Here is a 72,089-nt window from a genome sequence, read left to right on the forward strand (position 1 = left end):
ATTTATCTATATTTAAATTATATATATGTATAAGAAAATTCTATGGTGTAGACCACACCTAAGCAGATTACTGCGTATGTATATACAACGTACACAGCAAAGTCGATATTTTTTTTTTAAAAAAATATTGGTTTAAATGTGATCCGCACTGTAGAACTACTATATATATATATATATTTATCAATCAATAAAATAATAATACATCATTTTTGCCATATAAACTTTTTAGTATCTACAATACTATTAATTATTAATTGGTTTCCTCCGTTTTAAGTCGTATAAAATAATGAGAAGAACCATGAGTTTGATGACTTCCAAACAAAGAAGTATGGAATTTTTTTATTTTTGAAGTACTGGTTGAATAATTAAAATAATGATCTTTGTAAGCAATAAGTGCAATTTTTAGGATCATTCTTATTGTCTTATATTTGGGGTCTATCTTATTAAACCAATCGGAATCATCCCCCAACATATAGATTACTCTACCTCTAAAATGGAAAAGACAAATTTAATACAAAGTCTCATGGCATTGTAAATGAGAATTTGGTACTAAAACAACTAAAGGGATAAAAGTATATATTTGTCTTAGCAAATGTGAAAACAACAAGCCTACCATTCTTAGACTTTATCTCTTTAACTTGATTATATAATTTGACTAATCTCTTCGGAGTCATCTAGACATGAAGCTGTTGTTGAATATCTTGAATCTAATTTCACCCCTTCGTCATTTACAGGCTTTTCTTATGGACATACAAAAGGCTTTGGAGGCATTTGCAGGCTTTCAACATCTCCTTCAAGCATCTCTTTGACCCTGCTCATTGTTGGTCGATCATTTGGATTCATCTGTATACACCATAATGCAACTGTAATCATCTTCTTTCTTATTTTTGACTCATCCTCTGTTGCATCACCCATTTCAACGTTGTTTCCTTCCTTCAATTGATCATAAATCCACGAAGGAAAGTAAATTTGACTCGTATGATCTGCACCTGCATTCAAATTCTTTCTTCTACTAGCCATTTCCATCAATAGCATTCCAAAACTATAAACATCCGCTTTGTTAGAAACTGCTCCAATATTCTTGTAAAACAACTCAGGAGCTATGTATCCCATGGTTCCTCTTGCTGCAGTAAGAGAGACAATGCTATTGCCTAATGGGGATAATCTTGCGAGCCCAAAATCAGAAACCTTTGGAATAAAATTCTCATCCAAAAGAATGTTATGCGGTTTGATATCAAAATGTAAAATTTGCATGTTGCATCCTCGATGAAGATATTCAATACCACAAGCCACTTCACATGAGATTTCACACATTTTCTTGCAATCTAAGGAGTTAGTTCCTTCTTGAGAAAAAAGATATTTGTCAAGAGATCCGTTAGGCATAAAATCGTATACAAGAGCATGTTTTGATCCCTGAGCACAGAAACCAACAAGCTGCACGACATTGACATGATGAATCCTTCCAATGGTAGAAACTTCATTGATGAAATCTTGCCCATTAGCCTTGGATTTCTCTAACATCTTGATTGCTACAAAACGTCCACTACGAAGCTTTCCTTTATAGACAGAACCATAACCTCCTGCACCAAGTTTGTCCTTGAAACCCATAGTCATCTTTCTAATATCGAAGTATGAATACCTTACAGGCATAAGATCGTTGTTAGTTTGTAAGAATTCTTCGATAATGTTATACATTGATAAATGTCGCCTTCGCCATGCGCAAAAAAGAAATGCCATGCGCAAAAAAGAAATGCAATTGCTAATAAAATCCCGCTGAACAAAACTGTAAGAAAATATATACCAAAGGAGTTATTTGATAATTATCGATGTACAGTTTTAAAACTGCATGTATAAATTTTCTTAACACATAGAGCAATAGTTAATCGATGTCACAAATTTGAATTGTTAGTATATTTGCTTTTCAGTTCAAAATTATGTTCAAGCAATAAAATCATCGTCCCGTCTCAGATAGCCTCAATGTCAAAGAATAATAACAATAAAATGATAAAATCGTGAATCTAATTGACCTTGTTATATTAATTCCTTATTCTCATAGTTTTTACATATTTGAGATCCTCTACTTGTTTTTCATCTATGCTTGTTTTTTAACACTTGAAATAATATCCATACATATTTAATTTGAATTTATTTATCTTTCCAATTTTTTATTTTTTATATTTGTTGATAAAATGGTTTTATATCGTTCATTCAATTGACAAATCAGGATTGAAAAACAAGTATAGGAAAAGGACAGGAAAAAAAAAAAAAGGGATTCTAATTCAATTTATAATAAAGTAGATAGATGTACGACACTGATTTGCATACAGAGAGTTAAATTGTTAAATTACACATGTTAGACAAATATGGGAGTTGTAAATTAAGGATTTACCGATAAATAGGATCATGATAGCGACGAGCACTACAAGACCAAAAAAGAACAAGAGGTTAATAAATTAGATGTCCAAAAAAAATGATCCTGAATAAATCAATCAAGTAAAAAGGACTTGTGTGTGCAGCTTTAAATATTAGCCTATATATATATATATGATCATAGAAATTCTCACAAAGAAACTATCAAAAATTCGATTTTTCGTATTTCTCAAGCCGTTTGTGAAAACTGTAATGGTATATTAGGATGTTGAGACTTAAGAGAGGATACTCACAGGGAATATCAAGAATGCCGGGAAAAATAGTACTCCAATCATCGCCTACAGTAAGAAACAGAAATTAACACTGTCAGCTCACACCGTTGTTATATTATATATCTTAAATGTAGTGGAAACTATATTAATTCCACAATTTAATTAAAAAAAAAAAAATTCAGGCTCTATATATCCTTACAATGGACCACGTTGTTGGAGCCATTGACATAGCAAGTGTAACCAAAATGAACATCATTAACAAAACTTGGCAACCATGAAAGCTCAAAGCCGTATACAAGTTGATTGTGTATGTCTTTGTAGGAAATGTTGGTGCTGCTGTTTTCCCAAATTCTCTGCTGTCGTGATGTGATCATAACCATCAGCTCTATACGGCAAGAATCCTCTAACCCCGATGTATATGTTCCACCAACCTTCACATAAGAGTAGTATTCCCCTTTGGATAAGATAGTAGTAGCAGCACCACTACTATTGATGCATGGATCAGTGGGTATGTAAAGAGGAGACTCAACTGGATTTTCACACTTGACAAATGTTATAGCTTCTGAGAGTGAATATGATTCACTGCCTGTATTCATCTTAATTAAATATGGATCTCTGCGACTGAAGTTATAATTGAACAGAGAATAAGGAGGCACGAAGGAGCAATTAGCCTTGTGAATATTGAAATCCGCCACTTGAATTGTGTAGTTATTGTAATTGATTGCATGGACATGGTATTTTCCTGAATACAAGTTTAAGACAGTGGAATGGTTGTTATTCTCACAAGATAGTTCATACCTTTTCTTCCCGCAGTTTGGTGGATCGGTTTGGAGCCGAAAAGGGTAGCTTATATTGTGTATATTTCCACATGAAGATGCAGGGCAATGATGATTATGATGTTTTGCATAGCTAGTTTGAAGATGGAAAACTATCAAAACAAAAAAGCTGAAGCTGCCTAGGCCTATGAATGGTGTAGAAGAGGGTCTTCCAATCTCCATTTTGGGGGGAGAAGGTAGGATCAGTTGGGGTTTTTCCTACTTTATTTTCTTCCAATCTTCTTAATATACATATATATATATATATATATATATATGAAGTCTGCCATATAGGGGATGTTTATAGATCTATATATGTAGAAAATTAAGTTTGTTGACTATCACTATCCATATGGATGATTTTTCCTAGGTTAGGACCACAGGAGTCCGGTCTTCTTAGCTATTCAGCATTGAAAAGCCAAAACTAGAAAAATAAACTCTCTTAGTCAAACATAGAAACAGTTCCATTATATCATATCTAAACTATCTAAAATTTCTCTTATCCAACAAAAGAACTTCTAAAATCGTATGGCAACATTGGTGGGATGAGTATCCTGACAATCTGATCAAAAATTTCTTGAATGAGAGAATTATTATCCATTAGCGCTATAGGGATATAATATAGGATCCATTCCTTTTGTAAGAGATAAGTCTGTAAATATGCAAGAGCATTTCTCTAATCAATATCATTTCTATTCCCTTTATATATTTATGGCATCAAAGCAGAGTTTGGTTCTCAACCAGTTCTTTCTCAAGAAGCAAAATGCCTCTTTTTGAAGAAACCCAAACTTTCCATACAGTCGTTTCATCAATGCTCAAGTTTAAAACAAGAAAAACGAGGCCAAGGCCTATGAAGGGTGAAGAAGGTCTTCCAAATAATTGCCATTTAAGGAAAGAGGAAGAATATATGAATTATATATTCATAGCTCTTTAAAACAAACAAACTATAGTCTATGCATATCAACTACTTCATATCAACCACATATATGAAGTTTATCTATACTGGATGACCACGTTATGTGTAGAAAAGGTTTGTTGACTGTCACTATCTATATGTAAAATTTTTCCAAGGCAAGGACTTCTTCCTAGCTCGTTTATAATTGGAAATTCAAAACTAGAAAAAACTCTGTTTGATCTGGTCAAACATAGAAAAACTGAATATTATTAATATCTTAAATATATATATATATATATATACATGGATTTTGATCTGTTGGAAGCATTTCGTTATTCTGGGAAGTTAAAGATGTGGGAAGTACTTTAGCAGAAAGCGTTGGTTCATGATGATTATGAAATGTTGAACCCGTAGAAAACCAAAGCATAACAAAAAATAAATTGCAAAGAATTATACTCTCTTCTTTGTTGTATACGTACCCTCAAACAAACAGTTCTTTTAAAAAATAAAAAATAAAAAACAAACATGGATATACAATACAATTAATGGATAATGTTTTATTTCGCTTTTTAAGTAAAATGTCTCCTGATTCACCAAAAAAATGTTAAATGTCTCCTGAAGAAATTTTTTTACTGGTAGTAAGAGGATCATAGAGGATGGTAAGAACTTTCGAGTGTAAGAACATATTATATTCCTCTATACTGGTTCTTTTTTAAAATTTTTGTTTACTTTTGCTTATAAAGTCAATAATGTTGTAGCACGAATTAGCAAAGTTTAATGCAAAAAACATGTATATATGATTTAGATTGAGTAAGGGCCTTAGGTTGCGGACCTATCGAGATGCTTCCTTATTCCATTTCTTCTTTCATTTATTTATTTATTTATTCCTTATTCCATTTCTTCTTTCATTTATTTTTTATGTTTATGCTACTTTTCTTCAATACAATTTCATTTGTTTCTTTAAATATATAAAAGTAAATTGCTTCCTTTATTATTAAATATCGGACAAATTATAAAACCAAATAAAATATTTTTATTCACGTGAGCAATATATACAATTTTGTTAGTAGAAAATATATATTACATGTCGTAGTCAATACTGCAAGTTTATTTTTATTCACTAATACCTATGGAAATAATTTAAAATGGAAGTCTATAAAAATCTGATAATATTTTATAATTCTGTAACTCCATAAAAGTTAATAGAATTTCAGTAACTTTGACGTTACAAAAGTAGTCACTTAAAAAAGTTCACAGTAATATTTAGAAGTCTAGATTAGATATACCCCTAGTCTTTGAGATAAGGTGGTCAACAGATGGTCAACGAAGACTTATAAAGCCTTATTACCGGATCACTACAAAAGGATGTTGAATTTGAAAGCCGTGAAATGTCTACAGTAAAGAGAAACTCAAATAAATTAAGAAAGAAAATTATATCCAGAAAAAAAAAAATGAGAAAGGAAATTGCATATCAAAGGGCTCCTCTGCCAGTTTTTCCTTTAAACTATCACACATATATTACTAAAATCATAATCATTGTTATTAAAGCATAGCTGTCCAACAATTAATTAGCCTTTGCATGAGCTATTTTGTTCACTCTTTCTTTTCCTCTCACTGGTTGCAGTCCCACTTTTGATTTTAACTTTGTTTATTTAGTTTTCAAAAAATCTCCTGGTGAGATTAAGGGGCGAGTTCTATGTATGTACTAAGCTATTCAACTAATATTTTTGCAAATAGCATTTTGACCATTAAATGAATTGATCTAACTGTGTATAAATCATGATAATAACTTCTCAATGCTTATTCACTCTGTTATATTCAATGAAAGGCCAATATGACTTGTCAAAAGATATTATACATATCGTTCACATATTTGTGGTCAAGAATGAAGTGGTTCTGCTTGTAGATAGCAATAAACCAAATCTTTAAGTTCCATTTTGTCAATTTTTATTTTATTGGTCAGGTCTTCACCGTAGTTCTTTCATAATTGGTCAGTCTCAAAACTACGAAACAAAAAACAAAACAAAAAATAAAAACAAAAATAAAAACACTGTCTCTAGTCAAACTTAGAATCACCAATATTCTGTAATATCTTAGCCATATTTTTCCAACCACATTGATGTAGAAAAACTTCAATAACTCTGGTAAGATGGACTTAACTTCAAAAAAAAAATAAAAAAAAAATACCATATAGATAAGTAAGACTCTACATTCAAGTAAATTAAAAGAAAGCAGGAAAAATTGTAAAGTTAGTAACCTGTTACTAAAAGTTATCTATTTCCTTTATTAGGGCATACTTTCGACCACATATTTTTATTGAAGATTCAACAAAACCAATGAGAAATATAGTGAGAAAAACTTTTAAAAAGTATGATAATTTGAGCTGGGGACAAAAATACTAACAAATCAAAAAATGGAGATGGATTTGCTACTTCTGTTGTTTTACATCTACTAGTCTTTGTAACCATTCTACAATTAAAGCCAAAGAAGCCATAACTAGAGGTAGGTTTAAGAGAAAATATTGGAGAGGAGGATTACCTTCTACAAAAGCCATAACTAGAGGTAATAATAAAATGGTACTTGGTACTGAGTCCACCAAAGCAGAGGAGAATCACCTTCTACATTTGGTTAACTGAAGCACCACATACCAAAGGATTCCAATTATCAACAACTCCCATTAAAAGACAAAACATGTGTCTAATTTATCCAAATACAACCTTAATCTTTGAACAACCTTCTCATTCTCAAAGTCAAAATTTGCTTGCTCTCAGTCTATGGGTCCAACAGCAGCAAAACTGTCATTAGAAAAACAAAGAACCAGCCCAAGTCTTAGCAATTTTTCATTCCAATAACCACAAGAAAACTACCACGTAAGTCTTTAAACAGTATTGGTATTTTGTACTGTATATATGGATATGATTAGTGCGCATGTTTACAGTATTGTCTTGTGGATGTCATTGGACCTGAGGGCTGGCAGGGTGTAATGCACAGTGAGCATCAACCACCCTCCCTCCATGGTCAGGATGACTGTTGATAGCATCGGCGCTGGTGGGATGCCATGGCGACCAGATGCAGGTTCTTTTCTTAATCTCCTCGTCAGGCAATTCTTGGGATACTAGATACTGTTGGACATCACTGGTATATAGTATGGTGCATTAGGATATTTTCGACATGAATTTTCAAACAAAATATGTTCTAAAATTGTATTTAGAATTTAATGTATTTATTTGCGTTTCACCATTACTTCAATTGATGCTTTAAATTATATTTTATCATTTATTTTAAATTGATGTATACAATGGGTTTTATCATGATTTTAATATTTATTTAATATTGGTGTTTTAGAATTTCATTTTACCATATTGGCATTGTTTATTTAAATTTAAGATTTTAACATGAAAATTTTATTGCAATTTATAACCTATTTCAAAGTGAGGTTTAAAATTAATTAAAAATTTCCTTAATTATTTCATTGATTTAATTAATATATTTTATAATTTATATATTACGTTTATATTTGTTTTCATGCCAAATTTCTTTAATACAAGTTTATTTATGATTTTATTTTATTTTATCTTATGATACCTTATTCTAAATTCAGTAATTGGTTTTTAAAGTGTTTCCAATGTAAATTTTGAGTTCTAAATTATTATTGTATTTTATGTGCATTTTAAATTATTTGTATTTTATTTATATAATTAATTATTTCTTGATTTTTAGGTATACAAATATTGGGTTTTGTGAAAATGTTTTAAAAGGAGAACATTTCCAACTAAGTGAACTGTGAGGGTTTTGAGAGAAAACATTATTTTCAACGACTTATTATTTATTTACGTATTTATTATTAATTAATCAAGTTGATTATGCTATTATTATTACTATTATTGTGTAGTAGTGTATAGTAGACTGGATCACTCACTGAGATGATTAACATCCTATGTTTTTAAATTTGTTCCCCTAAGCCCAAGTTGTAAGTGTTGATCATCCAGGGCAAGCTTGACGTTTTGGCTTGTTGCCGAATTCCAAGGAGTTCTCTTTTCTTTTCCTTCTATCTTGTATTATTTCTTTCCATCCTTTATTGTATTGATTTTATATTCAAATGTATCTTTATAATGCTATGTATACAACATTGGACATTTATTTAATTGATATTGCACCTATTCCCTGTTGGTTACTTGAAGTATTGGAAATTGTGGATTCAGATTGTAGCAAGGTGAAAGGAATAAGGTGCTGCTATTAGGAGTGTTTTCTGTGCATGAAATTTTATGGTAAGTCCAACCCTTAAAGGAGATTTTACTAGAATTTCCATAGGGAGGTTCGGTAGGGTTTCCTTTGAATCAAGGTTTATCTAAGGTTACGATAAATGATCTTGGACGGGTCCTGACACCTATGGCTTCCATGAGAGAGCACGATTGCTTGATTTTAACATCTAGTCAGACCTCATCCCATAGTCCCACTATAAAACAACCCACCAGATAAGACTCGGGCAATTCATCAATACATTGGGACAACCACTCAAACTTCGACTAGTAGTGAGAAATCATAGAGACTTGTTTCAACTGTATTAGTGCCTCAGATGGATCTTCATACTTGGTAAGGTCAAACTATTAAAGCACCACTCGCAGGAACTCTTTCTGGAGAGTGGTCCCTTAAATTTACTTATCCACCGGAACTACTAAAATGTCACTCCTTGTAAATGGAAGGAGGCAAATTGGAATTTTATGGCTCTACTCTTCGGAACTCAAAATATTGTTCACACTTAAAGATCCACCCATTAGGATCTTCTCCATTAAATTTTATAAAATTTAGCTTAAGACTAGCCTGCTTTCTAACTTGCCTAAAAGTTTTGTTCTCCCCAAGTGACATTATTTGTCGACTCTGAGATGACTCGCCTAAAGTGAAGGGGTTCAAATCCCTTTTCCCCATGTTTTGCCCTTGTTGAAGTTACAAGGCTTGAAGTTCCATCAACACCATCTGCATGGTGGCATTCAACCGATCGAAGTTAGCTCCATGACTGGTGAGAGTCTCCTAAACCTCATTGCAGAACTCAACATTAGTTTTCCTAGGGGTGTCCATGGATCAATGTGCTCTAATGCCAAATGATATGTTCTTGGTATCCTTGCACTTAGGATTCGAGAAAGAAAAGGAAAGAGGCAGAAGAAAGGACAGTTTTCTAATTCATGCTTTTTCCATTACATCATTTAGTTCATGTAGGCTGTAACTACATGATAACTTCTCCTATACAAAAGGAAGAATATGGTTGCACGATAACTACTCCTACATAAAAGAAGAGCATGGCTACAGTTACATTTGCAGAGAAGGAAGAAGTGAGTTCTAATATTCCCCCACTCTCATCTACATTAACCCCATGCATCATGTGAGTCCCATGCAAGTGGCATAGTGAGCTTATGTAACACCCCGTTCCAAACTACATCGGAATTCTCGCACATTGACCGAGGTTGACCGTTAACCGAGTCGATCAAAAGTTGACTTTTTGTTCCAGTTGAAATTTCTAGTTGACCGTGGTACCGTAGCGAAGTACATGATGCCCTGAGTCCGTAGACTAGTAGCACGTCGAAAACAGAGCTACGGTTTGAAAGTTATGGGCAAAATAAGTCGAGATTCAAACTGTCCAAAAGGTGTCGGGAGTTGACTTTTATGGTTGTAGAATTTTGTTTTGACTTTTGTATGGTTGTAAAATACTTGTTGATACGAGTTCATAGACTAGCGGCACGCTTAAATTGGACATCTGGTTAAAAAGTTATGGACATGTGAAGTTTTCCGAATACCGTAATATTTTATTATATCTGGCTTAAGTGAACAGTGATGCCACGTGTCGACATCTGAGAGGTCTACGTGGGTGAACAGTGTCACCCACGGTGGCTTTTATTTTGGCAAAACGGGAGGGGGGGTGGAGGAGAGAAAAAGAGAGAGGAGAAAGAGAGAGAGAGAGAGAGAGAGAGAGAGAGAGAAAACCATCGACCGCCGGAATTGCAAACTTTTCCGGCCGAATCTTGCCACATGCACTGGCCAGGCAGGAGTACCTCTCCATTCCTGGCCAACCCCCAAAATTTCACAGACAACCGACCAGTGATGCGCTCGGATCGGGGCTTTTTCTGGCGGCGGCGGCGATTTCTTCAACTGCCGAGATCTCCTCATTCCGGCCTCCATTCTTGTCACCGCTGATCCTGTTGAGACCCTCTCCCTTCAACCTACAAAACCCCCAAAAATCTTGGCCATCAGCCACCGCACGCGCCAGCGGCGACGACGGTTGCCAGTGACCGCGACGGCTCACCGAAGAAATCACTATTCCGGCGAGTACCCAGTTGCACCGCCGGTCCCTCCCCACTAATTCCGACCCCCTGAACTCAGATCCGGGGTCCTTTTCCTCCAATTCGAGTCGGTTTGAGAGAATCGAAGAGTTGAATCCCGAAAGCTTTCCGGCGAGATTCCGGCCACCTCGGGTCCGATCTCTGGGAAGTAAGACCAAATTGATAATCCTCATCACTCAAGCTTCGATTTGGTATATCACTCGTCAATTTTGGTTGTCATTTGTATTCTCTCCCCGGGTACCCATTTGGGAGTTACCCGATTAAAATATTAAAATAATTGGTTTTGTGTATTGTGGATATTTTAGGTGCACGTGGGGGTAGTGGAGTTGATCCTGCAGAGGATCTTGATTGATATATGTGCTTAAGGTGAGTGACCCACCTTAAAAACTATTTTCGGCTTATGATTTATATTTATTTGGTGATATTTGAATATTTGGAAAATATATATATGTGGTTGGAATTTTATAAAATTGGGTATTTATATTATACTGTCAAATTTTGGATGTTTGGCTATATGCATACATATATATATTTTGATGCCATGATTGAATAGTGGAGAAATTCAAGGAATTTATGATTTAAATTATGGATTATTACTATTATTATTTTTACCAAGAATTTTCATGTACAATCAAGGGCTTATGAAGAGAAAATATATTTAAACATTTTTGTGAGCCTTATATATTATTTTGGAGGAAAAAATTGATTTAAAGGATTTGAAGAAAAAATATTGGTATGATGGTACTGTATGTTTTAAAAAGGTAATTATGCATTTATAATGCGAGGTGGTTGAATTCATGGTTTTGAGTAAACCATATTTCTTTTCTATATTGATGATTTATGGTGAGAAATGCAATGAATGTGGAATTGGAGATTTTTATAACTCCCATGGTAAATTTCAGAAATTTTTGGTAATAATAAAAATGGGCTATTGGTATTTATTTTATTTTAATTATTTTAGACGCACTTATGCAGTACCGGTGTTCTGTACTGTACATGAGATTGTGATTAGCACGCAGGTTTTAGTCTCCCGTGAGTTACCTATGGACCTGAGGGCAGGCCGGTTTAGTATAGTGCACATAACCGCCCTCCTCCTAGGCCGGGATGACAATCTCTCGTGAGTTACCTACGGACTTGAGGGCAGGCCGGTTTAGTATAGTACACATAACTGCCCTCCTTCTAGGCCGGGATGATAGGTTTTAGTAGCGGCTCTGTCGAGACGCCGAAGCGACCGTATGCCGGTTATTTTTTTAACCTCCGCCTGAGGGTGCTCGGGATGCTGTGGTTAAGCATCTTGAATTTGATTTCAACCGGTCGTCTTTTGGAGATCGTTCTCGTGAATATAGAAAAGGTTTTGGAGGCATTTGTAGGCTTTCAACTTCTCCTTCAAGCATCTCTCTAACTCTACTCATTGTTGGTTAATCACTTGGTTTCATCTGTATACATCACAATGCTACTACAATCATTTTCTTTCTTATTTTTTATTCATCCTCTGTTTCATCTTTCATTTCTAAGTCATTTCCTTCATTGAATTGATCATAAACCCATGAAGGAAAGTAAATTTGACTTGTATGCTCTGCAACTGCATTCAAATTCTTTTTTCGATTTACTGGCCATTTCAATTAATAGCATTCCAAAACTATAAATGTTCACCTTGTAGAAATTGCTCCAATGTTCTTGTAAAATAGCTTTGGAGCTACGTATCCCATGGTTCCTCTTACTGCAGTAATAGAGACAATGTTATTGTCTAATGGGGATAACCTTGCAAGACCAAAATCAGAAACCTTTGGAATAAAGTTCTCATCCAAAAGAATGTTGTGCGGCTTAATATCAAAATGCAGGATTTGCATGTTGCAACCTCGATGAAGATATTCGATACTACAAGCCAATCCACATGAAATTTCACATATTGTCTTGCAATCTAAGGAGTTAATTCCTTATTGAGAAAATAAATATTTATCAAGAGATCTATTAGGCATAAAATCATAAACAAGAGCACGCTTTGATCCCTCCACACAAAAATCAACTAGTTTCACCACATTGATATGGTTAATCCTCCCAATGGTGGAAACTTCATTGATGAAATCTTGTTCATAAGCCTAAGATTTTTCTAACATCTTCATTGCTACAAGACGTCCACTATGAAGCTTTCCTTTATAGACTGAACCATAACCTCCTTTACCTAATTTATCCTTGAAACCCCTAGTCATCTTTCTTATGTTGGAGTATGAATACATTGTTGGCATGAGGTCATTATTACTCTGCAAGGATTCTTCAATAATGCTATACATGGAAAAATGCCACCTTCTCCATTTGTAGATAACAAATGCAATAACAAATGGAGTTCCATGTATGAGTCTTCCTTGGTGGAACAAAGCGTAGGAAAATTTACCAAAGGAGTATAATTTGATAATCATCAAACCTTCAAGTTTTGGTTTAAAAAACCGCATAAAAATATTTCTTAACATATAGAGCAATAGTTAATTAGCCTCACAAATTTTAATTGTTTAGTATACAGGAAGGAACCTGGCCAGGATTTCATATTAGGGTGGACTTCTATAAAAAAGAAATATTTCAAAAGTGAAAATGCGCCTAATTAAAGGGGAGTATAATCCATCTTAACTCTCAATATGTATGTATATAATTACCATAATACGTAAAAAAAAAAAAAAAAAAAGAAAAAAAAAAGAAAAAAAAAGAAGGAGAAGAATTCATGATCTCTAGTCCCTTTTTTTTTAATTTATTTTTCATTGAAAAAGTTCATATCAAACAATTTTTCTTTTTTTGTCAAACAAAAATAAATAAATAAAAAAATTGACCAGGATATAAAGTAATTTACACATACTAAACATTTTTATTCTCTTTTTCTTCTTTTATGAAATACTAATATATATATATATATATATGTATGTATGCATGTATATATTTTCATGTGGTATATATGCTTTCGTTCTCAAAATTATGCTCATGTAATAAAATAATCTTCCCTCTTTTACAGCTCCAATGTCAAAGAATAAAATCATAAATATTCTAGTTGAACTTGCTGCATTAATTCCTTATACTCAAATTCCTACATATCCAAATCCTCTACTTGTTTTTCTTCTATGCTTGTTTTTTAACACTTGAAATACATATGGATATCTGTACATGCTTAATTTGAAATTAATTGTCAGGACCCGTCCAGAATTCCTCCCGGAACCCTAGACAAGCCCTGATCCCAGGGAAATACACCGAACCTTTCGACGGAAAATCCGACAGCATCTCCCCTAAGGGTAGGACTTACCAAAAATTTCCTGCACTGAAAACGCACTTCTATATTCATCCCCTTATTCCTCCCACTTTACTACAAGTTGATTCCACAAATTTACAGTACTTTAAATAATAACAGCAATTCAGTGCATAAATAGTAACTACACGTCCAATACAGTATACAGAGCATTATACAAATGAATATGAAATTAATACAATGACAGATAAGGAAGCAATACAAGATGGAGAGGAAAAAGGGAAGAAATACTTCTTGGACTTTCGGCAATGAACTGAGACGTCGGGCTCGCCCCGAACGATCAACGTCTCCCAACCTGGACCTAGGGGAATGGAATTTAAAAACGTGAGATGCTAATCATCTCAGTGAGTGACCCTATCTATTGAACACTTTTAATATTAATAATATAACAAATAAAGGGATTTAATTAATCAATACCGAACAATTAAATAAATAAATACTCTCAAAACCCTTACTATTCACTCCATTGGAAATATTCCCTTTTTAAAACATTTTCACAAAACCCGATATTCGTATTTCCCGAAAACCAAGGGATTAAATAACTTAATAAACAACAAATAAATAAATACCCCAAATATAAATAAAATGTAATAAATTATAATAACTAATTTTTGTACTATTTGGGGTTTGAAATTTCTATCTGAAAAATTTGTACTTGACGCACCACACCATATACCAGTGATGCCCTCCGATACCCAGCGTCCCGAGCATCGACTGGCGGGGAGATTAAAGAGAGAAACTTGCAAACGGCACTTCGGCGTCCCGACAGTACCGCTGCTAAAACCGTCATCCCGGCCAAGGAGGGGGACGACTATGTGCATTATATCAAACTTGCCTGCCCACGGTCCAATGGCAACTCACGGGAGACATAAAAACTTGCGCGCTAACCACATATACACCAGAACACCAATACTGTATGAGTGCGTCTAAAATAATTACTAAATTAATTATAACCGTACCGTTTTTCCAAAATTACCGTGGGAAATATACCAATTTTCACATTTACCATCCCACATATTTTCCTTTAACAAACCCGATACGAAAACATCGATAACAATAAAACAATAATTTTTCTCGCAACACGAGGTTCAACAAATAATATACCAAGGGCATAATTATAAAAATTAAACCACCAATTTAAACAAATAATTTCCTTAAAATATTCAAACCAATTATGCCCAAAAATAATATAAAAATCCAAACACAATTAATTAATGAAAATACTTGCTCATGTGTAATAAATACAATTAAATCACAATAAAATAATAATCGGGAATTTCTTAATGACCCAAAATTCCGTTTAGCATCAATGGGTAAATATATATATATAAAATAATATTTTGTTCCCGATTATATTTAAATTTCACCACATGAGCACAAATTCCAGATATCAATTCAACACCACATAAATATAATTAATTACCCCAAAATATTTTTTAAAGGTGGGTCACTCACCTGGAGCACGCAATTAAACCACGATCCACCATGGGATCAATTCCACGACTTACCCGTGCTCCTAGAACACAATTCACACACAGTCAAATAAATTAATATTTTATTCAGGTAATTAATACCCGGTACCTGGGGGGTCTATGTCAGGGGCCGTCCAGAATTCCTCCTTGGAACCCTAAACAAGCCCTGATCCCAGGGAAGTACCATCGAACCTTCCAACGGAAAATCCGGCAGCACCTCCCCTAAGGGTAGGACTTACGAAAAAAAAAAATTACCTGCACTAAAAACACACTTCTATATTCACCCCCTTACTCCTCCCGCAAAACTACAAGTTGTTCCACAATTTACAGCACTTCACAACAATAACAGCAGCCCAGTGCATAAATAAAACATAAGTGTCCAAATAGTATACAGAGCTTTATGAAGTGCTAATCAACATAAATACAATAAAGACGAAAGAAATAATACACTGAAATGAATGAGTACAAAGGTACTTCTCGAAACACGATAGCAGCGGAAAATTGGTTCGCTCCGGAAGGACGTCTACCACCTCTTGCACCTAAGGGAACGGAACTTAAAAACGTGAGATGCTAATCATCTCAATGAGTGACCCTAACTACTGAACACTTTTAATGATAATAATAATAATAATAATATAACAATAAGGGAATTGAATTAATACCAACAATTAATAAATAAATAATAACAGTTGGAAATGATAATTTTTCCCTCAAAACTCTCACTAATCACTCTGTTGGAAATGTTCCCTTTTCAAAACAATTTCACAAAACCCAATATTCGTACTTCCCGAAAACCAAGGGATCAAACCATTTGAGAAACAGTAAATAAATAAATACCCCAATATATAATTAAAATGTAATAATTATAATAAATAATTTTTGAACACCTTTGGGGTTTGAAACTTTATTTGAAAATTACACTGGACGCATCACACCATATACCGGTGATGCCCTCCGATACCCAGCGTCCTGAGCACCGACTGGCGGGGAGATTAAAGAGAGAAACTTGCAAACGGCACTTCGGCGTCCCGACAGTACTGCTGCTGAACCATCATCCCGGCCAAAGAGGGGGGCGGCTGTGGCCAATAACAAACTTGCCTGCCCACGGTCCAATGGCAACTCACGGGTGAAATAATAATACTTGCGCGCTGAACCACATATACATATACCAGAACACCAATACTGTATGAATGCGTCTAAAATAATTATTAAACCAACTGTATCGTTTTCCAAAATCACCGTGGGAAATATACCAAAATTTCTCAATTACCATCCCACATATTTTTATTTAACAAACGGTATGGAAGTATCGATAACAAATAAACCATAATTTTCTCGTAACACGAGGTTCAACAATTAAAATACCGCGGGCATAATTTATACAATTTAAACAAATATTTTCATAAAATAATTAACCCAATTATGCCCGAAAATAATACTTAAAACCTCGTACGATTATTACCGAAATATACTTTGCTCATGCATAATAAATAAATTAAATCACAATAAAACCATAATTAAATTGTACCACATGAGCATAATTTAAATACCAATTAAACATAATTAATTGCCCAAAATATTTTTGAAGGTGGATCACTCACCTTATGCACGTAAATCAGCTAAGATCCTCCGTAGGATCAACTCCACTACTCGTACGCGCACCTAAAACATCCACAGTATACCAACCAAATATATTAATATTTTATTCGGGTAATTCCCAAATGGGTACCCGGAGAGCGAACACAACGACAACTAAAAGTTACAAGTTATATACCGAATCGAAGCTTGAGTGATGAGGGTCACGGATTCGGTTTTACTTTCCGGTGATCGGACCCGAGGTGGTCGAATCTCACCGGAAAGCTTTCGGGTTTCGACTCCTCAATTCTCCCAAACCATCGCGAATTGGCAGAAAAGGATACCGGATTCGGGTTCAGGAGGTCGAACACAGTGGACAAGGACTGGCGGTTCGACTGGGTACTCGCCGGAACAGTAACTTCCGGCGAGCCGTCGCGGTCACCGGCAACCGTCGCTGTCCGCAGCGCGTGCGGTGGCCGTTGGCTGAGATTTTTTGCAGATTTGTAGATTGAGGGGAGAGGAATCCAACGAGATGGCCGGTGAGGCAAACGGAGGCCGGACGGCAGAGAAATCGGGGTTTGAAGAATTTCGGCCCCTCGCCGGAAAAAGCTCCGATCCCGGCGCGTCGGAGGTCCGGTGGCCGTGAAATTTGGTGGGTAGGCCGAACTCGATCAACGTGCACGGATTCCGATGCGATTTGGGACGGGGTGTTACATCTAACACAAACGTTAACCAAAATTGACAAATTATATGTCTATGGAAAGCTTGTGAGATGAGGATCACATTACCGACCTCCATTGGGCTCAATTCGATCGGCGATGGCCGGAATTTGACTAGAAAGATTCGACCGAGTTTAAACTTGAGGGATCTCTCAAACGGTGGGGATTTTGGGCAATCTAACCTCGGAAATGGACTCAGAGGGGTAAAAAATGGTGGGATACAGGTATGGGGTGAGCTGGGTTGGCCGAAAAACACAAGAAAAGAGGAAAGAGAAAATTTTCGGCCGGCGGCTTCTCCGGCCCGATCTGGGCGCATCCGACGGCCGATGACCGTGAAATTTTACGGCCGAGCTCGCCTCCTCCCTCCGCTCGTCTCTGGCCGGCTCGTGTAACAAGGTGGTGGCCGGAAACGAAGAAACGGTACGAACCCGAGAGGAGGAAGGAAAGGAAAGGAAAGAAAGAAGGAGGAAGAAGAAGAAGAAGAAGGAAAGAAATTCCCCCTGTGTCCCCCCCCTTTTTTCCCCACATGGGGAGAAGAAAAGAAAAAGAAAAAGAACAAGAAAAAGGAAAATAAAATAAAATAAAATAATTAAATAATATTAAAAATAATAATATTATTATATAAAATAACAATAATAAAATAATATGATATTAAGCATGGTTGACATGTGGCATCTCACCATGGTGACACATGGTCACATTTATTAAGTCACACGTGGCACATCGTTACACGTTTAAAAAAATAATATTAAAATAATACAGTATTTGAAAAACTTTACAAGTCCATAACTTTCAAACCACATGTCCAAATCGGACGTGCCGCTAGTCTACGGACTCATATCGACGCGTACTTCACAACCATGCATGAGTCAAAGCTCAACTTTGCATGAATAAAAAGTCAACTCTGGCACCCCTTGGACAGTTTGGATCTCAATTTGTTTTGCTCATATCTTTCAAACCGTAGCTCCGTTTTCGACGTGCTACTAGTCTACGAACTCATGCCAATGTGTACTTCGTAACGGTACCTCAGTCAACCTAGAATTTCATCCGAGTCAAAAAGTCAACTTTTGACCCCTTGGTCAACGGTCAACGATCAAAGTCAACGGTCAACGGTCAACGGTCAACGGTCAACGTCCGTCAGAGTTGGAAAATTTCCGTTGTACTTTGGGACGGGGTGTTACAATCTTCCCCCCTTACAAAAATTTCATCCTCGAAATTTCTTACGTCGCTGAAACATATAAGAACATCAGTCGCGGATTTGTGCCTCGAGCTTCCACGTCGCTTCCTCGACTAGATTAATTCACCATGAGACTTTTGATCTGAGAAATTAGTCTTATTGACCCATATGCATTCTTCATGACTTAAAATCTGCACTAGTCGCTCTTTACATGACAGGTCTTCGACGTCTTTTCGTAGCAACAATACGTGAATTACGCTGCATACCCATGTCTGCTTCCCCGAAAATACTAACTTGCATGCCACAAAACCAATTCTTCCAATAACCCTGTAGAACTAATGTAACTAGAACTTGGCCCTCTCTGTCAACCAAAGCGTACGACTCTCTTCTACGGAGATAATCTCAAAAGCTTAATCTCGGACTTCGAATTTAACATCCTTTTCCTTGCACGTCGGCTTAACTCATTTATCGATCCTGAGCGGTCTTCAAACCCTCTTGGATGACCTTCACCTTATTCATAGTCATCTATAGGTGTTTGCATCCAATTCATGTTGGTCATCGTATGGTGCTTCTCCTTACCTACTTCACTCCAATACAGTGGGGTTCGACACTGCCTTCTATATAGAATCTCATATGAAGACACCTCGATGCTCGCTTGGTAGCAACTTCTCACTAATCTTCTGCATATGATGATGAGGAGCTTGGGGCAAAAATACTACAAAATCAAAAATGAAAATGATTATGCACTACTTGCATCATTTTACACTTGGTAGTCGTTCTAACAATTCTACAATTAGAGCCAAACAAATTGGTGCAGGAAATAATACCGACATTTTAGGTTCTTGAAATATCTAAGATATTTTGCATACTTGGGAAGAAAGATAAGCCTTGAAAATGGTGAAGAAAAAATCTAGAGCACCTGACATTCTAGAGAATTGCCAGCAGTGACTTAAGCATGTATAAATAGAAGTGCTTACCTCTTGGTTAGATGAGCTACTCAAGTAAGTAGCTAGGCTCCTAGAGAGCTCTTTGATTAGAAAGGGGTCTTTTAGATTAGTGAGTGAGAGCAAGTGTAAGCATACGCAGAGTTCTGAAGTGTGTGTGAGTGGTGTCCCAAAAGCAAGAGTCCTGTACATGTGTTTGTATAAAGTGTAATACAGTGAGTTTACCACAACATTAAGCAAGTTAATGTGAATTGTAGATAACAATAAACCAAATCTTGGACTAATCAGATCCAAATTATCCCCCAATATAAATTACTCTGTTTCTACAAACGAAGAAGATTAATTTGAAACTAAGTTTCACGACAGTATAAATAAGAACATGGTTCTAAAACAATAACTAAAAAGGATAAAAGCGAAGTTGTCTTAGAAAATGTGAAAACAATGAAGCAACTATTGTTATACTATATCTCTTAACTTGATTCTATAATATGACTAATTAATCTTGTCAGAGACATCATTTGAACCTGTTGTTAAGTTTCTTGAATTTGATTTCTCTCGTTCATCATTTAGAGGCTTTTCTTGTGGACACAGAAAGGCTTTGGAGGCATTTGTACGCTTTCAACTTCTCTCTCATGCATCTCTTTGACTCTATTCATTGTAGGTCGATCACTTGGATTCATTTTGTATACATATAATGCTAATATAATCATCTTCTTTCTTATTTTTGATTCATCCTCTGTTCTATCTCCCATTTCTATGTCCTTTCCTTCCTTGAATTGATTATAAACCCATTAAGGAAGGTAAGTTTGACTTGTATGCTCTGCAGCCACATTAAAATTCTTTCTTCTGCTGGCCCTTTTCCGTCAATAACATTCCAAAACTATAAACATCCACTTTGTTAGAAACTCTCCTCCAATGTTTTTGTAAAACAGCAGAGCTATGTATCCCGTGGTTCCTCTCACTACAGTTAGAGTCACGATGTTATTATCTAATGGGCATAACCTTGCAAGCCCAAAATCAGAAACCTTTGGGATAAAATTCTCATTCAAAAGAATGTTGCGTGCCTTAATATTAAAATGCAGAATTTGCATGTTGCATCCTCGATGAGGATATTTGATACCACAAGCCACTCCACATGAGATTTCACACATTGTCTTCCAATCTAAGGAGGTAATTCCTTCTTGAGAAAAAAGATATTCATCAATAAGAGCATGATTTGATCCCTCAACACAAAAGCCAACGATTTGCACCACATTGACACGGCAAATCCTTCCAATAGATGAAATTTCATTGATGAAACCTTTCCCATTAGCCTTAGATTTTTCTAACATCTTGATTGCAACAAGATGTCAACTTCGAAGCTTTCCTTTATAGACAGAACCATAACCTCCTTCACCTAACTTGTCCTGGAAACCCCTAGTCATTTTTTGAATGTTGGAGTAGGAGTACCCTATAGGCATGAGGTTATTGTTAGTTTGTAAGAATTCTTCAATAATGTTATACATTAATTGTCAGGACCCGTCCAAAATTCCTTCCCCGGAACCCTAGACAGCCCTGATCCCAGGGAAACCCTACCGAACCCTCCAACGGAAAATCCGGCAGAGCCTCCCCTAAGGGATTTACTTACCACAAATTTACCTGCACTGAAAACACACTTCTATAATTGTCCCCTTATTCCTCCCACAGTACTACAAATTGGTTCCACAAATTTCAGCACTTCAAAATAAATACAGTAATCCAGTGCATAATAAATACAACAAGAATGAAAGAAATAGTACAACTGCAATAAAGAAGAACAGGGTACTTCACTAAGTGAAACAGCGATGAAGATCAAGTCCGCTCTGGATGAACACCGACAACCTGGTACCTAGAGGAACGGAATTTAAGAGTGTGAGATGCTAATCATCTCAGTGAGCGACCCTACTACTATACCAAAACCCTTTATTCATATTCCCCGAAAACCAAGACATCAAATAATTAAATACCGGAAGCAGTACTAATTAATTTTATTTTTCCAATACAGTTTCCAAACATTTTATTTTTAAAACACAGTTCTGAAAATCATTTGATGCACCCACTATATACCAGTGGCGCCAGAGTACCCAGCGTCCCGAGGTACTGCCAGACAGGAGGTTATAGAGAGAAACCGGCATACGGTCGCGTGGCGTCCCACAGCGCCGCTGCTAACCTGGTGTCCCGGCCAAAGGGGGGTGGCCACCCTCTCCGATGGCATCCACAGGACACCCTCATAATATCACCTGCGCGCTACTCACACCCACCTGCGCGCTAATCATATCCGTGTGCACAATATCCATATCACATATATCATATCACATAATCAGAACACCAGTACGTGCACGGTGCATCTAAAAATCATAAATTTCACAATTTTAAATTATATAACAAATTTCACATTTTTCATAAGCATAGCGGGCATAATCCATCCGCTTGAACCCGGAAATTCTCCGTAATTTCTTTATAATCACTACCATAAATTCCATGATTTTCAAATCCACCAACTCCCAAAATCCATCAATTCAAATATCCACATTTTTCCAAGCATAATAATTTCTCGAAATATCATAATCAAATCTCATAATATTTCATGGGCATATTTTATAAAAATTGAAATCACCAATATAACCAAATATTTTCCTTGAAATATTTGAAAATCAAATCGTGCCCAATTTAACATTAAAACCACACCAATTTCAAAATCCTCAAAACCATAAATTAATTTCACATGGCATAAATTTGTAGAATTCGCATTTTCTTAAATCCAATAAATTCATAAATAATTCTACAATAAATCCAATAAATATTTGGCACATAGAAATTAAATTCCAAATATTTAAATCACACATTATATATTCACCAATTAAATTCCCAAAATTAATTTGAAAGTGGGTCACTCACCTGGAGCACGCAATTAACCCACGATCCACTACGGGATCAATTCTACGACTCACCGGTGCTCCTAGAACAAATTTCACAGACAGTCAAATAAATTAATATTTTATTCGGGTAAATAATACCCGGTACCCGGGGAGTCAAAACACAAACGATATCTAGAATTTACGAGTTATATACCGAATCGAAGCTCGAGTGATGCTAATCACAGATTCGGTCTTACTTCCCGGTGATCGGACCCGACGGGGTCGGAATCTCGTCGGAAAGCTTTTCGAGTTTCGGCTCCGCAATTCTCCCAAACTGTCACGAATTGGCGGAAACGGAAGTCAGATTTGGGTTCAGGAGGTCGAACACTGCGGGCTGGAGCTGGCCGGAATTTCGGGTACTCACCGGAACAGTATTTTTCGACGGGCCGCCGCGGTCACCGGCAACCGTCGCCGGTGGCGCGTGCGTGCGGTGGCCATTGGCTGTGAAATTTTGTAGACTTGTAGATCGTGAGGAGAGCAATCCAACGGGACCGACGGTGAGCAAAACGGAGGTCAGACGGGGGAGAAATCACCGTTTGAAGATTTCCGACCCCTCGCTGGAAAACGCTCCGATCCCGGCGCGTCGGTGGTCCGATGGCCGTGATTTTTGGTGGGTAGGCCGGACTTGAGGAGAGGATCAAGGCTGTCAGGCGCGTGTGGCCGAAAAATATCCAGAACAGTGCCGATTCGCGGTGGCCGGCGGTGGAGGGGGAAAAATCGCCGCCAAACTTCGGACGTCCGATCCGGGCGCGTCCGGCGGCCGTTCGCCGTGAAATTTCGAGGTTTTGCCGGAAATGAGGTGGGCAATCTGGCTGGCCGGCACGTGTACAGTAACTAGGCCGGAAAACGTGAAAATGATCGGCGGCCGGTGACTCTCTCTCTCTCTCCTCTCTCTCTTTCTCTCTCCTCTCTCTCTTTCTCTCTCTTCCCCGAGTGTTTTAACAAATAAAACCCCTGCGTGACACTGTTCATGCCACGTGGACCAATCAGAAGCTGACACGTGGCATTTCACTATTCACCAACCCAAAAACATTAAAATAATACGGTATCCGGTAAACTTCAAACGTCCATAACTTTTTAACCGGATGTCCGTTTTGAGCGTGCCGCTAGTCTGTGAACTTGTATCGACGAGCACTTCACAACCATGCATGAGTCAAAGCTCAATTCCCCATAAACAAAAAGTCAACTCCGGCACCCCTTGGACAGTTTGGACCGCAACTTGTTTCGTCCATAACTTTCAAACCGTAGCTCCGTTTTCGACGTGCTAGCAGTCTACGAACTCGTGGCATCGTGCACTTCGCCACGGTCAAAAAGTCAACTCAAAATTCTCATCGAGTCAAAAAGTCAACTTTTGACCCCCTTGGGTCAACGGTCAACGGTCAACCTCGGTCAACGTGCACGGATTCCGGTGCGATTTGGGACGGGGTGTTACATTAATAATTTGCGTCTTCGCCATTTGCAGGTAAGCAATACAATTACAAATGGATTCCCAAGTACTTGCTTTACTCGATACAACAAATCTACAGGAAAATTTACTAAAGGAGTTATTTGATAATTATCAATTTATAGGTGGAGAAAACTGCATAAAAATTTTCTTAGCATACGTAGCGATGTTTAATCAATGTCACAGATATCAATTGTTTATTATTATATGGTTTTCGGTTTCAAAATTATGTTGAAGTAATTAATAAATCATTGAGACAGCCCCAATATGAAAAAATAATTAAAAAAAATAACAAAATGACAAATGTAATTGCACTTGCTGCATTAATTCCTATCAATCCAAATCCTTTGCTTGTTTTTCTTAATGATTGTGCATGCTTGGTTTTTAACACTTAGAAATATATATATCAACACATGTTTAATTTGAATATAATTACCTTTAGATTTTTTATCAATTAAATAGTTTACATTATCCATTGGATTGAAAAGTTATCGTTTATTTTTTTTCCCCTTGCTAAAATTGACTAATAATTATTGTGATTGAAAAACAAGCAAAGAAAAAGAAGTAAAAAATAAAATAAAATAAAAATTTCTAATTAAATTCAACTCGTACATATATAGATAGATGTAAGATATCGATTTACATACATATGTATATAGAATCAAATTCTTATACTAGTAAAGTTAAAATTGGAATTTCAAATGAAGGATTTACAAATCCATTGGAGCATGTAAACGACGGCGGAGTCTGCAAGACCAGAAAAGAACTAAGTAAGAAAGGTTAACAAATTAGATGTCCAAAAAACAATAATGAATAAATCAATCAATTAATAACTTTGTGGTGACAAATAACATTTTTCTTTTAAATTGGCCAATATAGGATCATAGAAATTCTCACAAATTAAACTATCAGCAATCAGATTTTTCATATTTAAAATTTTAAAAGCATTGATAAATTTATAAAGCAGTTGCTTTATAGGATAGTAATAGTATATTAGGATGTTGAGACTTGAGAGAGGATCCTCACAGGCAATATTCAATAATGCTATAATTCCATCCAGTGCCTTCAATTAGAAACAGAAATTAACAATGTTAGCTCACACCATTATATTATATATCTTAGTAGAAGGGGAATATAAATTCCACTATTATTCCAAAAAAAAAAAAAGTTGTTTTCGGTGTCTACATATCCTTTCAGTGGACCATGTTGTTGGAACCATGGACATAACAAGTGTAACCATCATTTTTAGCAAAACTTGGCACCCAAGAAAGCTCAAATCCATATCCAAGTTGATTATGTCTTTGTAGGAAATGTTGTTGCTGCTGTTTTCCCAAATTCCCAGCTGCCAAGGTCTTATCATAACCATCTTCTCTATACGGCAAGAATCCTTTAACTAAGACATAGTAATACTACCAACCTTCACATAAGCATATTCATTTTTTGATAAAGTAGTAGCTCTACTGCTCCTATTCATACATGGAGGAGTAATGGATGTATCAAGAGAAGACTCCACCGGAATTTTACACTTCACGAAAGTTATAACCTCTGAAAGATACTTTATAATGATACCAATCATGTTTTTGATGTATCTCTTTCCATAAATAATATGGATCTTGGTAAATGAAGTTATAATCAAACATAGAGTAATTAGGGATGGAGGAGCAATTACCAATATCGTTGCCAACAATATTGAAATCAACCAAGTGAATTGTGTAGTTGTTGTAATTGATTTCCTGGACATAGTATTTTCTTGAATACAAGTGTAAGATAGTGGAACTATTGTTTTCACAAGATAGATTGTACATTAGTTCCCTGCAGTTTGGTGGTTCGATTTGGAGTCCAAAAGGGTAGCTTATATTGGCTATTTTTACATATGAAGATGCACATGAAGATGCAGGGCAATGATGATGATTGTCACCTTGCATATCTTGTTTGATGAAGCACCATCAAAACAAGAAAGACGACGATGCTTAGTCCTATGAATGGGGAAGAGGGTCTTCCAGTTTGCATCGTGGTGGAGGAATTGAAGAATATGAAATAGGATAGATCCTATGACAAACAAAATATGCTCTATCTTCTTCTTCTTCTTCTTCATACCATCCACATAAACCAAGTTAGTCTATATAAGGGAATGTTAATTATTGAGGTTGACGAAGTTGGTTGACTGTCATTATCCATATGAATCAATTTTGTTAAAGTAAGACTGAGGTCTTCTTCCCATATAGCTCATTCATAAGGACTAGAAAAAATTTTTTTTTCTCTAGTCAAACATATATAGAAACACCAAAGTTATATAGTACTTAAACCGGATTTTTCCTGCCACAATGAAGCTATAAAATATAAAGAACTATTTATATCTTATGAATTAGAAATGTTCAACTTTGGTATAAAAATCTCTGATTAAAATACAATTTTGAATTGCTTCTTAAGGGGGAAAAAACAATTACATATACACATAAATATTTAATTAGGTTCCTCTATTCTATGTTTATAACAATCTTAAGCTTCTCGACTTTCAATGAACAATTCCAGTCTGAAGAAGCATGGGAAGCAGTGAATGGTCCTTATGAAAAGAATTAATCAAGAAAATTGCAACTACAATTTTGAAGGTAGTAAAATGACCTCCAAAATAATTATTGGGGATTAAGCTCCCTTGTTTCACTGAAAAAAATGATAAAATGATCCCAAAATTAAAAAGGTAAATACAAACACCAAAGATGATAATAATAATAATAATAATAAAGCACATTTGTATCTGGTAAATTAAAAGTAAAGCTAACAGCTTACCCTTTACAGCAAAAAGAGAAAAACAAAAAAATAAAAATTACAAAATAACCCAAAAAAAAAAAAAAACACACTAATGAATGTGATATTATATCTCCTAATTTGCATCTAGAATCTGAATAATCTCTTCAGAATCATCATTTGAAGATGTTGTTGAGCATCTTGAATTTGATTTCAGGCTTTAGAGGCATTTGTAAACTTTCAACTTCTCCCTCAAGCATATCTTTGACTCTGTTCATTGATGGTCCACTACTTGGTTTCATTTGTATACACCATAATGCTACTAGAATCATCTTCTTCCTTATTTTTGAATCATCATCTGTTGCATCTCCCATTTCTAAGTCATTACCTTTATTGAATTGATCATAAATCCATGAAGGAAAATAAATTTGACTTGTATGCTCTGCAACTGCATTCAAATTCTTTCTTCTACTGGCCATTTCCATCAATAACATTCCAAAACTACAAACATCGGCTTTGTTAGAAACTCCTCCAATGTTTTTGTAAAATAGCTTTGGAGCTATGTATCCCATGGTTCCTCTTGCTGCAGTTAGAGACACAATGCTATTGTCTAATGGGCATAACCTTGCAAGTCCAAAATCAGAAACCTTTGGAATAAAATTCTCATCCAAAAGAATGTTATGAGGTTTGATATCAAAATGCAAGATTTGCATATTGCATCCATGATGAAGATATTTAATACCACAAGCCACTCCATGAAATTTCACACATTGTCTTGCAATCTACGTGATTAATTCCTTCTGAAGAAAAAAGATATTTATCGAGAGATCCATTGGACATAAAATCATACAAAAGAGCACGCTTTGATCCCTTAACACAATAACCAACCAGTTGCACCACATTGACATGGTGAATCCTTCCGATGGTAGAAACCTCATTGATGAAATCTTGCCCATTGGCTTTAGATTTTTCTAACATCTTGATTGCTACTAGACGTCCACTATGAAGCTTTCCTTTATAGATAGAACCATAACCTCCTTCCCCTAATTTGTTCTTGAAACCCCTAGACATCTTTCTTGATACGAACCTAGGACGACCTGCTCCTAAACCCGTATTATATTAGCCCGGATCTTAATTAAGTTCAAGTTCTAATGGAATTGACCTCAACCCCTAACCAACCTATGGTTAGAAACCTTGGTATAATGTAGACGCCACAATAGGGAATGGAAAACCTATTGATAAGTCAAGCTAAAATAACCAATTCTCTAATGGTGTTTTAGGTGTTCTCAAAGAACAAAGAGATAATTAATCTCACAAGTATTTTCTCAATCAAATAAAAGTTGTATTCATATTGAAAAATAAGCCTTTAAATAGGCTAAGTTTACAAAGAAAAAAACCCTAAAAAATTAATTCAAAACCGGACTCCTATAGGAATTAGGAAACTTGACCGAATTCTAATATGTCCTAAACTAAGTTTCCTAAACTAAATTTGATTAATTAATTCCTTTATTTTGAATTAGGAACTAATTAATTTACAATGGAAATAATAAAATAAAAACCTTCCTAAAGTTATTTATCCAGAAAATAAATAAATAAAAACCTAAAAGTAATGGTAGTTTCCTAAAACAAAAAGTAAAAACAAATTAGGAAACTAAAAATGCTTGTTTTTTTATCAAGTTGAATTTGATCAATCTTTGACCTCTTTGAGCTTCAAATCAGCTTCTAGATGCTTTTTAGGATGCCAAATAAGCTGAATGTGAAGTCCCACACGTTGCCCATGCTTGGAAAAATAAGAAAAGGCTAATACAGTAAAATACAGTAAAGCCAGCAAGCAATACAGCAAATTCGGCCAAATTGTTGAAGCTGTCCGTACAAGCCCCTTTTGATTGCATTTGAGGCTGATTTAACTTGATTCCATGACCTCTTAGGCATATGTATTGAACCCATAAATCATTGGAACCATGTCATGCTTCCCGGACTCCAAAAATGTACCAAAACTGTCACCCGGGTCCGTATTTGCTTCCACCACTTGAATGCTTAGAATAGGCTTTGTATCTTCAAGTATGGAAAAGCTTTGATGAGATTGATTACCCTATGTATAAATACTCCCAGGTTGCCCTTAAATCTCTTAATTTGAGCTCTTGTGATTGGCCTAGTCTTCATCCGTGTCGAGTCAGCACCCCAGCGGGTTATCGGTGGAGCGGGCTCGGGCGGAATCACATCATTTCTTATATCAGAATATGAGTACCTTATAGGAATGAGGTTATTGTTAGTTTGTAAGAATTCTTCAATCATATTATACATTGATAAATGCTGCCTTTGCCATTTGTAGATAAAAAAATGCAATTACAATTGGAATGCCAACTATAAATTTCCATCCTAGTAGAAAAGCTGCAGGAAAATTTACAGAAGTGGGTGGAAAATTTTTCCCAGACTTCAACTTTGAGTTGACAAGAATACATAAAACTTATCTTACAGATAGAGTAATAGTTAATTAATGTGTCACATAAATTTCAAATGTGTGACCTACTTCATTTAATTAGTATATATACGCTTTTCAGTTCCACTAAAGTGTTGTTAAAGTATATAAATAATCAATCTAATTGCGATTGTAGCATTAATCTTGTATTCAAATCCCCCTATATAAACACACGTACTATATGTATTTGCATGTACAGAATTGAATTCTTGAATTGCTTAGATTAGACAAAAAGCTGGGAAATGTAAGTTAAGGATTTACCAATGTATAAGAGGGAGTACTTCGATGCTAAGAAGAACTGCAAGAATAAAGAAGACCCTATATATTGCAACAAAAAGAAGTTAAATAAATTAGATGCCCAAAAAGTCCTGATGACAAATCATTTTATTTTTTTGTGCATGCTATCTGATAGAATATCAAAGAATTCTCACAAATAAACTATCAAGAATCAATTTTCATATTTTCATCCCCCCAAAATAAAAAATGAAAAAATCAGTTTTTCATATTTAGTAAACAGCATTAAGCAGTACTATCTGAAAACTGATTGGAGGATGGTAATATAGTATATTAGGATAATGAGAGAAGATCCTCACAATTTTCAATATAAAGAATGATACTGATACCTACACATTAGAAACATAGAAATATTGTTAGCTCACACCATAATCATATTCCATAAAAATAATAATAATAATAATAATAATTCTTTCTTCTACTTATATACCCTTACCACACTGGACCTTGTTGTTGGATTCATGGATGTAGCAATGCTCACCCAATTAGCCTTTGAGAGCAAAACTTGGCAACCAAGAATGCTCAGCCGTATACAAATTGATTGTGTAGGTCTTTGTAGGAAATGTTGTTGCTGTTTTCCCAAATTCTCTGCTTCTAAGATGTGATCATAGCCATGTGCTCTATACGGCAAGAATCATGTAACTCGGATGGATATGTTTTACCAACCTTCACATAAGCATATTCATTTTTTGATAAAGTAGTAGCAACTCTACTACTCCTGTTAGTGCATGGAGGAGTAGTAATGGCTTTATAAAGAGGAGACTCCACCAGAATTTCACACTTCAAGAAAGTCACAACCTCGGAAACTAATTTTCTATACCAATAATTTCCATTTTGACTATTCATCCAACAAATATATGGATTGCTGCCACTGAAGTTATAATCGAACAAAGAGTAGCGAGGGATGGAGAGGCAATTACCATTATCATTGCCAACAACATTGACATCCACCACTTGGATTGTGTAGTTATTGTAATTGATTGCCTCGATGTAGTGTTTTCCTGAATACATGTATAAGATAGTAGAATGATTGTTGTTTTCACAAGAAAGATTGTACCTTAGATCCCCACAGTTTAGTGGATCTGTTCAAAGACGAAAAGGGTAGCTTATATTGGTGATTGTTCCACATGAAGATGGTGGACAATGATGATCATGATCATGATTATTCTTTGCATTGCTAGTTTCATAACACCACCAAAATGAGGAAGAAGATGCTACCTATGAATGGTGAAGAAAAGGGTCTTCCAATCACCATGATCTTATCACAAATACAAGTACTGCTCTATCATCTTTCTTCTTCTTCTTCTTCTTCTTCATATCATCCACATACATATACCAAGCCTGTCAGGGAAATGTTAATTATTGATGTACGTTGTAGACAAAGTTCTGTTGACATGTCATTATCAATATGAATCACTTTTGCAAAGTAGGGACTTAATATCTTCGTTCTAGCTCATTCATATTCATAATTGGAAAGTCAAAATTATTATTAAAGAGAAAAAAAGAAAATGAAAAAAGAAATGTCTCTAATCAAAATTAGAAACACCAAAATATATATAATGTCTTAAAGCTTATATATTTTACTTACTGCATTCAAGTTATCATATATATATATATGTGTGTGTGTGTGTGTGTGAAAGAAACTTGGATTTGGCTATTGCTTATGTGAACCCCCTATTATGTAAAACTGACATGAAGAAATATTGAAACTATTACAAAAGTTGGGTGACCTGTCACAAAAAGTTACCCATTTTCCCATTTTCCCTTTTTATTTTTGTAATTAGTTACCCATTTTCTTTGTTTGGGCACACTTTACTTATTTCTTATTACAAGAGTCAACAAAACCAACAAGAGAGATCACAAAAAACTATAGGGGTCCAGCCTTTTCTAAAAGCCTGGCCCATTAGGGTTTCAACCCTAACCCTAGAGCATCATAAATAGATGCTTAACTTTTCATTCTTATATCTTAATATACATTAGAGACAACACGGGTTTTTGAGACCCTAAGAGAGAGTTTTAGAGAAGTTTTTTGTGTATAAATTTCATAGTAAATAATACTATTTTTCTTCTCAATTTACATGCTTTTTTGTCTCTTTTTGTTTTTGTGTTGGTTTTATGTTTTTCGTGATCAAAGGATCATACTAAGTGGTATTAGAGCCAAGATCTGAAATAGGGTTCACCGTCCAAAAGCTCATATAAAAAATTTGAGCATACCAGGAGATAGATCTCGTTGAGACGAAGAGAATGAGTCTAACCGGACCTCCATCTAACACCGCACGGGCCCACATGCCTTGGTTATATTCTTTTTTGCAGGTTTCATGCGTCTTCATGCACCCGTGCGCCATACACTAGCTCCTCAAGGCCGAGCCGAGCCTCAAGCCGTGCCAGCAAGCCGAGCCAAGCTGAGTCTTCAAGCCAAGCCGAGCCGCTTGTCGAGTCCTGAGTTGAGATGCATCATGTCATATCGCCACATCATCGGCCACCTTACCTGCCACGTGGTGACATGTCATCCTGTCCGCCACATCAGCAACAGTCCAAAATTTTCTAAAATTACATAAATACCTTTATATTTTTGGTATTTGCGGGTTTTCCCAGAAGTTTTGATATTTCCAGTTTGACCTAGAACTTTTGGAGATTTTACTTTGACAGCAACTTTTGGATATTCAGATTTTGATCCAAGAGGAGTCAAACCTAATGTTTTTTACCGTTCCAGATGCATTGGTGGACTCTGTTTTGCCAAATTCAACTTCAATTTTTTGTAGGACGAGATCTCAATGGATGAATCATATTCAGGAGCTATGATCAAGCTTACTGCCACCAATTATGCACTTTGGAGACCTCGGATGGAAGATCTTCTAAATTGCAAGGACTTGTTTGACCCCTTGGATGCCGAAGGAAGGAATCCCGATCCCACCAAAGAAGTAGAATGGAAGAAGATGAGTAGGAAAACGAGTGGTCTTGATGAGACGTTTGGTGAATTTGAGGTTGAAGAATGGAACTTCTGTAGCCGAGCACACCAGTATGTTTCAGAATTTGGTAAATCAATTGCCTGCGATGGAGTTACAACTAGGGGATGAGGAACATGCATTTTTACTTCTTAGCTCTCTTCCAGATATCTGGGAGACACTAGTAGTCTTTCTTAGCAATTCGGCCCTTAAGGGAAAACTTACCATGGCTATAGTGACAGATGCCCTATTTAATGAGGAGGCCAGAAGAAAGGACATAGGCAATGATCAATCACATGCCCTAGTCACAAAGAAACAGAGGAGACAACAAGAAGGTAGTCATGATAGGGGGAAAGGCAGAAGCCAAAGCAGAGGCAGATCCACAGATGGAAGGAGGCCAACATACAAGTGTCGTTATTGTGGCCGAGAAGGTCACTTGAAAAAGTATTTTATGAAGATGTTGTGAGAGCAGGGGCAGAAAGGTAATCGGCCGAAGAAGAATGGTGAAACTTTAGTCACTGTCAAAGGAGCAGTGGCATATTGTTCCACACATGAAGAATCATACCTTCACATTGCAAGCCAAGAATTCGAGTGGGTAGTTGATACTACAGTATCCTACCATGTTACTCCACGCGTAGAGTTTTTCAAAACATATAAAGTAGGAGACTTTTACTCCACACGTAGAGTTTTTCAAAACATATAAAGCAGGAGACTTTGGCATAGTGAAGATGGAAAATAACAGCTTCACCAAGATTGCTGAAACTGGTGATATTGAGATAAAGACCAACATTGGACATATAATTACTTTGAAGGATGTCCTACATGTTTCGGACCTTCGGCTCTGTCTACTTTCAGGAATAGCCTTTGACAATGAAGGTTACGACAAACACTTTTACAAAAGCACATGGAAAATGACAGAAAGTACTATGGTTATCGCTCAAGTACATATTTGTGGAACACTTAATAAGACTCATGTGAAGATTTGTGCAGATAGCCTCAACATTACAGAAGGAGAGGTATCTCAAAATCTATGGCACCAGAGACTCAGTCACATGAATAAGAAAGGATTGTCTACCTTGACGAAGAAAAAGTTTATCATTATTTTCAAGGATGCTATGCTAGATCCTTGTAACCATTGTTTGTATGGTAAGCAACACAGAGTATCATTTAAGTCCTCTTTAATGAGAATTTTAGAGTTGCTTAGTCTGGTGCACTCTAACGTTTGTGGTCCTTTGGAGGAGGAATCACTAGGTGACAAAAAATATTTCCTGACCTTTATAGATGATGCTTATCGGAAGGTATGGGTTTATTTTCTGAAGATGAAGGATCAAGTTTTAGATCACTTCAAAGAGCTCCATGCCATGACAGAGCGTGATATAGGAAAGAAGCTGAAGTGTCTTCGCTCAGAGAATGGAGGTGAGTATACTTCCTGAGAGTTTAATGCGTACTATAGAGGACAAGGCATTCAGCATGAGAAGACGATCCCTCGCACCCCACAACATAATGGTGTAGCCGTGAGAATGAACTGAATGATTATAGAGAAGGTTAGAAGTATGATCAGTATGGCTAAGCTGACAAAGTCATTCTGGGGAGAAGTTGTTCATGTCACTTGCTATTTGATTAACAAATCGCCATCAGTACCATTAAATTTTGAAATTTCAGAGAAAGTGTGGTCTGGTAATAATCCCTCATAATCTCATTTAAGAGTATTTGGATGTTTAGCTTTTGCACACTTATCCAAGGAGCTTAGATAGAAGCTTGATGCAAGGACTACTCCATGCATCTTTATCGGATATGGAGACAAAGAATTCAGATATAGATTATAGGATCCAAAAGCAAAGAAGGTTATTAGAAGCAGGGATGTAGTATTCCATGAAACTAGACTATATACTTCATTGAGAAGCCAATGAAGTCTTCTCGTACTAGTACCTATGATTTTGTTAATGATCCAGCATTAGCATAACCCACCACGGATGAGGATGAGGTGCATAGAGATTTACCAGAAGCAGAACAGGAGAGAGAAAAGGATATTAAGTAGGGAGATGCTCAAACACCAGAAGCTGCAGGACCGTCACAGCAGTTAAATGATGGTACACCTCTCTGAAGATTTGAATGAGGCCGTATTTCGTCAAAGAGATATCCAGGATCTCAATATATTATGCTTACTGAAGAGGGGCAGTCAAAAAGTTTTCAGGAAGCTAATTCTCATCAAGATAGAGAAAAATGGCTGCATGCAATGCAAGATGAGATGGAATATTTGCAGAAGAACCATACCTATGAATTGGTTGAGCTTCCAAAGAGAAAGAAGGCATTGAAGAACAAAATAGGTATTCAAGCTCAAGAAAGATGGCAACGAACGTGTGGTGAAGCACAAAGACCGATTGGTCGTCAAAGGTTTCTTTCAGAAGAAAGGAATTAATTTTGATGAGATTTGCTCACCAGTGGTGAAAATGACTTCGATACGAGTTATTCTTGGTTTAGTAGCCTGTCTAGAGCTTCAGCAGATGGATGTGAAAATAGCATTCTTTCATGGTGATTTACATGAGGAGATTTATATGGAGCAGCCAGAAGATTTTAAGGTTTCAAAAAAAGAGAACCTCATTTGCAAGCTGAAGAAGAGCTTGTATTGCCTCAAACAAGCACCTAGAGAATGGTACAAGAAGTTTGACTCTTTTATGGTGAGTCAAGGATACAAGAAGACTGATGTGGACCAGTGTGTTTATATTCAGAGATTTTCAGATGGAAAATTCATTGTACTTTTTCTATATGTCGATGATATGTTGATCGTTGGACAATATACAATGAAAATTAGTTAGCTGAAGAAGGAACTTTCCAAGTCATTTAATATGAAGGACTTGGGACCAGCTCAACAGATTTTAGGAATGCAAATAGCCCAAGATAGGAAGAATCACAAGTTATGGCTCTCTTAGGAGAAATATGTTGAAAGAGTGATAAAGAGATTCAGCATGGATAAGGTTAAACCAGTCAGCATTCCATTAGCAAACCATTTCAAGTTGAGTAAGAGATCGTGCCCTTCACCCAAAGTAGAGATAGAGGAGATGGCTTCAGAGCCTTATTCTTCAGCGGTGGGAAGTCTGATGTATGCAATGGTGTGTACCAAATTAGACATTGCTCATGCAGTTGGTACCGTGAGCAGATTTTTTCAAATCCTAGAAAAGAATACTGGGAAGCAGTCAAGTGGATTCTCAGGTATCTTAAGAGTACATCTAAAGTATGCTTATGTTACAGGGGAGATGATCCAGTTCTACAAGGCTATACAGATATGGATATAACCAAAGACCATGATAATAGGAAATCTACTTCAAGTTATATTTACACTTTTGCTGGAGGAGCTGTATCATGGTAGTCAAGATTGCAAAAGTGTGTAGTTTTATCCACAACAAAAGCAGAGTACATTGCTACAGTGGAACCGGGTAAGGAGATGATATGGTTAAAGCGTTTACTCCATGAAATGGGCATCAAGCAAAATGATTATAAGATACATTGTGATAGCCATAGTGCTATGGATTTGAGCAAGAACCCAATGTATCATTTCCGGAGAAAGCATATTGATATCCGCTATCATTGGATATGTGATGTGACTAAACATAAATTGTTCAAATTGGTGAAGATTCACACAAAGGAAAATCCAGTAGATATTTGGATAAATTGTTTACAAAGGTTGTCACACTAAAGAAATTGAAGTTATGTAGAGACATGGATGGTTTAGATGGTGGGTGACCATCAAGTTTTTGAAATGCGGCTGGAGGGGGAGAATTGTGAGGGTTTAGCCTTTTTCCAAAAGCCCTATCCATTAGGGTTTCAACCCTAACCCTAGAGTATTATAAATAGATGCTTAACTTTTCATTCTTGTATCAGAATACACATTAGAGACAATACGAGTTTTTGAGACGCCTAGAGAGAGTTATAGAGAAGTTTTTGGTATATAAATTTCATAGTGAATAATACTCTTTTTCTTATCAATTTTTATGCTTTTTTGTCTCTCTTTGTTTTTGTTTTGGTTTGTGTTTTTCATGATCAAAGGATCACAACAAAAACTACCAATCACTTTATTTAATTTTTTTACAAAGTTTTTTTTTTCCCTCCATCCGTGTTGTAAAATTGTTGTAACATTATTAACTGAGTTTGTAGCTATGGTAAATAACTTTACATGGAATAGATTTCTTTTGCTAAGTGATGTCTTGCATTCTCACAAAAAACAAAAAAACAAAAAAGGGTGATACATGGCATAGATTCCATGATAAAGTTTTTCATGAGTAAATTGTCCCATGTGACAGAAATGATTCAGAAGAATTCTTTTTTCTTACGTAACAGACTTCTTCCCTCTTTCTTTTCTACATTTTTTTTTTCATTTTCTATACCCAGACAATTTCATTTTGCATATCAATGAATAATCTCTGCCTTTTTATCCACCTTTCTTTTTTTTTTCTTTTTTTTTTCTTTTTAGTCTAAGTGCATATGTAAATAACAGAATACATTATTACTTCAAAAGAGTTTAATTTAACCAAAAAAAATTAGTCTACAATAAAGTTACAACTATTTGCAACAAAGCCCCAAAAATACTCTTTTAAACATACAAGACTACATGGAAAATAGACAATTACAGTTTTATGCTTAACTTGAATGACCATGTAAGATTTCAAAGCCCCATATACGCTTGTACCTTTCTTCCTCTGGGCTTCTAGTCAATTTTGAACCATTCAAACTATAAGGATAGAGTACTATTAATGCACAACTCCAATTAGCTCTCAACTTCTCAGCCATCTTCTGCCTATGATGATGATGAGCTAGGGGCAAAAATACTAACAAATCAAAAACGAAGATGAGTTTGTGCTACTTGCATCCTTTTACATCTAGAAGTCCTTCTAACATTCTACAATTAGAGGCAAAGAAGCAAATAACTAGATGCAAGTTCAAGAGAAAATTTAGCAGTGAGAACTATGAGCAAACCTGAGTCCGTTGTCTCTCCCTCTCTTCCGAAACTCTCATTGAAGAATCCATGCCTCTCTGCTAAACATCACTTGTATGGCACAAACCCCTTCCTAGAACTATAGAGGCTAACTCTTTCCTCAACACGGGGTTCCAAACATGAAGAATCAAGAGTCTCTATATTCTTCTCTCCTACATTTTCCACTCCAAATGATCCCTCATTCGAATCAGAGCAAGAGTTTTCCTTGTCTTTCTTTCTTCGTACATACAAGAACTGGCTGTCTCAACCGCAGTTTGGTTATATCCAAGGAGACAATAAAATGGCACTTGGTACAGAGTCCACCACAGCATAGGAGGATCACCTTCTACAGAGTTGGGGCTCTCTTTCTAATTCTCCATTTGAATAATCGGAGCACCACATACCAATGGATTCCAATTACCAACAACTCCACTAAGAGACAGATGTGTCTAATTTATCCAAGGGTAATGTTTGAACAACCTTCTCATTCTCAATGTCAGTGTCGGCTTGTTCAGTCTTAGATGTTGATACCTTACAATCCTCCGCACCAGGAGAAGATTCTTGCTGAAGGTCCCATAGTGAACCAGTCCTTCCCAAAAGCTTGATACTTGTGGAAGCTGACATCTCAGCAGCTTCTTCTTTAGCACATACAGTATCCTTGGAACCTGGTTCGAATTTCTGTATGTCCAGATAAACAAAGGAGCCAGTCAAAAGCTTAGCAACAAAGACATTTCTTTTCATTTTATACATAAACAGTCTTGAGTGGATATTATCAGTATACCGCACATAATACATTCTCCAATATAGGCAAAGATCCTTTCCCTTCTTCTGTAGAAGAGTTTGATGCAACGTAATCATTCTCCTTTTCAAAAGGAGATAAACTGCCAGAGTGCATATTAGTAGTACATAAAGTTGATGAAGGAGAGCTTTTATTATGCTGATATGGAGCTGGAGATTCCAAAGCTTCTGAACCAAGAGTAGATAAAACTGAAGTGGGAGATTTTATGCCTTCCTCAGGAGATGAAAACCTTTCAGTTTGATTTGATACTGACATTCCTTTAAGAAAATTAACTGATTTCCGAGGATAAGGATGCATAGGCTTCCTCTTTGGCCTTGGCAGAGGAATCTCAATTGGTTTCATGAAGTCTTCACTGCTTCCAGTTGAAACCTCGAACTACCTAAAACCATGAAGATAAACCACATGAGTATGGAAGACATGCTATGTAGACAACAACACAGCTACCAAAATTAAGTTTTTATTCCATGTAAATATCAATATATCAACTTCAAATGTTCTAATAAACGTGCAAGCAGAAAAGGAATTAGGCTCTGAAACAAAGCATTTGACCTTAGAAAAGAACTTTTGAGCATGACTTTGAATCTGAACTGCAGTTTTGGTTCCTACATGCTCTGCATGAAAATAAAGTAACTTCTTATGACTGGACTAGGAAAGAAGAAATTTGACTGGACTAGGAAAGAGGAAATTTTCTAAATAGATTAAAATACACTAAGCATACCTCATATTTAATGCCAACCACAATCATACAAGTTCAAGTCTTCAAGGAACTTTTGATGCTCTTCCTCTGTCCATTTTTCTCTTTGTTTTTTGATTGTACAAGGCTTCCTGGCCTGAGAAGAAAAGAACACCATTTGAATCAAATTAAAGACGACTAAAACCATCATTCGAATCACATACATAAAGTTTTTCACTAAATTGAAATATTCTCCGCAAGAAAAGTTATGAGTTTAATGGTACATTGGATGAATAGTAATTCCCAATTGAATAGATCTCCTTCACCGGGATCTCCAGTCTAGATTTTGCATCGACCATCGAATTGAAATGACCAGCCACAGCAGTGGTGTTTAACCCAATGCCTTCGCTCTGGTCCTGTGTCCAAAACATAGAGATTGAGATTAAGACAACCTTTCTCTCAACAATATGCATTCGAGTGAAATACTGTTATTCAACAAGGCATAATTCGATTGCTCAATTCTTAGATGTTATCTCTTTAACTTGATTCTATAATTTGACTAATCTCTTTGGAGTCGTCATGACATGAAGTTGTTGTTGACTATCTTGAATCTGATTTCACCCTTTCATCATTTATAGGCTTTTCTTGTGGACATACATAAGGCTTTGGAGGGACTGCAGGCTTTCCACATCTCCTTCAAGCATCTCTTTGACTCTGCTCATTGTTAGTCGATCATTTGGATTCATCTGTATACACCACAATGCAACTATAATCATCTTCTTTCTTATTTTTGATTCATCCTCTGTTGCATCACCCATTTCAATGTCGTTTCGTTCCTTGAATTGATCATAAATCCATGAAGGAAAGTAAATTTGACTTGTATGATCTGCACCGGCATTCAAATTCTTTCTTCTACTAGCCATTTCCGTCAATAGCATTCCGAAACTATAAACATCTGCTTTGTTAGAAACTGCTCCAATATTCTTGTAAAACAACTCTGGAGCTATGTATCCCATTGTTCCTCTTGCTATGGTAAGAGAGACAATGCTATTGCCTAATGGAGATAGTCTTACAAGCCCAAAATCAGAAACCTTTGGAATAAAATTCTGATCCAAAAGAATGTTATGTGGCTTAATATTAAAATGCAAGATTTGAATGTTGCATCCTTGATGAAGATATTCATACCACAAGCCACTCCACATGAGATTTCACACATTGTCTTGCACTCTAAGGAGTTAATTCCTTCTTGAGAAAAAAGATATTTGTCAAGAGATCCATTAGGCATAAAATCGTATACAAGAGCACGTTTTGATCCCTTAGTACAAAAACCAACACGCTGCATGACATTGAAATGGTGAATCCTCCAACGGTAGAAACTTCATTGATGAATTTGCCCATTAGTCTTGGATTTCTCTAACATCTTGAATGCTATGAAACATCCACTATGAAGCTTTCCTTTATAGACAGAACCATAACCTCCTTCACCTAGTTTGCCCTTGAAACCGTTGGTCATCTTTCTAATTTCAGTAGATCGTTGTTAGCTTGTAACAATTCTTCAATAATATTATACATTGATAGATGCCGCCTTCGTCATTTGCATATAAGAAACGCAATTACAAATGGAGTCCCAACTACAAGTTTGACTTTGCTCCACAAAAGCACTGTAGGAAAATATATACCAAGGAATTATTTGATAATTATCAATGTATAGTTTTAAAACTGCATGTATAAAAATCTTCTTAACACATACCAATAGTTAATTGCTGTCACAAATTTGAATTGTTTAGTATATATGCATTCCAATCTCAGAATTATGTTCAAGTAATAGAATCATCGTCCCTTCTCATGCAGCCTCAATGTTAAAGAATAATAATGATGAAATGATAAAATCATGAATCTAATTGATCTTGTTATATTAATTCCTTATTCTCATATTATTATATATTTAAGATCCTCTACTTGTTTTTTATCTATGCTTGTTTTTTAACACTTGAAATATATATCCATACATATTTAATTTGAACTTTTTTTATCTTTCCCATTTTTTTAATTTTTGTTAATAAAATGGTTTATATCATTCATTGAATTGACAAATCAGAATTGAAAGACAAGTATAGGATAATGATAGGAAAAAACAAACAAAGGATTCTAATTCAATTTATACATAAAGTAGATAGATGTACAACACTGATTTGCATATAGAGAGTTAAATTGTTAAATTACTCAGGTTAGACAAAAATGGGAATTGTAAATTAAGGATTTACCGATCAATAGGAGTATGTGTCGGCCGATCACTAGAGGGCCTAAAAAGAACCAAGTAAAAGAGGTTAATAAATGTCCAAAATGATCCTGAATAAATCAATCAAGTAAAAAGACTTTGTGTGTGCAGCTTTAAATATTAGCCGATATATATGATCATAGAAATTCTCACAAATAAACTATCAAAAATCAGATTTTTCATATTTATCAAGAAATTTGTGGAAACTGTTTCTTTCTGGGATTGTAATAGCGTATTAGGATGTTGAGACTTGAGAGAGGATCCTCACCGTCAATTCCAAAACCGGTCCGAGGCCATACATCGGCTACAGTGGAAACTATATTATATTGTATATCTTAAAGGTAGAGGAAACTATATAATTCCACAATTTAAAAAAAAAAAAAAAAAAAATTCAGGCTTCTAAATATCCTTACAATAGAACGAGTCGTTGTAGCGCGTGGCATAGCAAAGCCATTTATCTTTTTTAGCAAAACTTGACAACCATGAAAGCTCAAAGCCGTATACAAGTTGATTGTGTATGTCTTTGTAGGAAATGTTGGTGCTGCTGTTTTCCCAAATTCTCTGCAGTCGTGATGTGATCATAACCATCAGCTCTATACGGCAAGAATCCTCTAACTCCAATGTATATGTTTCACCAACCTTCACATAAGAGTAGTATCCCTCTTTGGATAAAGTAGTACTAGCAACACCACTACTATTAATGCATGGATCAGTGGGATGTAAAGAGAAGACTCAACTGGATGTTCACACTTGACGAATGTTATAGCTTCTGAGAGTGAATATAATCTACTGTCTGTAGCCATCCAAATTGAATATGGATCTCTGTGACTGAAGTTATAATTGAACAAGGAGTAAGGAGGCACCGAAGAGCAATCAGCCTTGTCAATATTGAAATCCACCAGTCGAATTGTGTAGTTATTGTAATTGATGGCATGGACATGGTATTTTCCTGAATACATGTTTAAGACAGTAGAAAATTGGAAAGTAGAAAATTCTATATATATAAATTTTTTAGAAAAAGACCTCTTTCATTGGCAGAGACTAATTATTATGAGTGAAAAGGAGCATCGATGGGTGTATTCCAGTTGGGTCTCTGTCATTACTTTCTTGTGATTTTCAAAAAAGAAAAAAATAATAATTTACGTTATTGTGTTTTTCTAGTGCTATAAATAGACCGAGAACATGAGAAAGATTCATATATGATATTCGGTCTCTTTTATTTTATTTTTTGTCTTCCTTTTATTTATTTATTTTTTTCCTTTTTTGTTTGTAAAGTTTTTGTATTACTAGTGTATTGTAATTGAGTGTAAAATATAAATATCAAACCTCACAATTTATAACTTATTCACTAACAATGACTTTTAAATATTTTTGGAATCTCTCCAACTTAATTTACTTTGCACACCATTTTTGTGGCATTCCCGTTCTTCCTCTTTCTGTCTCTACTCCAACCGCAGAAAACCAAAGCCCAACAAAAAGTAAAATGCCAAGAAATTTTCTCTCTTCTTCATTGTATACCCTCAAACAAACAATTCTTGTTGTAACTAAAAAAAAAAAAAAAAATGGATATACACTTAAAATTAATTGATGTTAACTTCACTTTTTAAGTAAAATGTCTCCTGAAGCATTTCATTATTGGTGGTAAGAGGAATCACAGAGGATGATAAAAATTTTACTGTGGAAGAACCTCTTATATTGTTATATTCGCCTTTACTGGTTCTTTTTGAAAAGTTTTATTTACTTTTTCGTCAATAATGTTGCAGCACATGAGTTAGCAAAGTTTAATTTAGTAAGGGCCCTAGTACCCTGCCCTAGTAACTTATTCTTCTTGTTTATTTGATTTATTTTCTTATTATTTTATTTTTATTTTTTAAAATGTTTATGATACTTTTCTTTAATATAATTTCATTTGTTTCTTTGAAACAATAAATAAAAAAATAAAGTTAAATGCCCCCTTTATTTTTAAATATTGAAAAAAATTTATAAAACAAAATAAAATATTTTTATTCACACGAGGTATATGTATAATTTTGTTAATACAAAGTATATTTTATATTTAGTAGTTAATGAATGTTTATCAATGTCAATGAAAACCTATCCATACCTATAGAAATCTTTCAAAATGAAAGTATATGAAAGTTTGACAATCTTTCATAATTCTGCAACTCTATAAAATTTAATAGAATTTCATTAACTTTGCAAAAGTAATCACTTAAAAAAATTTCATAAAAATATTCAAAACTCTATATTAAATATACTCCAGTCATTGCGACAAAGGTGGTCAACGAAGACTATGAAGCCATTATCATAGGGTCACTACAAAAGGATATCGAATTTGAAGAGTATTAGTATCCGCAAGAGGGGAGCTATGAGTCACCTGGGCCACCAATTTGTTGGTTGGTTGATTCTCGAAACCATATAAAGAGAAATAAATTAACAAAGGAAATTACATATCATAGTGCTCCTCTGTCAAATTCCCATTAAATTTTCACACATATTATTTAAAACTCATCATCATTGTTATTAAAGCATAGCCATCCCATGATTAGTTAGCCTTTGCATTATCATTTTTTTCATCCCCCTCCCTATCAACTCTGGTCTAACAATGTTGTTAGTGGCCATTCTGGGTTTAGACTAAGGTAGCCTTACCATTAGTTTGAAAAAACTTATAAGCTATTAGAAAGTGGACCTAACTCTGCATATTAAGCTAATTAAATAGACACAAAACAAGACACTAAAGTATCAGCCAAAAAAAGAAAGAAAAAGACACTTAGAACAGGAAATGACCAATCAAACTGCAAGGCTTCTCCAGCAATTTGTTCTAGTAGATTAACTATAACTCAATACCAAACAAGTGCCACTAGGCATCAACAAGCAAAAGTGGCCATCGGCCTCATGGCTGACCCATGAATAAATCCTCAATGATCACCATTTGCCTCTTCACCAGGTCAGCCACTGCTCTTTTAAACTCTGTTTTGTAAGATGGAAGCGTGTTCTGTATCCTTTAATGGTGAGACTATGCTAGACTTCTTCTGTATCCTTTAACGGTGAGACGATGCTAGAATTCTTCTACATGGGATGTTCTGACAATGTAATAGTTAAAAATTGGAGCTTTCATAAGAGCTATTCAATTCACTTCTTTGGTTGGCAGCTATTCTTATATTATTCCGCAACCCCCTATAGTCCTTTAGTTGTGACACTAGAGGCGTTTTCAGTTACTAGAGGCATTTTTAGTTGTGAAACTTCAAAGATAATCGTAAGAAAGTAGGCACACAAAACTTAGGAAGTATTGGCATTAAATCCTTGACCAAGGAAAAGATTAGGTGTATTATTTGAACCACATCATTGTAGAGTTGAAGTGATCTCCAATGTCCAAGTGACTGACTGTTATTTACTCTGACAAGGGGGCTTATCCAATTTATCATAAAGAACCAAGGTATGATTTCTTTGTTGCATGAATATACATTAATGAAGAAAAGAACAGTCTACCACATTATAACTCTAGAAAGAATAGCTCTAAGCAATTAACGCCGCACTTAGCAGTTTTAGTCCTCAACATTGCTTTTCCATAGGAATTATAACTCTGAGAAAACTGGCATGTAAATACTTAAATGTCGTGAGAAAATATTCAATGCATTCAAAGGAGGAAAGAACAAAAATTCTTCAAGAAAAGAAATCTCTCCGATGAAAGGTTTGAAGCTTTTGTACTCATCTATGTCATTTAACTCCTTAAGTTGCTTCAGGCTCACAACAAGTCAGCAACTATTAGTGCAGCTAGCAAAATAACAACTTTAGACTAGATTGAAACTAACGTACACTCCAAGCCTACTTATTTTCTATGGATAAATTGCAGTCAACTAATAACATAAAAAAACATAACAGTCTAATAAATGAATGTTAAAAAAAGAAAGAAAAATATGCTACAAATACATTGACAATCATATTTGTAGGTAGATAGCTGCATACCTCAACTTTAGATTATGGCTTTTGTTGGCTAATTGATGTCCAAGTTCATTCCTCAACTCCGATACAGAATGGGCTTTGACAGTCTACGCATAGAACGACAAGTCTAACATAAACAAATGTATAAACTTGACATGACTGTACACTCAGAATTCAGTCATCAATTCACTTCTACCTAACACAACACCTCTACACGCTGGAGCAAATAAGTACAATAACATATATAAAAATGCTACAATGGCCCTTGTTTGGAGAGAGAGAGAGAGAAGGATACATTGACTATACCAAGCAATCTACAAATGCTCCAGCCACAAGAGCAATCTCATATGATTGACCGAGAGAATCATTTCCTGCTTTTAGGATAAGCTGGTCAATCCCTGACTAATTACATCCTCCAAATTCAAAAAAAACAAATGCAAAAGCCTTATACACCCAAATAAAGAGAGAATTTTTTAGCTTTACAGCTTTAAAAAATAAAATGAAATAAAATAAAAACCCAATAAACCCATAAAAACAAATTACCTGCTTGAACAAAGATGGATTCAAAGTCCAAACCCACATCGAACCGCCATTCAAATCTTTTAGACGACTACCAGCTTTTTCCTCGAAATAATCTAAAGCAATAGTAGCTTCACTCCTCCGCATATCAATAACCCTCTCCATATACTCACCAACTGAACAAGAACTCTAACTGCAAAGACCCTCCACTGCGGTCTTGTGGTGATCCGAAACCACCACTCTGCTGACCTTGGAAGAGATTTCCTGAACAAACCCAGAGGATCCACGAAGTGTAGAAGGTAAATATCGCTGATTTTGGCGAGAGGGAGCTAATTGGAAGCGATGAGGTTGTAGACGGTGTTGGGGAAGAACATCACCGAAGACAAGCAGGAGAGAAGAAGAGGTGAGCTGTTAAAGCTGCAAAAGCTCCGTCTGGGATGGATAGTGGTATAGAACCATAGGTTTCTTCTGCATCATCATCGTAATCATGGTGGTTATGGGCTTGGCTAAACCCAAACCTCCAAGAGCGTTCAACGCCATGTTTCGTTGCTCTGCTTTAGAGAGAGTTTTGAGGGAACGAAGAGAAGGGCTTGGTAGCTTTAGCGGAAAAGATCTATTAATTTAAGAGAAAAAGGTGCGAGAGTTGGATTTTTGGGCTTTGAAAGCTGTAGTTTCGTATTTTCGGAACCCGCGCTTCTTGTCATAAAGAGGGAAAATTTTCAAATACTTCCAGAGTACTAAGTGCTCAGTACTCCTTCCATTCATTTTATGCCAATTGGAATCTTTTTTCCACGTAAGAGAACACATCACTCACAAAGAAAACTCTCTCCTTTCTCACATATGCAAAGTTCTCTCTCCCACAAACACTTCCTTCAACCTGTGGATTGGAATTTCAAGAAAAACTTAAACCCAAATCCAGAAACTTGAAATTTGAGGATAAATATTTGCACTATTAAATTTGGAAAATGGATTCCTCTTCGATTTGCCTTGATCTTTCTCTTTTCTTTCTCGCAAACTAAGCAACCCTCTCTCTCTCAGAAGTAGGGGTGGGTATGGACTGAATTGGTTCGATTATGGACCAAAATACAATCCAATCTATATTTTTTGGTTTACGTAATCTAGAATCCAATCCAAACCATTGAAAACTTCAAACCCAAACCAAACCATTTATGATCAGTTTGATTTGGTTTGGTTAATTAGCTTGAAATTTATGAGTCTATTAATATATAATACAAATTAAAAATCTTTCAAACATAAAATATAAATAATAAATTGTAATTATCACGTTTAGGGTAATGGACCTGGTGGTGGCAAGCATGTTTAGGGTTTCATATTTTCATTTGGGAATTGGAAATTGGAGATATGTTACAAAAATATTAAAAATTAAGGGATGTGTTAAAAAAAAATTAAAAATTAACATATAAGAATAAAAAATATATAATTTTTAATTATATAATATATGATTTGGATTGGATTGGGTTTATATCTCCAATCCTAAACCAATCCAATCCAATCCAAATAATTTTTGATATTTTTGAACTCAATCCAATCCAATTTATGTAAAAATCCAATCCAAACAGCTAAAAATGGATTGGATTGGACGGATTAAACGGGTTATATTAGATTTTGCCCACTCCTACTCAGAAACACTATTCCTCTTCCGTACAAAAATCAGAAATCTCACCATCTCCCTTTGTCAACAATATATATATATATATATAGGTATGTATGGGTAGGCTGTAACTCCCTACTTCTTCATAATTTTTCTGTTTGTTTTGAATTGATTTAATTATTCCCCCATTTGGGTTAATTTAATTGTTCCACCTTTGAGAATGAGAAGTAGAAGGTAGAAGTTTTGGTTGAAGGAGATTTTTGTTTCCAGATTAAGACAATTTTGTCCCATACTAATGTTGGTTTTATTTATTTTATTTATTTTTTAAAATTTTTTTTTTAACTTAGGGAAGAACAGAAAGAGTACCAGTGCGAGAGGAGAAGAAAAAGAGGCGTTTGTGAGAGAGAGAATTTCCCGTCTATAAAAGAGGAGAGAGAAACAGTTTTCTTTGTGGGTGTCTATGTTATCTGATGTGGAAAAAAAATCCCATATGGCATAAAATGAATGGAAGTAGTACTTAGAATTGAGTACTCCGGGAGCACTTAAATTTTTCCATAGACTTCGAATTGGGCAAAACAAGCGCGGATAAGTCTAGACTGAACAAATCTTTTACTGTAATTTTAATATTCATTCTATAGTATTTTTTATTAGAAATTTAATTTAATGTTATTAAAAAATTATTATATAATTAATAATTATTAAAATATTGATAAAAAATTATAGTACCTATAATATTACTCAAACTACCGAAGAGAACTCAGCGCTCAAAACATGCCCGTTTTAACTATTTATAGTAAATGAATAAATTTTTTTTTTCTTTTTATTACTAATGCAATTTGTTTATTTACGTAATCTTTGAAGATTAATTACAAAATTCTTGTATTAAAATACAAATTTTGATTTTCTTTTTCCTTTTGAGGGGAAAAAATAATGATTACTAATTACATTCATACATAATATTTTTAATTAATAATACTATGATATAGCATGATAATATGGCATTATTTTCATTAGACCAATCGGAATCATCCCTCAACATATAAATTACTCTGCTTTTAGAAAGGAAAAGTTTAATTTAATACAGAGTCTCATGGCATCGTAAATTAGAGTTTGATTCTAAAACAAGTAAAGAGATAAAAGCATATATTTGTCTTTGCAAATGTGAAAACAACAAACCTACCATTCGTAGACTTTATCTCTTTAACTTGATTATATAATTTGACTAATCTCTTCGGAGTCATCTAGACATGAAGCTGTTGTTGAATATCTTGAATCTAATTTCACCCCTTCGTCATTTACAGGCTTTTCTTATGGACATACAAAAGGCTTTGGAGGCATTTGCAGGCTTTCAACATCTCCTTCAAGCATCTCTTTGACCCTGCTCATTGTTGGTCGATCATTTGGATTCATCTGTATACACCATAATGCAACTATAATCATCTTCTTTCTTACTTTTGATTCATCCTCTGTTGTATCACCCATTTCAACTTCGTTTCCTTCCTTGAATTGATCATAAATCCATGAAGGAAAGTAAATTTGACTTGTATGATCTACACTTGCATTCAAATTCTTTCTTCTACTGGCCATTTCCATCAATAGCATTCCGAAACTATAAACATCTACTTTATTGGAAACTGCTCCAATATTCTTGTAAAACAACTCTGGAGCTATGTATCCCATGGTTCCTCTTGCTGCGGTAAGAGAAACAATGCTATTGTGTAATGGGGATAATCTTGCAAGCCCAAAATCAGAAATTTTTGGAATAAAATTCTCATCCAAAAGAATGTTATGCGGCTTAATATCAAAATGCAGGATTTGCATGTTGCATCCTTGATGAAGATATTCAATACCACGAGCCACTCCGCATGAGATTTCACACATTGTCTTGCAATCTAAGGAGTTAATTCCTTCTTGAGAAAAAAGATATTTGTCAAGAGATCCATTAGGCATAAAATCGTATACAAGAGCACGTTTTGATCCCTCAGCATAGAAACCAACAAGCCGCACAACATTGATGTGGTGAATCCTTCCAATGGTAGAGACTTCATTGATGAAATCTTGCCCATTAGCCTTGGATTTCTCCAGTATCTTGATTGCTACAAAACGTCCACTACGAAGCTTTCCTTTATAGACAGAACCATAACCTCCTTCACCAAGTTTGTCCTTGAAACCCTTAGTCATCTTTCTAATATGGGAGTACGAATACCTTACAGGCATAAGATCGGTGTTAGTTTGTAAGAAATCTTCGATAATGTTATACGTTGATAAATGTCGCCTTTGCCATCCACAGATAAGAAATGCAATTCCAAATAGAATCCAGCCAAAATAAACTGTAAGAAAATATATACCAAAGGAGTCATTTGATCATTATCAATGTACAGTTTTAAAACTGCATGTATTAAAATTTTCTTATCACATAGAGCAATAGTTAATCGAAGTCACAAATTTGAGTTGTTTAGTATATTTGGTTTTTAGTTCAAAATTATGTTCAAGTAATAAAATCATCATCCTTTCTCAGACAGACTCAATGTCAAAGAATAATAATGATAAAATGATAAAATCATGAATCTAACTGATCTTGTTGTATTAATTCCTTATTCTCATATTCTTACATACTTGAGATCCTCTACTTGTTTTCATCTATGCTTGCTTTTTAACACTTGAAATATATATCCATACATATTTAATTTGAATTTATTTATCTTTTCGACTTTTTATTTATTATTTATTATTTTTGTTGAAAAAATGGTTTTATGTCATTCATTGAATTGACAAATCAGGATTGAAGAACAAGAATAGGGCAAGGATAGGAGGGAAAAAAAAAAAAAAACAAACAAACAAAAGATTCTAATTCAATTTATACAAAAAGTAGATAGATATACGACACTTATTTGCATTCAGCGAGTTAAATTGTTAAATTACTCATGTTAGACAAATATTGGAGTGTAAATTAAGGATTTACCTATCAATATGATCATGACCGGGACAAGCACTACCAGACCCAAAAAAACAAGTAAAAATAGGTTAGTAAATTAGATGTCCAAAAAACTGATCCTGAATAAATCAATCAAGTAAAAAGACTTCGTGTGTGCAGCTTTAAATACTAGCCTTTATATATATATATATATGACCATAAGAATTCTCACAAATAAACTATCAAAAATTAGAGTTTTTGTATTTTTCAAGCAGTTTGTGAAAATTGTTTCTTTCTAGGATAGTAATAGTATATTAGGATCTTGAGACTTGAGAGAGGATACTCACAGGCAATTTGAAAAGTGGTCGAAAAAGTAAAATTCCACTTACGGCCTACAGTAAGAAACAGAAATTATCACTGTCAGCTCACACCATTATTATATTATATATCTTAAAGGCAGTGGAAACTATATTAATTCCACAATTTAATTAGAAAAAAAAAATTCAGGCTTCTAAATATCCTTACAGTAGACCATGTTATTGGAGCCATTGACATAGCAAGTGTCACCTTGTGCAATATATTTAGCAAAACTTGGCAACCATGAAAGCTCAAAGCCGCATACAAGTTGATTGCGTATGTCTTTGTAGGAAATGTTGGTGCTCCTGTTTTCCCAACTTCTCTGCAGTCGTGATGTGATCATAACCATCAGTTCTATGCGGCAAGAATCCTCTATCTTCGATGTATTTGTTGCCCCAACCTTCACATAAGAGTAGTAGTCCTCTTTGGATAAAGTAGTACTACCAACACCACTACTATTAACGCATGGATCAATGGGTATGTAAAGAGAAGACTCAACTGGATGTTCACACTTGACGAATGTTATAGCTTCTGAGAGTAACTCATACGTCGTATACCAATATGATCCATTGCTTCTATGGATCTTTCTGAGTGAAGTTAAATATGGATCTTTGTGAGTAAAGTTATAATTGGACAAAGTGTAAGGAGGTACCGAGGAGCAATTAGCCTTGTCAATATTGACGTCAGCCAGTCGGATCGTGTAGTTATTGTAATTGATTGCACGGACATGGTATTTTCCCGAAAACAAGTTTAAGACAGTAGAGCGGTTGTTATTCTCACAAGATAGTTCAAACCTTTTCTTCCCGCAGTTTGGCGGATCGGTTTGGAGCCGAAAAGGGTAGCTTATATTGGGTATATTTCCACATGAAGATGCAGGGCAAGGATGATGATTATGATGCTTTGCGTAGCTTGTTTGAATATGGAAAACCATCAAAACAAGAAAGATGAGGCTGCCTAGGCCTATGAATGGTGAAGAAGAGGGTCTTCCAATCTCCATTTTGGTGGAGGAGGAATGAGATCAGTTGGGGTCTATCCTACTCAATTTTCTTCTCATATCATCCACATATATATTGATATATAGATATATGAAGTCTACCATAAAAGGGTTTGTTTATTATTGATCAATATATGTAGCAATTAAGTTGGTTGACTATCACTATCCATATAGATGAATTTTCCAAGTTTAGGACCCCAGGTGTCATGTCTTCTTCCCCATTCAGAATTTAAAAGTCAAAACCAGAAAAATAAACTCTTTTAGTCAAACATAGAAAAACTTCCATTATATAATATCTAAAGTATCTAAAATTCTCTTATCCAACAAAAGAACCTCTATAATTGTACAGCAACATTGGTGGGATGTGTTTCCTGATAATCTGATCAAAAATTTCTTGAATGAGAGAATCATTATCCATTAGCAGTATATGGATATAATGAGGATCCATTCCTTTTGTAAGAGATAAGTCTGTAAATATGCAAGAGCATTTATCTATTCAATATCATTTCTATTCCCTTTATTTATTTATGGTATCAAAGGAGAATTTTGTTTCTCTACCAGATCTTTCTTTCTCAAGCAGCAAAATGCCTTTTTTTTAAGAACCCAAACTTTCTATATGGTCCTTTTATCAATGCTCCAGTTTAAAACAAGAAAGAGAAGGCCTAGGCCTGTGAATGGTGATGAGGGTCTTTTAATATTTTGCATTTGGCATTTGTCATAAACGACCTATGGTCTTTGTATATCATCTTCTTCATATACATCATCCACATATATGAAGTATACAAGGTGGGTGACCATGTTATTTACTGGCAGTGGAAAAAGTTGGTTGACTGTCACGATCAATGTGTAAGATTTTTCCAGGGCAAGGACTTCTTCCTAGCTCGTTTATAATTGGAAATTCAAAACTAGAAAAAACTCTGTATGATCTGGTCAAACATAGAAAAACTGAATATTATTAATATCTTAAATATATATATATATATATATATATAGATATGGATTTTGATCTGTTGAAAACATTTCGTTATTATGAGAAGCTAAAGATGTGGAAAGTACTTCAGCAGAAAGCCTTGGTTCATGAATATTATGGAACGTTGAACCCGTGGAAAACCAATGCCTAAGAAAAAATAAACTGCCAAGAGATATACTCTCTTCTTTGTTGTATACGTACCCTCAAACAAACAATTCTTTTAAAAAAATAAAAAATAAAAAAACGTGGATATACAATACAATTAATGGATAATGTTTACTTCACTTTTAAGTAAAATGTCTCCTGATTCACCCCCCAAAAAAAAAAAAGTTATAACGTCTCCTGAAGCAATTTTCTTATTGGTGGTACGAGGATCATAAGAGCTTTCGAGTGCAAGAACCTATCGTATTCCTCTTCGGTGGTAAGGAAATTGCATATCATAGTGCTCCTCTGCCAAATTTTCCACTAAACTTTCACAAATATATTATTTAAAATCATTCTTATTAGAGCGGATCTATCCAATAATTAATTAACCTTTGCATCAGCTAATTTTGTTCACTCTTTCTTTTCTCTCATTAGTTGCATTCCTACTTTTGATTTCAACTTCATTTATTTAGCACTTTTTAAAGAATCTCGTGGTGAGATTAAGGGGCGACTTCTATGTACTAAGCTATTCAACTAATATTTTTCACAAATAGCATTTTGTCAATTAAATGAATTGACACACCTAACAAGACAAGAAAGAATAGCAAGAACACAAGAAAGTGAATTAGGATGCTAGTAGTTCAGAATTGTAAGAGTTATTCATACAAAACTAATCTCACTCAAGCAACAAACACTGACTAACGCACTTAACAAACTTTAACAGACTCATAGTCGTATTAAAGTCATTGGTCAGCTATAAACAGACAACTAAATTTGAAAGCTGAGCTTGAAGTCTCCACTTGCCACTGTCTATAACAGCCCCCTCTGCGATCTGCTGTTTAGAAGGCACACATCTCACTTCAAGTTCATTTGTAGTGGATTTGATAATTAATTTCTCTATGTTTTATCCTTGCATGTTGTAGTGGATTTGCTGCCAATTATGCAGCTCCAATATTATCACTCGAAATGAGACAATTGGGAAAACAAAGAATAATAAATAATAATTACATATGTAAATATTTTTAATTGGGTTCCTCTGTTATTACATTGCAAGAGAAAATGAGAAGAAAGAATCATGAGCTTCTTGACTTGCAAACAAGAAGTACAGTTCGAAAGTCGGAAATAATAATCTTTGTAAGAAAGGAATACATTTTGGATTATTATTATTATTCCAATTTCCAAGTTGTCTTGGGAAAGGAAATTAAGGAAGTTCGTGCTTCTTGTAGATAGCGATAAACCAAAACTTTGAGTTCCATTTTGCCAACTTCTAATTGGTCAGGTCTTTATAATAGCTCGTTCATAATTGGTCAGTCTCAAGACCAAGAAAAAAAAAAAAAAAAAAAAAAAAAAAAAAAAAAACAAAACAAAACAAAAATAAAAACACCGTCTCTAGTTAAAGATAGAACCATCAATGTTATGTGACATCTTAGCCATATTTTTCCAACCACATTGATGTAGAAAAACTTCAATAACTCGCGTAAGAAGGACTTAACTTCAAAAAAAAAAAAAAAAATAAATAAAAAAAAAAAATAAAACCCATATACATATCTTCCACCACAAATTCTTATTGAAGATTCAACAAAACCGATGAGAAAGATAAAACAACTCCCACTACGAGATAAACCATATACATATTTTCCACCACCATATACATTTGGTTGACTGGAGCACCACATGCATGCCAGTGGATTCCAATTATCAACAACTCCCACTACGAGATAAAACATGTGTCTAATTTATCCAAATCCAGGGTTAATGTTTGAACATCCTTCTCATTCTCAAAGTCAAAATTTGCTTGCTCTCCGTCTGTGGGTCCAACAGCAGCAAAACTGTCATTAGAAAAACAATGAACCAGTCCCAAGTCTTGGCAATAATAACATTTCTTTTCGTTTAAATAACCAAAAGAAAACTGCCACGTAAATCTTTAAACATGGCATGAACAAAGAACCAGTCCAAGTCTTAGCAATAATAACAATTCTTTTCGTTCAAATAACTGAAAGGAAACTGCCACGTAAATCGTTAAACATGGCACGCCAATAATCAATTCATTCAAATTACAGAAAGAGAAAAAAGCCAGAAATTACCTAATCGAACAAGGATGGATTCACACCCCACTTTGATCTCAATATTCAAATCTTTCAGACCATTAATGAAAGCTTTACTATTCAGAAGACTCCATTTTCACAGATACCTCCAACCTTAATGTATTAACACAATCTCCTAACCCTCTCAATCTCGCTAACCACCGTGTTACTACCAACTTTTTCCTTGAAACAATTAAAAGCAATAGTAGTTCCACTCCTTCTATCAATCCCTGATTAAAATACAATCTTGCATTGTTTCCTTAACAATTAACAAAAAAAAAAAAAAAAGGAAAAATAAACAATTACTAATTGCAAACATAAATATTTTAATTAGGTTCCTCTGTTTTACGTTGTATGAGGAGAATCATGAGCTTTCTTGAGTTGCAAGCAACAAGTGCAGTTTGAAAAATGGAAATGATGGTTCCGGTAAAAACATATTGTAACGATAATTTTGAAGATAGTAAAACAACCAAAATATAAGAAGAAGAACAAGTGAACAATAGAAGAACAGAATTCTAGCTGAAAATTTGGCTCATGAAGATTATTAAACGCCAATCCAATTGGACGTTTACTTTTCCAATTTGAATTGAGAAGGACAACTAAGCAAATTCATCTATACTCCTGGCCAGTTTTTATTGGATAAATCTTACTGATACCCAAACATAAATTACTCTGTTTCTAGAAAGGAAAGAATAATTTGATACAAAGTTTTATCACACCATAAATGAGAATTTTGTTCTAAAACAATTATAATAGATGAAGCTCATCTATCTTAGAAAATGTGAAAACAACAAATGGACTATTTTTATACTAAATCTATTAACTTGATTCCGCAATCTGATTAATCTCTTCGGAGTCATCATGATCTGAAGCTGTTGTTGAGCATATTGAATTTGATTTCAGTCTTTCATGTTTTGGAGGCCGTTCTCATGGATAAAGAAAAGGTTTTGGAGGTAATTGTAGGCCCTCAACTTCTCTTTCAAGTATCTCTCTATTCATTGTTGGTAGATCACTTGGTTTCATCTATTTACACCATAATGCTAGTATAATCATTTTCTTTCTTAATTTTGATTCATCCTCTGTTTATCATCCATTTCTAAGTCATTTCCTTCATTTAATTAATCATAAACCATGAAGAAAAGTAAATTTGACTCGTATGCTCTGCAGCTGCATTCAAATACTTTCTTCTACTAGCCATCTCCATCAATAGTCTCTCATAAGTATAAAATAAACTATCATATACCACAATTAACTTAGATATAAATCCTAAAACCAAACTCTCAAATTCAAGCTAAATGAATAAGAGTTGCTACTTATATCATAAGATCATCATAGCCTAATTCGCAAATCTTAAAATCTTAAGTCTACAACATGATCAAATCACCAAAAACCAAACAAAGAACCTGTTAATTCATAAACAATCCCTAAACAAGAATTCAATTTTTTATACAAACAATATCATCTAAATCTAAAAAATTTACAAGGGTACTGTACACATGCATAAGTAACCATGGTAAATATTTCATAGAAAAAATAATACTAAAAAATCATTCAAAACTCATTGAAATATTAATAAAGAAAATACTAAAACCATTAGATTTTTAGAAACTTTCACTTAATGTTCGATCTATTTCTCTTTCTTAAAATTTTGTATTCATTTGAAATTTTACAGATTAATATACATACTTATATATACTCCATTAAAATTTTAAAAGCCAAAAAAATGTCAAAAAATGGTCAAATTGAATTCAGTAACTTATTGACAAAAATTGAAAATCAATATTTAACAAAGAGTTCAGTTTAAACAAAAATCCACTAAAACTAAAATACAAGTCTAAAAAAAGTAAAATTTTACAGAGTTTTACTGTATGCAGTTTAAAGGCTATATAAAAATTATTAGGTCAAATAAAGACTTGAAAATATTTTAAATTAAATTTTATCCTTTGCTGAACTGACCAGAAAATAAATTTTAAACAGCTGAGTATAGATGACTTAAAAAATCACCATGACCAAAATATAAAGAACTAAAAAAAAAAAGATTATAATAATAGTAGAGGATAATACAAAAAAAAAAAAAAATTAGGTCAAAATAATTTCGTTTGGATCTATTTTGAAATCTTACAAATGGATCATACTGCAATCACACAAAAAAATCAAACAGAAGGTATAAATTCAAAATTTCATAATAAATTGGAAACAAATCCAAATCAACCTAAATAAATTTCTACATATTCATAAAAAAGTTTAGTGCTAAATGAAATTTTAAAATATTTTTGATAAACAATAACTCTATGCAGATTCACATATAATTCCATATTAGTGTTCTAACACAAATTCTTCAATTTAGCCTTATTCATTACTTCTATAACCCTAAAACATCTCATATAATCTTATATAACATAAAAGAGACTAGAAAAATCAATCTTGATCAACTTCAAAAATTTATGATTTTCTTTTCTATTCTTCAAAGCTTGTTTAGAACACTCTATCGTCATAAAGTTGGAAAGAAAGGTAAAATAAAGTAAATGTGTTTTTTTCCTTCTTTTCATGAAGGCACAAATAGGATAAATATCTTTTTTTTTTTTTTCAATTTCCTAATAAAATTGAAATAATACTTATAAAACAAACCTACTAGGATAAAAAAAACTCTTTTTTTTTTTCCAGAAAATATAGTTATAAAACTTTAAAAGATAATTATATACATAATACCTTGTTTTTTTTTTTTTTTCAATTTTCTAATATAATTGAAATAATCCTTATAAACCAAACATATTAGCATAAAACTCTCTTATTATTTTTTTTGAAAATATAGGTATAAAACTTTAAAAGATAAATATATATATATATATATATATATTTATATTTATATTTATAAACACCAAATATTACAACTTTATGCTAATGAACCCACTTAGTCAATCAAGGACCATAACTCCACAAAAGGAAGAATATGTAAAACACCACCATCAGTGGCAGACCGTTGGATAGTAGGTATCTTCTAAAGGACCCAAGTCGGCAAGAACAAATCAATAATAAATAAGATATATCAATAATAAATAAGATATCTTCTGGAATTTCCTCTCTTATGAAATCGTTTCCTTCTGCATCATATTTCCAAATACATACTTTATGGACGTCAGCACTTATGGATATAATATAGGATCAACTTATTTTATAAGAGATGGGAGTCTGCAAACATACAAGAGCATTTCTTTATTCAATATTATTTCTATTTACTTTTTTACTTTTTATGGTATCCAAGCAGACTTTTGTTCGTCAACCAGATCTTTCTTCCTCAAGCAGCAAAATATCTCTTTTTCAAGAATCCAAATTTTTTATGCAGTCCTTTCATCAATGCTCCAGTTTATTTTCAGTACACAGAACATGCTTGTTAAATAAAAAAGTTTTTTCTTTTAAATACAATTTATTTTTTTAATTTCTTTAAGAATAATTATAAAAATAGTGATTAAAATACAAATTTCAAATCGTTTCTTAAGAGGGAAGGAGGGAAAAATTATAAAATTTGGTAATATAAATTTTACTCTGTTTCTAGATTGGAACATATTTATTTGATACAAGTAAAAGGATAAAGCATATACTTGTGGAAGAAAATGTGAAAACAACAAACCTACTATTCTTATACTAAATATCTTAACATGATTCAATAATCTCAACAATCTCTTCGGAGTCAGCATTGAGGCTGATGTTGAGCACCTTGAATTTGATTTCAGCCCTTCATCATTTACAGGCTCTACTTGTGGACACACAAAAGGCTTTGGAGGCATTTGTAAACTTTCAACTTCTCCTTCAAGCATCTCTTTGACTTTTATTCATTGTTGGTCGATCATTTGGATTCATTTGTATACACCATAATGCTACTATAATCATCTTCTTTCTTATTCTTGATTCTTCCTCTGTTGCATCTCCCATTTCAAAGTCATTTCCATCTTTAAGTTGATCATAAGCCCATGAAGAAAGTAAATTTGACTTGTATGCTCTGGAGCTGCATTCATATTCTTTCTTCTACTGGCGATTTCCATCAATAGCATTCTGAAACTATAAACATCCACTTTGTTAGAAACTCCACCAATGTTTTTGTAAAGCAACTTTGGAGCTATGTATCCCGTGGTTCCTCTTGCTCCAGTAAGAGAGACAATGTTGTTGTCTAACGGGGATAATCTCGCAAGCCCAAAATCAGAAGTGGCTTAATGTCAAAATGCAGAATTTGCATGTTGCATCCTCGATGAAGATATTCGATACCACAAGCTACTCCATATGAAATTTCACACATTGTCTTACAATCTAAGGAGGTAATTCCTTCTTAAGAAAAAAGATATTTATCAAGAGATCCATTAGGCATAAAATCATAAACAAGAACACGCTTTGATCCCTCGACACAAAAACCAACAAGTTACACCACATTAACATGGTGAATCCTTCCAATAGTTGAAACTTCATTGATGAAGTCTTGTCCATTAGCCTTCAATTTTTCTAACATCTTGATTGCTACTAGACGTTCGCTATGAAGCTTTCCTTTGTAGACAGATCCATAGCCTCCTTCACCTAACTTGTCTTTGAAACCCCTAGTCATCTTTCGAATCTTGGAATATGAATACCTTATTGGCATGAGGTTATCATTAGTTCGTAGGAAATCTTTAATCATGCTATACATTGATAAATGCCGCCTTCGCCATTTGGTAATAAGAAATGCAATTATAAATGGAAGCACAAGTACAAGTCTTCCTTCGCAACACAAGGCTGCATAAAAAATTTACCAAAGGAGTAGAATTTGATAATCATCAAACCTTCAATTTTTTGGTAAAAAAAACTTCATAAAATATTTCTTAACATACGAAGCAATAGATAATTAGTGTCACAAATTTCAATTGTTTAGTATATATGCTTTTTATTAGCAAAATTATGTTCAAGTAATAAAATCCCTCATCTCCTCTCAGACAGTGCCAATGTCAAAGAATAATAATAATAAATCCCTACATATATTCAAATTGCTACATATAAATAGCAAGGAAAAAAAAAATCCCTACATATCAAGATCCTCTTTTAGATTTTTTTTCTTTTTCTTTTTTTTTTTTTTGGTATGTATACATTTTTTTTTTCTTTTCATTGATAAAATGGTCTGATATCATTCATTTCTTATTGCTTGATATCATTCACTGAATTAAAAAACAAGTATACACAAGTTTGAAATAAAATAAAATAAAATAAACAAACAAACAAGCAAAGAATTCTAATTCAATCATACACATATAGATGTACGATATTGATTTGCATATACAGAGTTAAATTCTTAAATTGCTCATGTTAGAAAAAAATGGGAGTTGTTACGGATTTACTGATCAATGCTGGTATGGAAACAAATACTGCAAGACCAAAAAAGAACCAAGTAAAAGAGGTTAATAAATAATAAGTCAACCAAATAATGGTTTTTTTTTCTTTTTCTTTTTTTGTTTTTTTTGTTTTTTTTTTTTTTTTGTTTTGTATTTTGTGAGTACAGTCTAGCCAATATGTTGGATCAAAGAAATTCTGACAAATAAACTATGAAAAATTTTAAAATATTAACAAATTAAGATACAACTAGAGTATCAAATAAATCTACCATGTATACCAAATGTCATGTGTCAATACTTAATTAGTTTATGTTTAGTTATACTTATCCTTTAAAAAGATTCACTTATCTATAACTTGGTTGTATAATATTAATATATATATATATTATTAAAGGTTGTATTAATATGTTAACAAATAATATAATGATCCATAGAATTTAATATGTTGGTAGACTTATTTGATAACTCTAGCATTTCTCATAAATTTATCAAACAGTTTGTGTTTGTGGAAACTGCTTCTTTCTAGGATAGTAATAGTATATTAGAACGTTGGGAATTGAGAGAGGATCCTCACAGCCAATTTTAAGAATAAATGTAACACCCCATCCCGAAGTACATCAGAATTTTTACACGTTGATCGAGGTTGATCATTGACCTAGTGGGATAAAATTTTGACTTTTTGTTCTGGATAGAATTTTGCGTTGGCTGAGGCACACTTGTGGAGTACACATCGACCCAAGTTCATAGACTAGTAGCATATAAAAAATGGAGCTACCGTTTGAAAGTTACGAGCAAGACAAGTTGAGGTCCAAATTGTCCAAGGAGTGTCAGAGTTGACTTTTTGTTCATGCAAAGTTGAGCTTTGACTCATGTATGGTTGTTAAGTACTAGTCAATATGAGTTCATAGACTAGTAGCACGCCCAATTTGGACATGTGGTTTGAAAGTTATGGATCTGCAAAGTTTTTCAAATACCGTAATATTTTAATGTATTTTGACTCGAGTGAACAGTGTGTGCCATGTGTCGTGTTTTTAGCCAATCCCGTGAGTGAACAGTATCACCCACTGGTGGCTTTTATTTTTGCCAAAACACATGTACACGCGCCACCACCACCAACCACCACCGTTTCTTCCATTTTCACCACCATTTTTATACACGCGCCACCCCACCACCTTCGCCTCCTCATTTTCGGCCAGCCCACCAGATCCCACTGCCAGCCAACGGTTGATGCGCTCGGATCGAAACTTTTCCAGCGGCCACGTCGATTCCTTTCTGATACGAACCTAGGACGACCTGCTCCTAAACCCGTATTATATTAGCCCGGATCTCAATTAAGTTCAAGTTCTAATGGAATGGACCTCAACCCCTAACCAACCTGTGGTTAGAAACCTTGGTATAACGTAGACGCCACAATAGGGGATGGAAAACCTATTGATAAGTCAAGCTAAAACAATCAATTCTCTAATGGTGTTTTAAGTGTTCTCAAAGAACAAATAGATAATTAATCTCACAAGTATTTTCTTAATCAAATCAAAGTTGTATTCTTATTGAAAAATAAGCCTTTAAATAGGCTTTGAAAGAAACAAAATAAACCCTAAAAACCCTAGAAAAAACCGACCACACAATGAAGAGTTCTAGCTTGACCGAATCTTTCCTTTTCCTAATCTAATTAATTAATTCCCTTATTTTCAATTAGGAATTAATTAATTTACAAACAAAATAATAAAATAAAAACTTTCCTAAACTTATTTGTCCAGCAAATAAATAAAAAAAAACCCAAAAATAAAAGTCAAACGCAAATCAGAAAACGAGTTGACTAGTTTGACAACTAAGCTGACTTATGTCTGATGTCCGAGCTAACTTATGTCTGCCTGATGTTCAACCTAACTTATGTCTGTCTGAGCTAACTGATGTCTTGTCTGAGCTAACAGATTTCTGTCCGAGCTAACTTATGTCTGTTCGAGTTAACTGATGGCCGAGGCATGGGTATCCGATATAAAATGTCCGATATATGGGTGTCCAATGTATCAGCCTCCACCACTTGGATACTTAAAACAGGTCTTTTATCTTTAGGTATGGACAAGCCCTTTTGAGAATGAATTAATTTATGGGCAAAGGCAGTAAGGTTGTCCTTAAATCTCTTAGCTTGAGGCCAAATGATATGTCCAGTCTTCATCCGTATTGGATCAGTACCCCAGTGAGTTGTCGGTTGTGCGAGCTCGGGCGGGTTCGTATCATTCCCCTCCTCTTGAAAAGGATTTGTCCTCAAATCAAAGTCATCACCTGCAGTAAAAGGAGATAAATCAGCAACATTAAAGGTGGTACTAACACTATACTCACCCGGTAAATCAAATTTGTAGGCATTGTCGTTTATCCTCTCCAAAACTTGAAAAGCTCTATCGCCCCTCGGCATGAGTTTGGATTTCCTTTGTTTAGGAAACCTTTCTTTCCTTAAATGCAGCCACACCCAATCTCCAGGTTCAAACACCATTGATTTTTGGCCTTTATTAGCCACCTTTGCATATTGCTCGATCCTCCTCTCAATATTTGCTCGTGTCTTCTCATGAATCTGCTTTACAAAGTCAGCTTTTTGTTTTCCATCTAGATTAGCACGCTCACTTAAAGGTAAAGGTGTTAAATCTAATGGAGTCAAAGGATTAAAATCATAAACAATTTCAAATGGAGTAAATTTAGTTGCTGACTGTAAAGACCTATTATATGCAAATTCAACATGTGGCAAACATTCTTCCCAAGTTCTTAAATTTCTACTAATTAATGCTCTCAACAATGCATAAAAGGTTCTATTTACTACTTCGGTTTGTCCATCAGTTTGTGGATGACAAGTAGTTGAAAATAAAAGCTTAGTACCTAATTTAGCCCACAAAGTTTTCCAAAAATAGCTTAAGAACTTAGCATCCCTATCCAACACAATAGTTCTTGGCATTCCATGCAATCTCACAATTTCTTTGAAAAGTAAATTAGCAATATTGGATGCATCATCAGTTTTGTTACATGCAATAAAATGTGCCATCTTAGAAAACCTATCTACTACAACAAATATTGAATCCTTACCTATCCTTGACCTAGGAAACCCTAGAATAAAATCCATAGACAAATCTACCCAAGGATAGGTAGGAATCGGCAAAGGCTTATACAATCCATGCGGCTTCAATGTTGATTTTGTTTTTCGGCACTTCAAACATCTTTCACAAATTCTCTCAACATCTCTCCTCATGTTAGGCCGATAAAAATGTTCTTACAGCAAGGATAAAGTTTTTAAAACACCAAAATGACCATTAAACCACCCCCATGTCCTTCCCGAACCAATAATTCCCTAATACTACAATTAGGCACACAAAGTTTGTTTTCCTTAAACGAATAACCCTCAAATATGTAAAATTTATTAAATCCATGTTTCAAACAGGTTCTAAAAAGTTCTCCAAAGTCACTATCATGCTCATAAAGTTCTTTCAATTGTTGAAATCCAAGTAATCTAGCATCTAAGGTAGAAAAGAGTACATACCTTCGGGATAATGCATCGGCAACCACATTTTCCTTACCTTTTTTGTAACGGATCACATATGGAAAGGTTTCAATAAATTCAATCCACTTGGCATGCCTTCGGTTGAGCTTTCCTTGACCCTTGATATGCTTCAAAGACACATGATCCGTATGAATCACAAACTCCTTTGGCATGAGATAATGCTGCCATGTCTCCAAAGCCCTCACCAAAGCATACATCTCCTTATCATAAGTCAAGTAGTTTAGGGCAGCTCCATTTAATTTTTCACTAAAGGAAGCTATGGGTCTTCCTTCTTACATTAAGACAGCTCCAATACCTACACCCAAAGCATCACAACTCAATTTCAAAAGTTTTAGAAAAATTTCGCAAAACTAACAAAGGTGCATTACACAATTTTTCTTTCAACAAATTAAAAGATTTTTCTTGTACTTCCCCCCATTTAAAGCTGACATTCTTCTTGACAACTTCATTCAATGGTACTGCTATGGTACTAAAATCCTTGACAAATCTTCTATAAAAGCTTGCCAAGCCATGAAAGCTCCTCACTTGGGTGATAGAAGTAGGAATCGGCCACTCTTGAATTGCTTTCACCTTAGCTTGGCCAACTTTGATTCCTGCAGCACTTACTACAGATCCTAGAAACACAAGCTCATCTTTGCAAAATTCACATTTTTTAATGTTAGCAAACAATCTTTCCTTTCTAAGAACTTGCAAAACTTGCCTAAGTTGATCCACATGGTCATCCAAATTTCGGCTATATATTAGAATGTCATCAAAATAAACAACCACAAATTTATCAATAAATGGACGCATTACATGATTCATAAGCCTCATGAAAGTACTAGGTGCGTTGGATAATCCAAAAGGCATAACTAACCATTCATACAGCCCATATTTAGTTTTGAATGCGGTTTTCCATTCATCACCTTCTTTCATCCTAATTTGGTGATAACCACTCCTAAGATCAATTTTTGTAAACATGCAAGCACCATGCAACTCATCAAGCATATCATCTAATCTAGGAATGGGATGCCTATATTTGATGGTAATGTTATTTATAGCCCTAAAATCAACACACATTCTCCAAGAACCATCCTTTTTAGGTACCAACAAAATAGGTACAGCACATGGACTTAAACTCTCACGCATATAACCTTTGTCAAGTAAATCACTTACCCGTTTTTGCAGCTCCTTTGTTTCTTTGGGATTGCTCCTATAAGCTGGTCTATTTGGTATGGCAGCCCCTGGAACAAAGGTAATTTGATGTTCTATCCCTCGAATAGGTGGTAGTCTACTTGAAATTTCGTTTGGGAAGACATCTCCAAATTCCTTCAAAAGTGAAATCATTGAACTTGGATTCAAGTTCTTCAAAGTTAGTTTGATCATTAAAATAATTTTCTTTATAAATCATGACCAACAAAGGTTTCTTACACTTAATAACCTTATTAATATCCCCTAAACTCAAATAAAAGTTGCTACTTAACCTTTCTTTTCTTTCTTTTTCTTTTTTCCCCTTGGATTGGCGCAAACTTTTGGATTACTCTTCCTTCTCCAAGCTCTCGGGTTTGCCATTTTCTTTCGCCTCTATTTCGGTTTTTCTTTGATCTTTCAACTCAATATAAGTCTTAGAAACCTTACCTTGATCAGCAACCTCAATCTTACCTCCTTGAAAGGGTGGTGAAGCCGTTGGTGCCATACTTGCTTTTTTCCTGAGGTTTTCGGCTTCTCTCCTTTGTTGCATTTGTAATTGGTCTTTGTAAACCTCTTTAGGAGATAATGGTTCCAGCTTGACCTTCTTCCCTTTAAACCTGAAAACAATACTATTTTCTCGACCAAAATGAGTAGCATCTTTATCAAATTGCCATGGTCTTCCTAATAGGATATGTACAGCTATCATGGGTACAATATCACATAAAACTACATCCTCATATCTACCTATACTAAATTTTACTTTGGCTTGTTTGTTTACTTTCATCTCACCACTATCATTAAGCCATTGTAATCTATATGGTTCAAGATGTTTTATTGTTTTTAAGCCCAATTTATCAATGACAAGGTTACTTATTACATTAGTACAACTCCCACCATCTATAATCATGCTACAAATTTTACCTTGTATTTCACAACGAGTGTGGAAGATGTTCTCACGCTAAATTTGTTCTTCATCCTTGTAAACAGAAAGTACCCTCCTTGAGACCAAATTTAGCTCAACATTTGATGTGTTCAATGGTTCGGCCTCATCATCAAGTCCTTCATCTTCTTGTTCGATTTCATCCTCACTTTCGTCACTTTCCGATTCTAGCTTGCCATTGGCCTTTAACACCATGATTCTTCTATTTGGGCATTGGCTAGCGATGTGTCCTCCTCCCTGGAACTTAAAACACACAACACCATGAGTTCTAGAAGGTTTAGGATCTAATTTTACCTCATGTTTAGGTGCTTGGACAGATTCGGCTTTGGACTCCCTTGTTGGCCGAATGGAGCTTTCTTCTCCTAGTTTCGGTTTTTGTCTTGCTTCAAAGGTGGGATTGCTTATCCAGCCACTTGGAATTGATCTTCTGCTGTTGGAAACTCCTCTAAACCATGAGCCTACACCCCTCCTCTTGAATTGGTTCTCAAGCATAATTGCGACATGCAACATCTCCTCAAATTCCAAGTATTGTTGTAATTCAAGTTAGTTGGCAATGCCACAGTTTAACCCTCCGAGAAATCTTGCCATTGTTGCCTCCCTATCCTCATTCATATTCAGCCTCATCATTAACATCTCCATATCTTTGTAATAATCCTCCACGGACCTACTTCCTTGAGACAAAGATTGAAGCCTTTGATGCAGCAACCTATGGTAATGGGATGGCACAAACCGTTTCCTCATGGCTCCTTTCATTTGTCGCCATGTTGAGATTAAGTCATCACCAACTCTCCTTCAGGTATTGCTCATTAGTCCACCATTGGAGTGCATAATGTCCAAACTCCATTGTTGTCAACTTCACCTTCTTACCTTCCGAATAGTTGTGACAGTAAAAAATCATCTCCATTTTTTCTTCCCACTCCAAATAAGCTTTAGGATCACTTTTACCCATAAAAGGTGGGATGTTAACCTTGATATTTCCCAAATCATCATCTGTATCTTCCCTCCTATATCTTCCATGACCAGCTCTATCTTGGACAGCAAAAGTTTCATCCATACATTATTCAAAGTCTCCACCGAATGGCTCCTCATCAAATTCCTCTCTCTGTCTCTCGCGACCTCCTCGTCCTCGGCCTTGCCCTCCATGGAATTCTTGCCTATTTCTTGTGTTCGGCATTCCTTGTCAGGCTTTTAGTCTTCCCACTCTTTGATTCACATGCTTAACTTGAGGTATTGACTCCAAAACAGCTCTCATGTCCACTTGGTCTCCACTCCCGGTAGCTCGGGCATCGCCATGGAATGCTATGGACTCCTCTTCATTGATCCTCAAGGATGGCTCTCCTCTCCTCATTCTTGATTCTATCATGTTAGTATAATAATGCAATAGAAATAAAATAGGACCTTACAATTTCACTCCCTTACATGTTTCACTCAAATGAGGACTCGACACTCGTGTTTGCACACTCGTTTCGGCTTTTACCCTCTTTTAAGCTCACACACTCTTGCCTTTTTCCACTCAATGAATTATCTCAAAGTTATAATTAAAACACCCACAAAACAGCAATTAGATCACTAGTATGTTTTAATTTAAACTCATCAACAAACAGTAAGCAAAAGGTAGGCAATACCGAAAGAATCCAACAAATCATAATTTTTCGGCTTTCAAGACAAGAAAACACAAAATAATGGGAAAACGTTGGAATTTTTGAAAACTGCACCAGATGGTAATAGATTATGAGTTCAAGAATAAAATTCTAGAAAAAGAAATTCAAATACAAACAAGAATCAAAGAGAACAAAAATATAGAAAAGTGTTGGTTGTTGTTCTTGTAATTCAAGTTTTGTATCAATTCCTTTAACTAATTTTAATCCAAATAATTTAACACTCAAACTCAAATATCCAGCAGCAAAAATAACTCCCCAGAAACTCCAAATATAGAATAAATAATCAACAAAGCAGCAGTTACAAGAAATTTCCAACAACAAACTTCAACACCAATTTTCAACAAACCGATATATATATATATATATATATTTTTATATTCAGCTTTCTTTTTTTTTTCTTTTTTTTTCACTCACTGAATATCAAACACAACTTCAGTAGCAAGAATAAACAACAAATTTGCAATTCCAACTCCAAAAATTCACCAAACCCATGACCTCCAAATAAACACAAATGTGCAGTTTTTTTTTTTTTTTTTAAATGTTGCCGCAAACTCTTTTTTTTTTTTTTTGAATATATGAATGCAAATATTCAAGACTAAAATAGCAAAGAAAAATCAACAAAAACCAAAATCAACAAGAACAATGATGAAAAACAACCAACAAACTAGGAAACAAAAATACGGTAAAACTAGGAAATCCTAATTCAACTAGGAATGAATTTTTATTGTTTTTTAAGATGCAGAACGTGTATGGGATGGATGCAACCTTAACCTAATGCTAAAATTGCAGAATAACATAAAAACAAATAATGCAAATAAAGATAGATTAAACCTGAACAAAATTTAGCTCTGATACCAAATGATACGAACCTAGGACGACTTGCTCCTAAACCCATATTATATTAGGCCGGATCTCAATTAAGTTCAAGTTCTAATGGAATAGACCTCAACTGTAGATGCCACAATAGGGGATGGAAAACCTATTGATAAGTCAAGCTAAAACAACCAATTCTCTAATGGTGTTTTAGGTGTTCTAAAATAACAAAGAGATAATTAATCTCACAAGTATTTTCTTAATCAAATCAAAGTTGTATTCTTATTGAAAAATAAGCCTTTAAATAGGCTTTGAAAGAAACAAAATAAACCCTAAAAACCCTAGGAAAAACCGGCCACACAATGAAGAGTTCTAGCTTGACCGAATCTTTCCTTTTCCTAATCTAATCTAATTAATTAATTTCCTTATTTTCAATTAGGAATTAATTAATTTGCAAACAAAATAATAAAATAAAAATTTTCCTAAACTTATTTGTCCAGCAAATAAATAAAAAAACCTAAAAAGAAAAGTCAAATGCAAATCAGAAAACGAGTTGACTAGTTTAACAACTAAGCCGACTTATGTCTGATGTCCGATCTAACTTATGTCTGCCTGATATCCGAGCTAACTTATGCCTGTCTGAGCTAACTGATGTCTTGTCCGAGCTAACTGATGTCTATCCGAGCTAACTTATGTCTGTCCGAGCTAATTGATGTCTGTCCGAGCTAACTAATGTCCGAGGCATGGGTATCCGATATAAAAGGTCCGATATATGGGTGTCCAATGTATCAGCCTCCACCACCTGGATAAAGGTAGCAAGGTTGTCCTTAAATCTCTTAGCTTAAGCCCTAGTGATCGGTCCAGTCTTCATCCGTATCGGATCAGTATCCCAGTGAGTTGTCGGTTGTGCGAGCTCGGGTGGGTTCGTATCACTTTCAACCTCGATTTCTTCCCCATCCATTCACCCATTCTTCGATCTACCTTTCCTCCAAAAAATCACGGCCAGTGGCCATCGAACGCGTCTTCAGGGTAATGGTTTCCGGTGACCACGTCAGCTTGTTAGAAAACCCAACTCTGGCGAGTTCCCAATCACACCACCTACCCTTTTCCATTAATTCTGACCCTCTGAACCCAAATCCGAGGTCGGTTGCCTCCAATTCATAGCAGTTTGTGAAATCCAAGGATCCAAAACTCGAGACCTTTCCGATGAGATTCCGACCACCTTGGGTCCGATCTCCGGGAGGAGCACGTGTGGGTCATGAGACTGATCCTGTGGAGGATCTTGATTGATACACAAATTAAATTAATTATATTTTGAGATATTTTAATATTTGAAAGTTTTATTTTATGTTAATTGTTAGATAAATTGTGAATTAAATTTTGATGCCAATATTTGAATTAATTGAAATGTATGATTTTTGACAAATTATGGAAATCTAAATTTTATGAAATGTGATATTTAAAGGAATTGTGAATTTAATATTATCTGATTTATTGTGGAATTTAATTGTGATTTTATTTTCATTAATAAAAGTGCATTTATATGAATTTATGAAAATTTGAATGTTTATGTGATTTATCAGAATTCCATTTACCTTGGACCTTGAGGATGAAATTATTTTTTAAAAATTTTGTTGAAAATATTTACAAATGGCATATTATGGGATTTATTTATTTATGGTGAAATTGATGGAATTTATGCAATGGATTTATGATGATGATTTTAAAAATGAATGTGAAAAATTTATGGGTTTAAATGGATAAAATAAAACCGGTTGTATTTTATACAAATATTGATTTTATAATTTACGAGTTTTTAGATGCACCATACATGTACTGGTGTTTTGTATTTGTGGATATGATTAGTGCGCATATGAATATGATTAGCGCACAGGTGGATGTGAGTAGCACGCAGGTGATTTATGAGTTTGTCCTGTGGTTGTTCAATGAGAAATGAAGCTTGAATTTTATACAGAAAATTATTTGTGAGATTGAATTCTCATTGTTCTTTTGAACACCTAAAACACCATTAGTGAATGAGTGTTTTAGTTTGACTTATCAATAGGCTTTCATCACCTATTGTCGCATCTTCATTATATACCAAGGTTTCTAATCACAGGTTGGTTAAAGGTCAAGGTGACCATTAGAACTTGAACATAATTAGATTCGGGCTAATATAATACAGGTTTAGGAGCAGGTCGTCCTAGGTTCATATCATTTGGTATCAGAGCCAAATTTTATTTAGGTTTGATCTATCTTTATTTGCTTTACTATTTTTTTTTTTTTGTGTTATTCTACAATTTTAGCATTAGGTTAAGGTTGCATCCATCCCATACACATTCTGCATCTTAAAAAAAAAAAAAAGAAAAAAAGAAAAAAGAAAAATTCATTCCTAGTTGAATTAGGATTTCCTAGTTTTTTGGTATTTTTTGTTTTCTAGTTTATTGGTTGTTCTTCATCATTGTTCTTGTTAATTTTTGTTTTTGTTGAATTTTCTTTTCTGTTTTAGTCTTAAATATTTGCATTCATATATTCAAAAATAAAAAATAAAAAAGGAAGAAGGGTTTGCAGCAACATATATATATATATATATATATATATATATAAAATGCACTTTTGTTTTTGTTGGAGGCCACTAGTTTGGTAGATTTTTGGTGTGGAATTGCAATTTTTGGTGTTGATCTTTCCTACTACAGTTGTTTTATGTTCTGTGAGTGAAAAAAAAGAAAGAAAAGAAAAAAAAGAAAAAAAGAAGAAGAAGAAAAAGCCAAATAAAAAAAAATTCAGTTTGTTGAATTTGGTGTTGCTGGAAATTTCTTTGAGCTGCTGCATTGTTGACTATTTGTTACATATTTGGAGTTGCTGGAGAATTATTTTTGCTGCTGGGTATTTGGATTTTGGGTTTTTAAATTATTTGGATTAAAATTAGATAAAGGAATTGATACAATACTTGAATTACGAGAACAACAACCAACACTATTCTATATTTTTGTTCAATTTGATTCTTGTTTGTATTTGAATTTCTTTTTCTAGAATTATATTCTTGAACCCTTGAACTTACCATCTGGTCCAATTCTTAAAAATTCCAAAATTTTCTCATTGATTTGCCTTATTTTGCCTAGAAAAGCTGAAAACTAGGATTTGTTAATTCATTCGGTATTGCTTACTTTTTGCTACTGTTTTGTTGATAAGCTTAATTAAAACATACTTGTGATCTAATTGCTGTTTTGTGGGTGTTTTAATTAGAACTTTGAGATATTTATTGAGAGGAAAAAGGGAAGAAAGTGTGAGCACAAAAGAGGGTTAAAAGCCAAAATTAGTGTGCAAACACGAGTGTCGAGTTCTTGTATTGAGTGGAACACGTGAGGGAGTGAATCTGGTGAGAATTTATTTTATTTTTGTATTATTCATACTAACATGGCAGATTCAAGGGTGAAAAGAGGAGATCCACCTTTGAGAATTAATGAAGAGAAGTCCGTAAGATTTAAAGGTGATTCCCAAGCTACAGGGAGTGGTGAGCAAACGGACATGAGGGCTATATTGGAGCAATTGCAGCGGATGAATGCCCATTTTGACAATATATATCAAAGGATGGACATGATAGAAACATCACAAAGAGGGCTGAATATAAGATTAGATGCTCATGGAGGACGAGGTC

General features: G+C 34.6%; 5 protein-coding genes and 2 pseudogenes across 17 annotated transcripts; all 7 read right to left on the reverse strand.

Annotated features, from left to right (window-relative positions):
• Nucleotides 1-559: 559 nt before the first annotated feature.
• On the reverse strand, nt 560-3,686 carry LOC132800463 (rust resistance kinase Lr10-like). Of its 3 annotated transcripts, XM_060814158.1 has the most exons (4): nt 2,842-3,686; nt 2,664-2,708; nt 2,390-2,419; nt 560-1,639 (listed from the first exon to the last, which is right to left on the reverse strand). In XM_060814158.1, exon 4 carries the CDS (start codon nt 1,612-1,614, stop codon nt 742-744), a length of 873 nt encoding a protein of 290 aa, XP_060670141.1. In that variant the 5' UTR covers nt 1,615-1,639; nt 2,390-2,419; nt 2,664-2,708; nt 2,842-3,686; the 3' UTR covers nt 560-741. The 3 variants fall into 3 exon arrangements, with proteins under 3 accessions (XP_060670141.1, XP_060670142.1, XP_060670140.1); XM_060814159.1 differs by lacking the exon at nt 2,390-2,419; XM_060814157.1 differs by having other exon boundaries at nt 560-2,419.
• Nucleotides 2,828-3,640, reverse strand: LOC132800798 (uncharacterized). Its single transcript, XM_060815099.1, has one exon. It carries the CDS (start codon nt 3,638-3,640, stop codon nt 2,828-2,830), a length of 813 nt encoding a protein of 270 aa, XP_060671082.1.
• A 17,034-nt stretch (nt 3,687-20,720) lies between the features above and the next one.
• On the reverse strand, nt 20,721-21,188 carry LOC132800799 (rust resistance kinase Lr10-like). Its single transcript, XM_060815100.1, has one exon. It carries the CDS (start codon nt 21,186-21,188, stop codon nt 20,721-20,723), a length of 468 nt encoding a protein of 155 aa, XP_060671083.1.
• A 5,970-nt stretch (nt 21,189-27,158) lies between these two features.
• On the reverse strand, nt 27,159-28,053 carry LOC132800800 (rust resistance kinase Lr10-like; annotated as a pseudogene).
• Nucleotides 28,054-37,738: 9,685 nt separating this feature from the next.
• LOC132799296 (protein REVEILLE 1-like) lies at nt 37,739-39,184 on the reverse strand (annotated as a pseudogene).
• Nucleotides 39,184-46,586, reverse strand: LOC112491776 (uncharacterized). 11 transcript variants are annotated; one of them, XR_009635629.1, is made up of 5 exons: nt 45,657-46,586; nt 45,386-45,468; nt 41,406-42,368; nt 39,426-40,802; nt 39,184-39,298 (listed from the first exon to the last, which is right to left on the reverse strand). XR_009635629.1 is itself a non-coding variant. In XM_060814354.1 (4 exons), the coding sequence occupies exons 1-4, from the start codon at nt 46,043-46,045 to the stop codon at nt 44,478-44,480; spliced, it is 345 nt and encodes a 114-aa protein (XP_060670337.1). In that variant the 5' UTR covers nt 46,046-46,574; the 3' UTR covers nt 42,378-44,477. The 11 variants fall into 11 exon arrangements, 1 of the variants encoding a protein (XP_060670337.1); XR_009635636.1 differs by having other exon boundaries at nt 39,190-40,802; nt 45,668-45,732; nt 45,905-46,582; XR_009635635.1 differs by having other exon boundaries at nt 39,190-40,802; nt 45,657-45,763; nt 45,905-46,582.
• Nucleotides 46,587-48,475: 1,889 nt separating this feature from the next.
• Nucleotides 48,476-51,830, reverse strand: LOC107404025 (rust resistance kinase Lr10-like). The gene is made up of 4 exons (XM_060814133.1): nt 50,932-51,830; nt 50,754-50,798; nt 50,455-50,484; nt 48,476-49,822 (listed from the first exon to the last, which is right to left on the reverse strand). Exons 1-4 carry the CDS (start codon nt 51,758-51,760, stop codon nt 48,801-48,803), a joined length of 1,926 nt encoding a protein of 641 aa, XP_060670116.1. The 5' UTR covers nt 51,761-51,830; the 3' UTR covers nt 48,476-48,800.
• Nucleotides 51,831-72,089: the final 20,259 nt, after the last annotated feature.

The sequence above is a fragment of the Ziziphus jujuba genome, chromosome 2 (genome assembly GCF_031755915.1).
Source record: "Ziziphus jujuba cultivar Dongzao chromosome 2, ASM3175591v1".
Classification (NCBI taxonomy): domain Eukaryota; kingdom Viridiplantae; phylum Streptophyta; class Magnoliopsida; order Rosales; family Rhamnaceae; genus Ziziphus; species Ziziphus jujuba.

Excerpts from the sequence above, each read along its gene's own strand:
- LOC132800798 (XM_060815099.1), bottom strand. The coding sequence starts at position 3,640 with ATGGAGATTGGAAGACCCTCTTCTACACCATTCATAGGCCTAGGCAGC.
- LOC132800463 (XM_060814157.1), bottom strand. The coding sequence starts at position 1,737 with ATGGCATTTCTTTTTTGCGCATGGCGAAGGCGACATTTATCAATGTAT.
- LOC107404025 (XM_060814133.1), bottom strand. The coding sequence starts at position 51,760 with ATGGAGATTGGAAGACCCTCTTCTTCACCATTCATAGGCCTAGGCAGC. Across the intron at positions 50,799-50,931 it reads CTCCAATAACATGGTCTACT|GCCGTAAGTGGAATTTTACT; the intron begins GTAAGGATATTT and ends TTCTTACTGTAG. Across the intron at positions 50,485-50,753 it reads GACCACTTTTCAAATTGCCT|TGCTTGTCCCGGTCATGATC; the intron begins GTGAGTATCCTC and ends TGGGTCTGGTAG.
- LOC132800799 (XM_060815100.1), bottom strand. The coding sequence starts at position 21,188 with ATGTTAGAAAAATCTAAGGCTAATGGGAAAGGTTTCATCAATGAAATT.
- LOC112491776 (XM_060814354.1), bottom strand. The coding sequence starts at position 46,045 with ATGGAGAGGGTTATTGATATGCGGAGGAGTGAAGCTACTATTGCTTTA. Across the intron at positions 45,469-45,667 it reads GAGCATTTGTAGATTGCTTG|ACTGTCAAAGCCCATTCTGT; the intron begins GTATAGTCAATG and ends TTCTATGCGTAG. Across the intron at positions 44,503-45,385 it reads AGCCATAATCTAAAGTTGAG|AACATCCCATGTAGAAGAAT; the intron begins GTATGCAGCTAT and ends TTACATTGTCAG.